This window comes from Cyprinus carpio, unplaced genomic scaffold (genome assembly GCF_018340385.1).
Source record: "Cyprinus carpio isolate SPL01 unplaced genomic scaffold, ASM1834038v1 S000006557, whole genome shotgun sequence".
In the NCBI taxonomy this organism is placed as follows: Eukaryota; Metazoa; Chordata; class Actinopteri; order Cypriniformes; family Cyprinidae; genus Cyprinus; species Cyprinus carpio.
The window spans coordinates 764,572-836,660 of NW_024879219.1; the positions used below are offsets into that span (position 1 = coordinate 764,572).

At 36.2% G+C, this 72,089-nt stretch overlaps 1 pseudogene; it reads right to left on the reverse strand.

Annotated features, from left to right (window-relative positions):
* Window positions 1–1,002: 1,002 nt before the first annotated feature.
* Window positions 1,003–59,318, reverse strand: LOC109107685 (annotated as a pseudogene).
* Between the last annotated feature and the right edge of the window lie 12,771 nt (window positions 59,319–72,089).

Below are 72,089 nucleotides of genomic sequence, written 5' to 3' on the forward strand. Positions count from 1 at the left end.
AAGACTCCATTATAAAAATATTTTACTACTCAGAGGTTGCTGTTGTTGTTGTTTTTTATTGAAATGGGGTTTTTCACCTTTAATGGTCAGGACAGCAGGAGTAGAGACAGGAAATGATTGGACAGGTGAGGATTGAACAGAAGCAGGAAAGCACCTTTAGCTGTGATCTGAACCCATGTTGTCTGAGGTGCAGCTGTGCTTCACGTCGATGTGCTGCACACAAGGCTATGGCTCTGACAGAAGTTACTCTATGATCAGGATACTAAGAGCTGATTATCTTATATGTCTCATTATCAGCTTTGTCTTAAGATGTCTTCAGTTTTATTTTAGGAGAAACGTTAAACTTTTACTAATATTGTAAATACTAAAACTATCATTTAAATAGCATTAAACATTTCAGAATATCAAGAGTTACTAGTTTAAATGTTTCAATTTCTGTCTTTTTAGATTTTTAAAAAAAAATTTTTTTAGATTATCAGTGTCCAGCACTGTATATACACCACAGTTTCCTCTGTTAAATCACTGTGCAATAAAACACTGTTTACATAAAATAACTTTAAATATGACAATGCATGTATTGTGTTTGATTGAAATGGTGTAGATAAAGGACATTGAAGCTAACCAGAGGGAAGAAAAATAAAATAAAAAGAGATCTCTTTAACATCTCAAATATTTCTCCTAGACAGAAATGAGGTTACCTTAAGACTGAATGGAAACTTTTGCTTGAGTCTCCTGCTTCTCAAACTTGTCTCCTGAGACAAAAACTCTAACAATCTCACAACAGTGTCCTTTAAAGCTTTAGAAGCTAACAACAACATCACACACTGTGCTCAGATATTTCTCCTACACTAAAGACTCGAGAGCTCTCACATTTGTCTCCTCTAAATTTCAGAAGTGATCTCAATAACTTCACAAAGTGTGCACCAAGTCAAATGCCTCAATATGAGCTCAAACATTTCTTCCATGTATTAATAATCAAATTAGTCAATTAATAATCAAGACTGAGTCATAAGCCATTTATTCATTTCAGCAAAGAAAGCTCCAGGGTTACATTTTCTGTGGATCAGTTTTGATTAAGGCATCCTTATTTCTGCATAATTTTCTCTCAATATAGCCTTTAACTCTGAACTTATGATTTCCTCCTTTTTATTTAGTGCCTTTCAAGTACTTGACTTAATGCACACTTTGTAAAGTTGTTGAGATCTCTTCTAAAGCATTACAGGAGACAAATATGAGACCCCCACATTATTTAGCTAAAGAGAAAAATCTAAGCACAGTGTGTGATGTTGATAAAATCTCTTTTAAAGCTTTAAAGGACACCGTTGTGAGATTGTTAGAGTTTTTGTCTCAGGAGACAAGTTTGAGAAGCAGGAGACTCAAGCAAAAATCTCCTTTCGATCTTAAAGTAACCTCATTTCTGTCTAGGAGAAATATTTGAGATGTTAAAGAGATCTCACTTTTGATATTTCTTTCCTGTGGGTAAGGTGCAACACTCACTCTTCAAAATTCAAGCTTTATTAATAAAACAACATGACGTTTCGGCCGTCCAAAGCCATCATCAGATTCACCTTATTTCTTTCCTGATAACGTAGATCTGACAAAGCAAAACCCAATGTAATCACTTGCATTTTATGCAACTTATGCACTTTATTACTTTTGCTTTTTCATTCATGTATTTATTTAGTAGTTGTTGATTACACTTGTCTATCTTTTCTTAATACAACTAATTTTATTACTCTTGTGTCTTCCTTGTGTTAATGATACAGAAAGAGGCTCTACAAGTTAGGTATCCCACCAATCTTTCTTATGTGATGTACTCATAACCACACCTTAAGTGACACGTGATCCAAAAATCATAACGTCAACAGTGACATGTACCCATCACTGCACTATTTCACCTCCCTAAGGTGAAGAAAGCAAATTCACTACAATATCAGCATTTGTCCAGGTGACAGTCTTGTTCAGGACGTGTTGTTTTGATTCAGTTGTTTGGAGCTTGTGGAGTTTTCACTGTCAGATACTGTACAATAAAGAGAAAGAGAAAATACACTAAGATCTGCTTTAATACAAGATGATAAATGAAAGCATTGACTCAATAACTCACTATAGTTTCTTCAGTTTACAGTGTGGATCCTCCAGTAGAGCAGAGCGCAGCTTCACTCCTGAGTCTCCTGGTGTATTACCACCCAGATCCAGTTCTGTCAGGTGTGAGGAGTTTGATCTCAGAGCTGAAATCAGAGCAGCACAGCCTTCCTCTCCAATACTGCAGTAACTCAGTCTGCAGAGAGTGAAGAACATGAATGTATGAGCTCTACTTTCTATAAGTTTTAGGGTGAGAGTGTGTTTGTGTGTGTGTTTGTATGAGCTCTACTTTTTCTATACACCAGGATCAGCGCTATAGAGATTTTAACTTGCCAGCAGCTAAAACATTAATTTAAATGCACTCTACTCACATGATTCATGATTGTGATGCTGAACTAGTTTATGATATTTTATAGGTGATAATGTTAAAATAGGAGTAATATTATAGTATAAATATGACATATATTTTACTTGCGCTTCTTTAAAGTTCACTTAATTTGGATCGAGTTTAAATTTTATTGTAGCTCTATGTTTAATCTGACTCTAATTTTCAAGTGATCATTAAATTTAGAATGTGATTCTAATTAGTAACTAATCACAAATATTGGTTAAAATTAATTGAGATATCTGATTATTCATTCATCCATGATCCTTTAGTCTGTTCTGTCCTGGACACAGATTTGAGGAAACATCAGCCTCCACATGATCTACTAGTCATGATGAGTTCAGGAGAGATCAGAGTAAATCAAATATAATATTTTATTTGTCAGGTAAGAATGTATCATGCTAACTACATAATTAAACAATAAGAATCCAGTTCAGAGATAATAAATACATAACATCAGTTGCTCAAAGATGAATCTAAGAGTGAGAGATGCAGACCTGACAGCAGAAAAAGTAGCATTTATGAATGTTGTTCCTCTTATATAAATACTCTTCAAACAGATTAAAATGTTCAAGACTTGGTGTTATTATTGAGTACATGTAAATCTGTTATTCATGGATTGGAGAAAGATGGTCAATCTGTCATTTTTGTAATTATTTATCTGTATGTTTAATTTAGTGTATTACAGTAACACTGTAAAGTGGCTGAAGATCTGTACAATTACAGTAAACTACAGACAAATGTGCTGCCAGTATTTTACTCTTAATGTACAGGACAATGTTCATTACACTGTAATTCTATATGCAGCAAATATATATATATATATATATATATATATATATATATATGTCTGTCTGTGTGTGTGTGTGTGTGTGTGTGTATATATATAGTACTTTATATGTGAAGCTATGGCCAATTAATTACTGCAAATGTATATAATTTTGGCTCACACTTATGTACTTTGTTGTTCAATGGTCTATAAGTGTATATACAAATCGGGCTGAAACGTTTAGTCGACATTATCAATAAAAAATTGTCGACAAATATTTTTGTTGTCGAGTAGTCGTTTGATTTAATTTGACCTAATTTAGAGCCTGCAATAATGCGGTTTGACCAGTGTGGCGCTGTAGCGCAAGACTGTAATTCAGCCTCCTGGATGTAATTCAAGAGAAGAAGAGACAGCGCTCAGCGCTGCTTCAGAGAAACGCATCCGAGCCGAACCGAATGGCGTTTGGATATCAAAATATATGATGCGCGCTTTCCTCTCAATAACGAAATAAACAACAACAACAAAAAATCACAGCGGTGTGAAAGCAGCAGATAAAAATGCATGTGGATGTTTGCACGAGCTCAGTAAAGCATTCACGTCACGTCTGTAGTATTTTATGCAATACCTTAAATCAAGCAGCTTTACGGTATTAAACATTATTATTAATTATTTGATTAAAGTGATAGTTTGGTTTGCAGAGATCAAAGCTTAATCTAGCTCAGGACTGTTTTGATTATCATAACCCAGTAAGGTATTTTAAGAGAGATTACTCTACCACTCAAAAGTTTCTGAACGATAACGTTAAGATTATTTGATCCAAAATATAGCAAAAGCAGTAATATTGTGAAATATTTTTACGATTTAAAATAACTGCTTTCTATTTGAATATATTTTAAAATGTAATTTATTCTTGTGATCAAAGCTGAATTTTCTCCAGTCTTCAGTGTCACATGATCTTCAGAAATCATTAATATGCTGATTTGCTGCTCAAGAAACATTTATTATTATTATTATTATTATTATTATTATCAATATTTAAAACAGTTGAGTACATTTATTATTATTTAAAAATATTATTTATTATTATTTTAATAAAATAAATAAAATCTTCTGTAACATTATACACCATACCATTCAAAAGCTTGGAGTCAATATCATTTTTTATTTTTATTTTTATTTGGGGGGGGGGGGGGAGGGGGGGGGGTTATTGTAGAAATTAATACTTCTATTTAGCAAGGATGCTTTAAATTGACAAAGACATTTATAATGTTACAAAGTATTTCTATTTCAGATAAATGCTGTTCTTCTTAACTTTCTTTTCATCAAATTCTACTCAGCTGTTTTCAACAACAACAACAACAACAACAATAATAATAATAATAATAATAATAATAATAATGTTTTTTGGAGCAGCAAATCAGAATATTAGAATGATTTCGGAAGGATCATGTGACTGGAGTAATGATGCTAAAAATTCAGCCTTGAAAGCGCAGGAATAAATTTTAAAATATATTCAAATAGAAAACAGTTATTTTAAATAGTTTTTACAAAATGTTTCTGTTTTTGCTGTACTTTGGATCAAATACATGCAGGCTTGATGAGCAGAAGAGACTTCTTTAAAAACAATGTTACTGTTCAGAAATGTTTGACTGGTAGTGTATATTGTGAATAAAATTGTTTATCCAAAAATAAAACATCTAATCACTTCCCTTTATTTTGTTTCTTATCCATATTATATGCTTACAAAAGGAGATGTTAGGCAGAATGATGTGTCATTCAGTTATTTTTCATATAGTAATTAAATGGTAAATAAGAAGGATTCTCATGTTGTGTGTCAAATATATTTATTTGTATAAATTAATTGTATAATAATTGTAATTACATAATATTATTTCCCAAAGCTGAAGAGATTAGACTACCTTTTATTTATTTGTTATGTATAACAGTATTTTAACTAATTGCAAGAGCTGAATAATCAATAAAATTCTATTGATTAATCAGTGAAATAATCTGCGATTAGTCGATCAATCGTTCTAATAATCGTTAGATTAATCGAGTATCGAAATAATCGTTTGTTGCAGCCCTATATAAAAACATATATTTGTTTTGGGCACATTCAGTATAATCATTGTATTTGATCATTTACATTTTGATTTTTAAAGGAATCGTTCTCCCAAAAATATAAATTGTCATAATTTTCTTCCCTGTATGTCGTTCATAACCTGTATGAGCTTCTTTCTTCTGTGAAACCCAAAACATTATATTTTGAATACTGTTGCCAACCAAAGTTTGGGCACCACTGCTTTCCATTGTGCGGACAAAAACATTTCTCAAAATATCTTCTTTTATTTTCCACAAATAAAGTCATACTGTTTTGAAATGTCTCGAAGAAAAGTAAAGTGATGACAGAATTTTAAGTTTTTGGGTGAACTATCCCTTTAACATGAAATGTTTTTGTTTGGCAGTATTTTCACACTGTTTGTTGTGTTCAATAATATAATAACACTCACTGTAGTTTCTTCAGTTTACAGTGTGGATCCTCCAGTAGAGCAGAGAGCAGCTTCACTCCTGAGTCTCCTGGTGTATTACAGCTCAGATTCAGTTCTGTCAGGTGTGAGGAGTTTGATCTCAGAGCTGAAATCAGAGCAGCACAGCCTTCCTCTCCAATACTGCAGTTATACAGCCTGCAGAGAGTGAAGAACATGAATGATCTCTGAGACTGTGTTTAAGTTTTAGGGTGAGAGTGTGTTTGTGTGTGTGTTTGTATGAGCATTACTTTTTCTATTCACCAGGATCAGTGCTATAGAGATTTTAACTTGCCAGCAAAAGCACAAGATAAGAAACTAATTGAAATGCACTCTACTCACATGATTCCTGATACTGAACTAGTTTATCATTTTCATTCTTCAAACCTTTTGTATTACTATACATGCACTAATGTTAAAATATTAAGAGTAACATTACAGTATAACTATGACATATTACTCTGGTGTTTAAGATTGTGGGGAGGTTGAGAGGCAGGTGTATTTGGAAAATAGACATCACTCTTCATTTATTCTCACACTGAATTAATATATAATTATAATAATTTTATTTGATAATTAATATTTTGTGACTGGTGTGTGGTAGTTTACAATGGAGTAAAAGATGGACTCATGTAAAAATTATTAAAATTAAAATTATTACAGACTTATGAACAAATGAGAATCATTAAAATTAAAGGCTTATATTTGAAACACAGGTCTTGTTAATGTTTTCAGTTTTTTCAAAGTAATCAAATCAACAGATTTTCAGTAACTGAAGAATATGAAAAGGAGAATATTTGGGGAAAAAGAGATGATCACCATATTTTTAATGAAACATCATATTTAAAATATTAAATCACTCACAAAATATAAACAATTATAATTTAATTGAGATGCTGTAAAGTCATATTAGTTACTATGAGATCTTCAAGCAGTGTAAGAATCTTTCACAATCTTTTCCTTTATAATGAAATATTCATGTATTTTTGTTTTATAAATCCATTTTGCAATGTACTCAGTTAATAAAAGTAAATTATTTTATCAAAGCAGAATATGGTACAAACATTGCTGAAGTGGTTGTTTTAGACAATAATTAACTCAGATATTATGCAAAACATATCACTTTAATTTAAATATTTGTATCAATATTGTGGTCCTTTAGCCTCATACTGGTGAGTCTTTAACCTCGAGTGTGAGATAAAAGGAGAGAAGCACCCCACCTCATGTTTTTCTATATATTTCTATATCCCTGTGGAAGTTGCATTCAATACTGATTTGTCTGAGATCTCTGAGGGACTCATGTCTTTATCCTGATTGTACTCTAATACTGGTGTACAGTAATGAGAGAAGCACTTCTAGATTCTAGCAGTCACTGCAGCTGTGATATTAAACAAAAACACTACAGTGCTGGGTTTTATAAAAACCTCCATCAAAATATTGCCATTAATTAGATGCAAATTTCATTATTTTTATTTCTTATTAATTTGAACCCTCAAGCATCCTTCACACAGCAGCCCTTAATTTGTCCTTTTGTTTTTTTCAATAAATGTCATACCACTGTCTTCAATAAAATAAAAAATAAAAATGTATGTTTTTTTGGTGGGTTTTTTATTATTATTTATTTAACTCTAAAAGTACCATATTTAATATAAAATATGCTTATTTTATGTAATATTTAATATTTCTTATACTTCAGTAAAAACAAATCATTCCAGTAAGTTCAGAGCCAAAAACCAACATTTTGGTGGGTTTGGTGACATCTGGTGACATATGAGGGTATAAAAATAGTGTAAACAGTTTACATTTTTTTAATGCTATTTAAATCCACTTCAATTAAAACTCCAGTACGCTTCTGTATAGGGCTGGGCGATATGAGCAAAAAATAATATCTCTGTATTTTTTGGCAAGCAATGACGCGTCACCATGGAAACCATAAAGTGACACATCTAAATAACAACAACCCTCCCGTCGCGTGAAATGTACAGCAAATCGATTTTATGCCCAGTCTCAAAGCACACAAAGTTATATTTTATTGTTCTACGTACAAAATCAGTGTTACAATTCTGCACGAGCCGCTCGATCTCCACCTGTTCTCTCTCGGAGAGTAACTGTGCAGCTATGTTGGGTTGAACTCGTTCATTATTCTGCATCAGGAACCAGTCGAGTAGGTCTGAGCGGCTCACACACACACGCTCATGCTAATCCGACGCTCAACGTGTCAGAAACACGAATTACTCGGTAAAGCATTTTCTGTGTCATGCTGAATAATTATTGTTCTACGGTGTGTTGCTGCGCGTGATGTACGTACGTAACTTGATTGTGATTGACGCTGACGTAATCTCGTAATGTCTGGGACAAAATTACTAATTGAATTAAAATATATATATATATATATATATATATTTTTTTTTTTTTATTTGTATCAGACTTTTCAGCAAACACCATTTAACAAGTATTGAATAAACCCTTTCACACGTAAGTTTAAAATATTCTGGCTGACCCCCCAGCGTGACTTTTTCAAGGCGACCGTTATTTAGATGTCACTTTATGGTTTCCATGATGACGCGTCATTGCTTGTCACGTGACATACCGCAGCAACAACAGAGCTGAATGAATGATGATCTGCTTTTATGTCATTTTTTTCCTTTTTTATTCAAAATATTCACAAATTTGTTAGATATGGCATGAAATAGCTGATATTCCGATCGTCAAATATATGCAAGTGGAAGTGTTTTGTTGTGTAAACACCTTTATAACGATCGCGTTAGTTGAGCTGTATGCGCGATGGGCGCCGCCATCTTAGTTTGTGCCGCAGACGCAGTTCAGAGAATCGGATCTGTTGGATTTACAACACGTGAATTCATCCACTTCTCCCGAAATACATAAAAGTAAATTTTAAAGTTACTTACACAATGTGTATCTGATATGAATAAAACGTGTCTAATTATAATGGAAAGGATTATTATTGCCTCTTCCTTTGACATCAGTGTGTATTTTACAAACTCTAAATGTATTGTTTTTTTAGTACTTATATGTCTGAAACCTAAAATAAACATTATGTGTTTGAAAACACTGAAAAATTGCGATGACAGCTCTGAGCGCGCCTGTCTCTGCTTTAAAACAGCCAACGCACGAGAGCACATTTGAATTTCACGTCATGCACTGACCAGTGTGATCGTACATGCGAAAGAGTTAAATTAATTGCAACCCCCACTTTGGGAACCACTGGTCTAGACAATAAGTGTTATTTCGTGACATCTGTAGCCACGATTTATCCCTGAATTGGACAGGCTGTGTATGGGTGAAATCAAGGCAGTCTGTGGTCTAATTTCAACGACTTGGCTATAGCCCTATATTGAACCAGCTAGTCTAAAACTGTTTACATGTACAGCTTGTGGGATGCATGACATCATAACAACCAGGTAATGCCATTGCCATGTTTTAATTTGCATTATTTTTGCTGTCACACATTACATTTCCCGATTAGATTTTTTTACTTTGTTAAATAAACATGCAATTACATATCCCAACCTGTAGATGGCAATTTGCCCTACTGAGACATGGCCACTGCCAATGCGAGACTTGGAAGTTGGTAGAGAATTCGGCCAGATCTCGCGATTAACAATACCGCCGGCGCCATGAGCTTTTTTTGAAGAGCAACACATGATCAAAAGCCACAGGAGGAGAAGGACGCCTGAGCAACGACGCTGGCAATCAACAGACAGACAGACAACAGAAATAAGGACATTTTTATGTTTTTGTTTTTTCTTGTAAGTATCTGTGTTATCTCTTTGACATGCTGCCATTCTACATTTGATATCTTGTAGGGACCGTGAAATTTTAGCAGATAGCAGGGTAGAGTACGCCATTCTGAGGTTATCTCAAAGGCAAGGGATTTGGTTCAAAAGCACTTTGTGTTATGTTGGTTTAAAGTCTCTTCATATCCCGATGACAATCACAAAGATACGTGATCTAAATGATTTTATATCGACTGTGGAAGGCATAAAATGTTGTACCAGTCATATTCCTCGGTCAACTTTATGCATTTACATACCTCTAAACACCCTGTAATAAGTGCAATGTGAGAGTTTAATAATTCGCATCAATTAATAATTTAATGTAGTTTTGTCACTGGGGACAGAAAGCAGAGCCGAGAGGCCCTAAAACTTTCAGTGCTTTATAAATCTAGCATATTACGTTGAAGTACATGCTTTTTACAGACAGGAAGTCAGTATAAATAGCTCAGAACTGGAGTGATGTGATCCACGTTCTTTGATTTAAATGCACTATAAGTTTTATTGATAATTATACAGTGAACGAAGCACAGCAATAAATATGCAGAACAAAACACCATATTCAACACACAAAGGAATAAAAGTAGCTAGACCAGTTTTCTTGTTGTTATGCACAGTGTTGACTAATTCTGTATTTTTTTTGTGTGTGTGTGTGTGTATTGTTTAGTACAGATATGGCTCAGTAGAGAGACTGGCTTAAAATTGAGGTCAGTATTTGTTACCAGTTGTTAACCCTTTTTTATGTTTAAGGGTTTTGCAAAACTGTCTCATGTTTACTTTTAACATGAAGGGGGGTGGTACACTGCAGAAGACCACTCTGTTCTCGGTCATTACAGGTATGTGTGTGTGTTTGCATGTAAACATTGCTCAGAGAGCTTATGTCTGTCTTTAGGCTTAACGATTTAATGTCTTTTCTTTATGACATCAATCTGTATTGATATAAATATATTTTCCAAATCTGTATATACTGAGACTATATATATCAGCTCTATATTACCAAGCCCTATCATCAAAGAAAAATAGAAAGACACTCCGTCGCAATTGATGTAATTAAAGTAAAACATGATGATGTCCAAAAAAGCCTTTTATCGTGCTTATTTTTTTTCTTTCTTGTCAGATGCCGTGATGACCAACTTCCCAACGGCAACTGAATTAGACTTGAGGAATGCCATCGGGCAGCATTTTAAACAAGCACCAGGGAGAGTGGGGATGGGGGGGTATAGAGATAAAAATAACAGTTAATCACTTCACTCTTGATAGTTTGTCTCGTGATCTGTATTGGAGTTAATATTTTTCCATGTCATAAGTTGTACGAATATTGGTTGTCCTTTATTACAATTTTTTTTATTACAAGTTAAAATCTTACTTTTTTTATGTAATTACATTGTTTATATTTTGTTATTGTCACAAATATATTATTTCTTATGTTTTTCAATTTGTATTGAATATTGTTTTAAATATTGTTTCAAGTTTTCATTATTAAAAATTTTGCTTTTATTAATAAAAGCTTTATATTTAATTTGTTTTAATTGCTATTTATGAGAAGAACATGTTATATTTAGTTAACAAAAAATATTCTTTAATTTTGATTTAGGAAGTGTAGAGGGTTTAAAAAAGAGAATTATTGTTTGTTATTTTGGCCTTGTCTGCCCCTGACGCTAAACCCCAACTTGTTAATAAATTCTTATTCAACATCTCTCTGGTTCTGAGACTCTCTTCCTTTTCCTGTTACGGCTGACCCCTAGCGGTCGTAACAATGAGTTATATATTTATTCTGTGATATTTTAATGTTTTGTTTTTGTTTTGTTTTGTTTTTTGACCTAAAATGTGTCTTGTGTGTGTGTGTGTGCACTCATTCAGTTCTTTGTGGGAGTGAATGTTGTTATTTGCTCATTCAGTGGTTTGTACATGGGTTTATGTGTATTTCCCATTCATTTCCTATGGGTGCCCATTTTTGTCCACGAAGGACAAATTAAGGAGTTGTTGTTTTTTTGTGTTTTTGGGTTTTTTTGCCCAAATTTGTCCAGAAGGACGCTTGAGAGTTTAAAGGGTCTGAACTGAGGGTGAGAAGGCAGCAAACAAAACCACTTCTACAGAAAACACATCTGAGTTTTTACTTTTTACTCCAAACCTTACAGTTACTGAGATGTGATGAGACTCACCGTAGTTTCTTCAGTTTACAGCGTGGATCCTCCAGTAGAGCAGAGAGCAGCTTCACTCCTGAGTCTCCTGGTGTATTATGGCTCAGATTCAGTTCTGTCAGGTGTGAGGGGTTTGATCTCAGAGCTGAAATCAGAGCAGCACAGCCTTTCTGTGTAATATAACACCAGGAGAGACTGCAGAGAATATACAGAAGATTAAAAATTAGTTATTAGAGCTTGACTCATGTGTCCAATATAACTGCTGAAAAACACAGATGTAATACATATTATAGATATCAATTATTAAACCAGAGAGTGACTCAGAGTCAAGTCCCATTTTAATAGACTTCAGACTCAAACTGAAATTACTTCAGATTTCACTCAACAAACAGAACCCAAATATTCCCAAACTACTGGAGTCTTAACCTTAACTACTGAAGAAGATTTTGTATTTTATTTGTATTCAGTCTGCTTATAGTGGAGCTGTACAGACCGAGTACATTGTGATCATTTGTTTTCCTGATTTAATACTGAAAACAGAAAAAATAGAATTCTATATATATATATTTATATTTATATATATATATATATATATATATATATATATATATATATATATATATATATATATATATATATATATATATATATATATATATATATATACACACACACACACACACATAAAGAGTTTGCCTTGATTTTTCTCTTTTATTTTTCACGATAGAAAATGGTTAATATTTGATCTCCACATGTAGGTGGACATGAAACACATCTTTCTGCTGATTGGTCAACCAAAGATCAACTCGTGCTGTACAAACACTTGTTAATAAAGTTAGTCAAGATTACAATTAATGTCCAACTGGAGTCTCACTTGATGCCAAAATGAGTCCTTACTCCTGGGAAGTTGTGTAAACTGTTAGTGTTATATAGTTTGTTTTATTTATTTATTTATTTATTTTGCAACATTGATCAGATGATTTGAGGCTCAGTCTTATTGACCAGACAATAGTTTGCTAATTCAAGAAAGTACTGAATGTTGTCAAATTAAACATAGTTAATGTAATTGAAGATTTCTGCACATGTATATCTGATGTACAAACAAAGTGTCATGAAATTATAGAAGCTAACCTTATCCATGTTAATATATTTATATTTTTTTTAAAAAAAATTTCTGGAGAAAAAAAAAAAATGAGTAAAAAGGCAGAACCATAAATGTCTGTCACATGATTACATGCATCTGTTGTTCCTCGAGTGGCACTAACTAAAGATCTTTTACTTTTTCCTCAGATTTACTAAGAAACATTTTGTCTAATAATTTAATTGATTTGGATTATTATATTTATTAATTATTAAATTGAAATTGAATTATTTTCATTTATTTCAACAAACCTGAACGCAACTTTTAAGTGATTGATGATGATCCCAATCCAATATTTGTAAAATCAGAGTCACAACCCTGTTCCTGAAGGCACCTCAACTTTGCACAGTTTGGATGAATCTCTCTTATCAAACACACTTGATTCAACTCATCAGATCATTAGTAGAGCCATCTGTGATGTTAGCTGAGTGTGTCAAATAAAAAAGACCTCAAAATATACAGAAACAGTGTAGAGAAACACATGCCTACTGTATAAAATAAAGTCAATAAAACAAAGACACTGTAAAATACTCACTCAATCTTTCTAGATGCTTTGATCACTGGCAGCAGCCTCAGAAGACATTCTTCTGATCGATCATATTTCCACAGATTAAACTCATCCAGATCTTCTTCTGAGTTCAACAGCACAAACACCAGAGCCGACCACTGAGCAGCAGACAGAGAGACTCCAGAGAGACGACGGTCACCTGTTCTGCTCAGGTATGTTTGTACTTCCTGCTCTAGTGAACGATCATTCAGTTCATTCAGACAGTGGAACAGATTGATGGATTTCTCTGGAGAGGGATTCTCCCTGATCTTCTGTTTGATGTATGCAGCTGTTTCCTGATTGATATCAGAGCTGCTTACTGTCTTTCTCAGGAGGCCTTGTAAGAGAGTCTGATTAGACTCCAGTGAGAGACCGAGAAGGAACCGGAGGAAAAGATCCCAGCGTCCGTTCTCACTCTGTAAGGCCTTGTCCACTTCTCTCTTCAGTAAACTGCTCATTGGTGACCTGAACTCATTCATCAGTCCTGTGTTTGTTCAGAAAAGGACAGCAGCTTGAATAAAGCAGCAAGAAACTCCTGAACACTCAGATGAACAAAGCTGAAACACCTTCCCAGCTGCAGTCCAAACTCCTCTCTGAAGATCTGGGTACAAACCCCTGAGTACACAGACACTTCTCTGACATCAATGCCGCTCTCTTTCAGGTCCTCCTCATAGAAGATCAGGTTCCTTTTTTCCAGCTGTTCAAAAGCCAGTTTTCCTAGAGACAGAATAGTCTTTCTAGCCTGATCAGGATCGATTTCATATTTCCCATCATACTTCTGTGTCTTCAGTTTGGTCTGAAAGATCAGGAAGTGTGTGAACATCTGTGTGAGAGTCTTGGGAATCTCTGCACTCTCTGCTTTACCCATCATCCTCTCCAGAACAGCGGCTGAAATCCAGCAGAAGACTGGGATGTGACACATGATGAACAGACTTCTTGATGATCGGATGTGTGTGACGATTCTATCAGCCAGACTCGGATCATTAATTCTCTTCCTGAAATATTCCTCCTTCTGAGGGTCGTTGAATCCTCGTACCTCTGTGACCTGGTGGACACACTCAGGAGGGATCTGATTGGCTGCTGCTGGTCGAGAGGTGATCCAGAGGAGAGCAGAAGGAAGTAGGTTCCCCTTGATGAGGTTGGTCAGCAGCACATCCACTGAAGCTGATTCTGTCACATCAGACAAGCTCTGATTGTTTTTGAAATCTAGACATAGTCGACACTCATCCAGACCATCAAATATGAACATGACTTTGTAGTTCTCATAATCTGCTGACTTGAATTCTTTGGTTTCTGTGTGAAGGTGGTTTAGAAGATCCACAAGACTGAGATGTTTCTGTACCAAGTACAGCTCCCTGAAAGGAAGTGGAAATATGAAGTGAACGTCCTGATTGGCTTTTCCTTCAGTCCAGTCCAGAATGAACTTCTGCACAGAGACTGTTTTCCAATTCCAGCGACTCCTTTAGTCAGCACAGTTTCTGATGGGTTTGTCTCTTGTCCAGGTGAGGGTTTAAAATATGTCATGCAGTTGATTGGTGTCTCCTGTGTCTCTGGTCTCCTGGACACTGTCTCAATCTGTCTCACCTCATGTTCATTATTGACCTCTCCACTGCCTCCCTCTGTGATGTAGAGCTCTGTGTAGATCTCATTCAGACGTGTTGAGTCTCCATGATTGGACAGTCCTTCACTGATTCTCTGATATTTATCATGTAGTCTTATTTTTTTGTTGATACACAGGCATCAGTTCTGAGCAAAGGAAATAATTGTTGTTATTAGCAGAGCAATATGTTAGAAATGTATTTTAGGTTTGATATGTTAGATATTAGATTGTGTCGTGACATTCAGGAACATTAGTGAGTGAAGACAGAAGGTTAATAATAAAAACACAGGCTATAATCTGCTGATCCAGAGCTCTTACTGGTCTGTAGTGTGTCAGCGAGGTCTGTCTGGTTCATCTTCCTCAGGATGAGCAGTGTGATCTTCAGAAGCCCCTCTCTGACTCTGCTATGACCCTCATCATCATAACGGTCTCTTTCAGAGCATTCTGGGTAATCTGGACTCAGTAGTCTCTTAAAACTTTTTAACTCAGAGATGATTTTGTGCTCAAGCTCCTGAAATCATAGTAAATATTCAAACAATAAACCTGCATTCAGTCACAGAGAAGGTGAACCAAAGGATCAATACACAAGAGTTAAAGCATGAATACTAATAAACATCACTGAATTATATCAGACCTGCTAATAACTTCCACTGTATGCTCAAACATCAGCGTCTACAGATACTGAGGTTAAAAGAGAGAGTTTGACTGGATTGGCTGTTTTGTTAGATTGATGTTCATCTTTTTGCAGCAGTCAGGTTACATATGGATTCATCTTCTCTACTTTAGTGGACACTGATCTGCTTTATAGTGGCCTACAACGTATCTTACGTGTGTGTAGGAAAGTAAATATGATTATTACAGAGAGGATTTCACAGATTTATCCATTTTTTAACACTTTTACCCAGAGGGTTATTGTGTTGACACACACACACACACACACACACACACATACACTCACACACACACACACACACAAAACCAACCTTGAAAATGGAGTCTAAGTTCTTCTTTGCTGTATGTGATTGCAGTCCTTTATGTTTTTGACTGTAGTTAAACAAATATTGAATATTTTTGTAAACATGTAATGTATTTAATACACATCAGTAAATTAATGAATATCATAAATATCATATATATTTCTTATACTGTAAAAAAAAAAAAAAAAAAACACCTCAGATCAGCAGATGTGTCTCCCGAACTGAAATTAATTATATGATCCATTGACGCGTCACTCTTCATGGACACACAGCTGGGTTCAGGAGATTCATTCTGCCACAGACTGAAATATAACAGCAGTACAAACTGTTTCTGAAAATCTCACTCTGCTCTGACAGAAACACCTTCACCGTTTCAACCTCCCTTTAATGTCTCATCTTTCACTTGACGAGTCTGTTGTGACTTGAGAGTTAAAAGATTAAAGTATTATTTTTCTATGAATAAAAGGAATCTGCCCCATGTGCTCTTTTCATTCATATATTATAGAATAAAACAGACCAATACACACATATAGATAAAGACACAGAAACATCCAGCAGCAACAGAGACACCTGGTGACAATATCCATAACACACTACACCTACAGTATATATGACACTCATAATATCTCACCTGGACTCAACAGAAGAGTCTAAAAATGTGAAACATTTCAGGTTTTCTCACCTCTTGACTGTCTTTATCTGTGTGTCATGTTTTTCAGAGAGATTCATTCTGGAGGCCATGGTTTCATCTAAAAGCAGATCCAGATGTTGATCACAGAGTCAGTTATGAATCATCTCAGTTAATTTTCTCAAATCCACCTCTGTCTCAACAGTCAGTCCACAGCAGTGACCTGCACACATGAAAAACTATTTCATCCTGACATTATTTACACAGAATCAGATTATTCACAAACAGCAAAACAAATTCAGACAAGCACTGTGTTAAAATGAAAGTAAAAGTGTAATCTGACGATTTACAGACTCTGTGTTTTATCTCCTAATGTCATTTAAACTACTTTATAAATATCTGACACTGCTTATTGTTGTACTTCACTTTAAACCAGTCAGGATTGATTTTGTCTATCAAAGATGATTGTTAAATCGTGATACTCACTGTGTTTTTCTCTCTTAATGTAGTTTACTTCCTCATACGACAAAACATACTGCTGCAATAGTTTCACTTTCATGAGTCACCTGACGAGGAGGAGTTTAAGTGTCCAAAACAAACAATAAAGTGTTTAAAATCTTCACTTAGAATTGAATTTCATTCTTTAATATTCAAAGTTAAAACCCATGAATGTATTTTCCTCACAGATGTACTCTGAGTGTTGTTTAACTGAATATATAACAAATCAATCAATCTGTATCAAATCAGACTTCCTCCCTCTACAGGATACGAGTGAAATAGTTTAACAGTGTCAACCCAGACGCCATTTTTGCTTTTCTAACGGGTACCCCACCCGGTCTGTGTCTTTTTTTACCGTGGGGAACACAGAATGTGGTTTCTACCAAAAGGGACTATAAAATGTTAAAACCAACAGCCTTGTGCATAGAGTGTGGTTGTGCTTCATGTGATCCTCGAAAGAGTCCCAGCTCTAGGTCCTTTCTGACGCCGTCCCCTCCACTCTCTGTATAAACAAAAACACCAAAAATAAATCCTCATAAAATATCAACTTTGATATTGTGAAATATATTTAACTGAAAACTGAATACAAAATAAATCACACAATACACACAGAAAAATGATGGGTTAAAAATAACCCAACTTGGGTTGTTTTATACCCCAACCGCTGGATCACCAGACCAACGGTAGTTAATTTGACCCAGCAAGATGGGTTGGTCATTTTTAACCCAACAGATGAGTTAAATATTGTACCCAAATTCTGGGTCAAATTAAATACAATTCTGGGTTGATTCAACTACATATTAAGATGGTAGAATTAACCCATATGCCAGATTAAGTCTAACACATTACACTACAATTTAAGAAAATAAATTGCAATAGACTACCCATATAAAACTGTGAAACTACAAACCTAGAACAGAATACATGCTAGATTTATGCATATATTATGCAATAAACACTTAATACAAGAACAAAACAATGAAATCTTTGAAAAAATGTATTATATTAATATCGACAATACAGTGGAACTGGTGCAGTTCACTCAGGTTGGAAAACATTCAGAGCAAAAGAACAATTTCGATTGAACACTCTAAAAAATCAACAGTCAAACATACAGCAGCTCATAGTGAACAAATTCAAATTCCTAAATGCTGCTTTTAAGAGCCATTAGCTCTACTTGCAAGCAAGTATTCTAGTTTGAATAAACTCAACCATTTTAGACTCCCCTCCTGGGATTTCATACATCACATTCTGTATGAATTCCCACACGTTCACACTGCTTTGGCTATTCAATGTCAAAGACAAAGAATGCCTTGAAGCAGACATCAATGGCCTGAAGCAGAGTTTCTTGTTCCAGGGCCTGTCCAGCTTTTATGACGAAGGCCTGAAATGCACTCTGATCATTTCCCAGTGTCAGGATGTGGGGGCAAGGCTTGCATGCCTTGGCCTCATGGAGGTACTCCACCATGTTTATTCCAGGCTAAAAAAGAAAATACAAGAGAGCCAAAGTGCCAGTGAGTAAGGACCAAATGTCTACCGACTATTATAGTAGAATTAAAATATAGTCATTGTGAGGACCATTTTCCTGGTCCTCACTAGAGAAATTATTGTATTATGATAAAGTCTAGTTAGCTTTACAATTTAGAAAAGATTCAGTGCATTTCTACTTCAAAAAGTTGAACTGTAATAGTCTACATTTCATTGCACATAACGAAATATTCCAAACCTTTTTTGACTAAGTCTTAGAGCATATAGCTCACATTACAGAAAACAATTGAAAAAAGGATTCAGAGCTCAATTGACCTAAAAAGCCATAAATTGATTGATGATCTAACATTACAATAAACATGCTCAGAAAATGACTATCCTATCTGGGTGATAGGCAGCAGGGTTAGGCAGTCAGATAGGTGGGCCGCAAATGCTTTGTGGATTTAGAAGACTTCTTTAGAGTCAACCTCATGGAGTCAGGTCCAAATGGGTTAAAATACAAAAGTGTCAACCTCCCTAAATATGTTAATTTCTGCACTCAATACTTTGTTGGTGCATGTTTTAGAACAAATGACTGCATCAGTGTGGTGTGGTACAGAGGTAATCAGCCTGTGGCAGTAATGAGGTGTTCTAGGATGCTTTGATAGTGACCGACGAGTTGTAGGCATGTAGAACAGCTAATACTGTCAGGCTATATTTGATACCTGTCCCCAAAAGTATAGTAAAACAAACCTGGATATGCATGTGTGCGTGCACAGTCTTGAGCTCAGATATGTTGATAAAATGAATAAAGTTTCCCCTTTAGATGTGCTTGAGGACTTAAAGGCTTATGGTCGATGAAGGCCAAGCTGCATTCCTGAATGGTGTGGCGAACTACTTTCACACCGCGGCCACCGCCAACTTTCTAAGTTGTAGGTGAAAGCAAGGCTGGCAACTGTCTCAGGGCGAGTTCCCCAACACCATCTGTAGGAAGACACAGGTATCAATACGATGTGAAATAGCATACCTGTGATTTCACAATACCTCCAATTTCATCACATAAAATTGCATAAACATCCTGCATATTCCATCGCATTCCCTGCATTTACAAGATCTGCTGACAAGAATATATTACCTGGTGTTAATCCATCCAGGGGCAAAGTCAGCATCCCCTCCTGTTTTAGGATCAACTGGTTGATGGTAGCCTCATCTAAAAGAAAACTCTCTTCATCAATCCCCTCCTCTGAAAGACAAAAAAAGAAAACACAAAGACATTTTTTTACAACAGAGGAGTACAAAACAAAAATGTATGGGTAATTCAATGAAAGATATAGTAATAAACATGCATATTCCATCATTTGTTATTACAAAATAGAATGACGCACTGAAAGCCTACAAAAGACATGTGCCCTATGGAAGCTATTGAAAAAAAGAGGAAATTATATTTCATAAGAATTCATGTCTGAAAAGGGCTTGAGTAGTAGTGCAGACTTGATATGCGGTGCATGGGAAAAATATTTCTTACCTTTAAATCTTTCGACAAGGTCTGTCAGTGTTAATGACAAAGCTGTCCATTGATCTGAAACAAACACAAAAAGAGCTTAAGCAAAAATACAATTGCTATTGTATTAACTATTCATATGTCACCATGCAAAAGCAATGCAGACACAGAAATGTAAAACAACGTGAAGATACCAGCCATTTTATTTAGCATCACTAATATATAGAGAAAACAATCCTCCCTCTCTCTATACAATTCATATGACAAATTGCATACATGTAAACTCTGTTTTTGCTGCACAAGAATATTTGTGGCTGCTCACAGCATAGCCTTCAGGGCACATAAATATTAATATATTATATATTTCACAAACCCACAGAACAACCCCAGAAGGCGTTGGACAGATCAGACAGTTCTGCAAAATAAGTGCACCCGATCTTTATATGTATACATAACTTAATAAACCAAACACAAATTTGAAGTAAACTCATAATGAACACTATAACCTGTAACTGGAGTCTATTTGAATCGATTTAAACGCATTTCATAATCACCTCGTGTTACAGCGTTCACAAAATGGCGGACAGTCTGCATATCAACATATTCACAACCCCGAACGTCATTAAGTTATCCAAAATATCAGCGGTATGAACATATACATTTGCATTACAGATCTCGTGTACATATTATCAAGTTGTTGTAACAATAATACCTGCAAAATAACAGGAAAAATCCGTGTCACGTCGCACCAGTTGCTCAGCAGATGTAAGGGCGCGGGCGCGCACCATAGACTGTATGCGCCTATATCAGATGGTGCGTTCAAGTCCTCCTGGGAATTTCATACGTACGAGGAGGGAAGTCGTGCTGACGACGTGAGGTGCGTTCAAGTCAGTTTCGTCGGAGCAAGATGGCGCTGTACCTTCTTTTAATGAATAGCAAGAAATTACAGCAAGGTTTAATAACTCTGCTATTAGAAAAATGCTAAACGGAGACATAAAAAAAATGTTAAAGCCATGTGCAATGTTGCGAATCAAACCATTTCTCGTCTAAAGGTGCACAAATGTTAGGATTTTTAGTTGTAATTCATTAACTTGCTGCTTATAACAAGATTAATTATGATCATGATAAATGACAGTTTATAGACTAGTAAACATTGAAATTCAATTAAAATTTACCGTCAACTACAGACGTTGCATCCATTGATTCCGCGATGTTAATCACTGACACGCCCCCAACTCATACAGATCGGGGCTTAAAGAAAATCCCGAGCTCCCCACTGGTATTTACGATATTGTGGTGGCGTTCATGTGCATTCAACTCGTAAATACGATCGATACGAGATGACTTGAACGCACCAAGAGTCCTCCTTTCAGTTTTCAAAATAAGAGTCCTGGTTTCTCACCACAACAGACTATTCTAACCTTTACTGATTTACTTTCAAGTCCCAAATCTCTTACATTTCACATGAATAAAAAGAAACTTTTGCTTAAAGTATAAAACCTTTACACAAAATGTGCACATACTTTGGGGGTGTCACATCAACCCTTCATTTAAGTGGCCATGGGCATTAGGAACTTGTTTAATTAATTCATTAATATAATTCAGACCAAACGGATAAGCTGTAGGCTATCCGTGCTTCTATGGTAATGGCTAACGTTAGCTACATCGTTAGCCAAACCAACCAACTAGCCTCAACAATATAAAGATACTACTTTAATAGGTAATGCAACACAGACAGAGTGAATTAGACATGTAGTGTACACATACCTTTTATTATGTATTAGCCTCGCTGGATGAGCAATCAGGTTCTCTGCTGTGACGAGCGCTCGGTGTGTGGACTCTGGTGATGATGTGATGATGAGGTTCGAAGCACAAACAACCCACGTGCTGGGTCAACCGATATAAACTGGGTTGATGGATTTTGACTCAACGCATGAGTTGCACAAAATAACCCAAATTCCATATAAATAACCCATAATGGGTAAAGCATTTCATAACCCAGCGGTTGGGTAGATTAAATAACCCAGCATTTTTTAGTATGTATTTTCACTTTACAGTTCAGTAACAGTGGGGTTGGAAACAAAGTGCACAACACTATTCATTAAACACTTATTTAATGTATTCAGATGAAAGATTAGTACAATATTAACAAATTATTCACAAGCACTGTTTTCAGAACCCCCCGTTACTCTGTTTTAATCAGAACACTAGAAATACAAGTAAAATCAAATGAAATACATTTTTATTAAACTAAGTAAAATCACAACCTATCACAAAAGGTCAATGAATCTCTAGCAGAAGTGACAGTGCAATGCAGCAGATGAACAATTTCTTAGCAATGTGCCAGTAATAAGCTGGATCCATGATGACTCTACAAGGGGAAAGAAGAAATGGTTTACTGAGAAGTTCTTAAAAAGCAGGGTTTCATTTTATAGCATTTCTTTAAACCAGTGGTTCTCAAACTTTTTATACCAAGTACAACTTCAGAAAATATTTGTCTCTCTAAGTTCCACCATAATGACCAACATTAAATTTCAGCAGCGTAGTAGTCCTAACTATTCAGCTACAGCTCTGCAGTTCAAACATGAGCCAGTTTTATTCCTAATAAGAATATTTATTGTTGTCAGACACTTTAACATTGTAAACACACAGTTTGAACATTAACACTGCGCTGTGCTTACATACAGGTGAATGAAAACTTAAAGTTTAAATTAAAATGTGTTATAACAAAAGTTACATAACTGTACTGTACTTAAATGTAAAAAAAAAAACCTTACTCAAAGATTAAATTAAAATGTATTAACATTAATATTTAATTTAGTATTCCCTGCGTAATCACTATGTTAGAGGGGCCTGACACTTTGAGAACCACTGCTTTAAACAATCCTAATTCAATTTTACATTTATTTTCATTAATTCATTTAAATTTGTTAACTTACTCATAAGGCCCTTAATGGTTTAGCTCCTGCGTACCTAACTAGTCTTCTACCACGCTACAATCCATCACGCTCCCTAAGGTCACAAAACGCTGGACTTTTGATAGTACCTAGGATAGCAAAGTCCACTAAAGGAGGTAGAGCTTTTTCACATTTGGCTCCCAAACTCTGGAATAGCCTTCCTGATAATGTTCGGGGTTCAGACACACTTCCTCTGTTTAAATCTAGATTAAAAACACACCTCTTTGGCCAAGCATTCAAATAATGCATCTCATAATTTTGGACTGCAGTTATATCAGATCAAATGCGCATTATTATTCTTTAGCTTGGGTTAAATTAATTAATTTTACTTGGCTTGAACAGCAGCTACGCTAATTATGTCTCTATTTGTTTCTCTGTTTAGGATTTACACAAGCTCCAGTCTGGATCCAGAACACCTGAGAAGAGATGATGCAACCCCTCAGAGGACCTCAGATGATGCTAACCCAGAGACAACATACAGAACTACCACATTTTGCTGTAAGTTTGATTGCATAATTGCTGTTAATAGTGTTAATCATCTGTTTGTTTACTATTTTTCAAAAATAATAAAGATAGCGATTTTCTTACCTCATTTTGCCAGTATGTTTGTATGGAAGGCATTTTCTGCCAAATTTAAATAAATAAATTAAATTATTAAAATGAAAATTAAAACCAGATAAACGATTTCATTACAGAAAACTGTACGCAAAATATGCAAAATATGTACAAAATTGAGAATGAAATTAAACGATTTCATTTTCACGGTGACATCCCTGTCAAATTGAAAAATAAAATGCAATTGATGATTTCACATTTCATTTACAATACAGTCTCGAGGCAAGACAGCCAATATTAAAATGAAAAGCCAAACGTGAAAAAGAAACTACAAATACAGTTTTTACAAAGCTCTTCATTAACGCTCACGCAGTAATAGTGGCACAATTCAAATTTAAATGTACATTTTACTTGTCATTTTAATTCCTCTTTTATTTCACAGTTTTCATTTTCAAAGACAACCTGCATGCAAATTCTATGTTAATGAGTTAACATCGACAATTCAGCAAAGTTTTTTTTTCTTTTCATGTAAACATATTTATTATTTTCTCTATTTGTAATGTAATGGTCCAGACTGGTTTAAGTGGTTGAGCTGGACCAACAGACAACCAGGACTGTCTCCCAAAAAACACAGAGAATGTATCCAAACTCAGGGTACAGAATAATTCATGCTCATAGCTTTTTTCACTACTTTTGTTCAATATAACTGAACATTTTATTAATTTGTTTTAATAATCAGGCAAAATCAAAGGCGTCCTTCATTCTGAACATCCTCTTTCAATATTTTCTCCTGATATGGTTACACCACAGGGGTTACAGGTTCACAGAAGGCTACTATCTTCTATCATTTCATCTAGGGTTTCTGATCTGTGTTCAACTAGAAGTGATGCAGAACTTGACCGCAGCATTGAGGAAACACAGAGAATGTGTCCAAACTCAGGGTACAGAATAATTCATGCTCATCTTCAAGCAAGAGGTCTGCATGTTCAAAGCAAGTCCAGCACGCTGAGCTTAATATTTTTATCATTCACATTTAAGAGAATAGTATCAGTATTTGGTGTTGAAAAATACATGTTCTTTTCAGCTGGCTATTTTGTCATTTAGTATTTGCTGTTGAGATGATATTTTTACAATTACATGTACATTTAACTTTAATGCTTTTCTATACAATATAAAGGATGCTGAATTTAACTTGCGTTACAGGTCTACTTGAAATATCTTTACTAAGTTGATTTAACTGATGAAACTCATCAGGTACTTGTGTTACAATGAAAACTGTAAGAATCAGAATGTAAGCAATGGTGTTTACTCTCTATAGTTAATAACATCATTCGGTTTAATAAGGATTTTTTTTCATTCACTTTTTCTATAGAAGGGGTGTACAACAACATTTTATTTCTCATTCTACATAGAATTTTTAGGGGTACAAAGTTCAGTTTTTGAAAGACTGTAAAATAAATTACTGTATCACAAACACATCATATCCATTAGCAGGCACTGAAAAACTAAACTGAGTATTACTGCAGACTTCATAAACAAAAAAAAATTGTAAAAATTGTTGTAATGTGACTAAAATCTATCTTCCCTGAGGCACACATTACTTGCCTCATATTTTTGCAAGATATATTTGTATGATGGGACAAACAAGTCCTAGTAACCTTTTTTAGTCTACATGGAAGACCAAGACCCAGTATCATTGATTTATAATGGTTTCTTTTGCTTTTGATGCGACGCACTGCTCATATGCATGAAAATTGTTTTGATGGCTCCATTAAATTATGGAGAATGTCTGTTTAATTAATCATATTGATCTACTGTCACACAGATTTTAAATATAATGGCTAGTATTAACTGTAATTGGCAATTTCAGGTGATGTGAACATTACATGTCCACATATTTCAAATCTGATGTTTGGGCAATGTGCATTGTTGTAGTTAAGAACCTGCAGCTTTTTGATACTGAACTTGTTTTTCCAATATTCTTGTGTATTCTGTAGATGGAGATTGGTGCTTCATGGTGGAATCGATTATGTTGTCTCCATGCTTCGTACCCCAAATACACGGGTGGCCTGTTAACTAAATGTCGGAGAGGCCCGAATGTTTGTGCATTTGGCGCGGTTTTTGTAAAGCTGTGTTGGCAGAATGGTCAATAATAAATATTAAGCGAAAGACTTAAATATGTATTGCACTTTGAACATGAACCCATTAACGTTACCGTCCTTTTACAATTACTATGGAATGTTTCTTTTTCAACAACGTGAACGTAACGTAATCGACCTTGTGCTCCATTTAGTGCTACCTGACTAACTTAGTCACTGACTATTTAAAATGTACATTTTTACTGTTATACACTGTTATTTGTTTTCTCATTGTGCGGTATATATACGGATATTTTTTCCCCTTTTTATTTAGATGATGTATTTCGAGGAACAAATTACAGTTAATCTAACAATTTTACACTGAGTGCTGGCAACTGTCTTCATAGACGGAAAGGAAACATGGAGAAAACTATTCACAGTTGGAAGTGTCAGAGAACTGATAGCCTCAGCTAAAACTGAGCTATCTCAACGAGTATCTCTTGATCGAATACTGAGATTTGACACAGATTTTCAAGAATTCATTGACACTGATTTGAATGCAGGAGTGCGGGAGCTTGACAAGTTTCAAATATATTATATTGCAAGCAACAACCAGGACTCATCAGAAGGAAGTGTTCAACCATTACAGGTAAACCAATGATGTCTTTCACTCTTTATATTACTAGTGGTCAAAGTAAACATTTAAATAAATAAAATGTTTTTGTCATTTCTTAGTGTCATCCAACAGATGCAACTCAGACTGGCACCACACCTAGCTTGCGGACACTGCTTGAAGAAAAAGCCCCTACAATCCTGAGAGAACATGAAGAGACAAAGACGCTGTCTATTTCTTCAAGAAAGTTTCTTGTTAAAGCTGCTGTCAGTGACCTCGTAGAGAAACATGGACTGTGAGTATATGTGGTTGTTTAGCAGATGTAAGGTGTATTTGTTTGCAAATTAAAGTAAATAACATTATATTTAAATAAGTTATACATTTAAATAAATAATAATTTTAATAAAACATTTATAAATAATTCCGTTAATTCAATAAATAAATGTAACAGTCTAAAGTACCAGTGTTAAGTCGGTTTTTTTTATTTTTATGTTTGTCAATGTTTGTGTTAGAGCCATTTCTGCAACTGTATTCTTTTATTGACATTATTACAGACTGTGCTGCTGCTTTTGCTGCCCGCATGTATGCCTCTGCTAATGTAACTTACACTGAAGTTCAAAAAAGTATAACCTGCACAAAAGAAGTCATTGATCGTGCCTTAGGTCACTTTCAAGAAAAGACTAATACTTTACTAAAGAACTTGGAAGTTCCGGTAGATAGTACTGAAGTTCAAACACTTATGAAAGATTTTGAGAGTACTAGAAACATGTTTAGTGACATAGATACACCATTTAAACTAACTAAGTACTTTTCTGACAATTTTTCCTTTGAGAAGCCAGCAGAAGTGTTTCTTGGTCACAGATTAGATAGTGTTAGAAAGAATGGGAAAAAAAGCCAGGTGTTAGTGCCTGTCACATGTCAGTACATCTCAATAATTAACACAATTAAATTTCTATTTAGCTGTGACAAAATGCAAAATATGTATATGCAGTCTTGTGGTGGACAGGGAAAAATGCATGATTATTGTGATGATGCTCATTATTCTAAACATCCTCTTTACCGAAACCATTCCAATGCATTACAAATTCAGTTATACTTCGATGATTTCGAAACAACAAATCCTCTTGGATCTAAAACAAAGATTCATAAAATGGGGGCCGTTTACTTTGCGTTACGAAATGTGCCTTCAGAGAACAATTCTGTACTTTCCAATATTCATTTATGTCTTTTATTTAATTCTGTTGATAAAGACATTTATGGTTTTGAAAGAATTCTGGAACCGCTTTTAACAGACTTGAAAGAAATTGAGCAGAATGGTATAGAGGTCAAAATACTTGACAAATATCAATTACTTTATGGAGCGCTTTGTTTGTTGACGGCAGACAATCTTGCCTGTCACTCTCTCTGTGGCTATGTGGAAAGTTTCTCTGCAAACAGATTTTGTCAATTTTGTTTAATTGACAAATCAAGTTCTCAGTATATTTTTGATGAAAATAACACCGAGAGACGTACAAGGGAAAACTATGCACACCATGTACAACTCAATGATGCAAGTGCAACTGGTGTCAAGCATAACTCATGCCTAAATAGCCTACAATATTTTCATGTCACTGAGAATATTGGAGTGGACATTATGCATGATGTGCTAGAAGGAGTCGCACCTCTCGAGGTCAAATTGATGCTGCGGCATTTCATTTATGAGGAGAAATTTTTTTCTCTGGATCTATTAAATGAAAGAATAGGAGCGTTTGACTATGGCTATGGAAATCAAAAAAATAAACCTAGTGTAATTGTCGATCTGAGGACATCTGAAAATGCAATTAAGCAGACTGCATCACAGATGTGGTGTTTACTACTGGTCTTGCCTTTTCTGTTAGGTGATTTAATTGATCCAAAGAGCCCACATTGGCATCTTTTCTGTTGTTGCGGGAAATATGTGACATAATTTTTTGCACCTGTTGTGTCAAAAGGGCTTGCTGCTTATCTTAAACAACTAATAATAGATCACCATACACAATTCAAGTCTCTTTATCCTGATAGGAATCTAATTCCTAAACATCATTACATGACACATTACCCGAGTATTATGACTTTATTTGGACCTCTTTCCAAGTTGTGGTGCATGAGGTTTGAAGCCAAACATCACCCTCTTAAGCGACAGGCCCAAGTAGTATGCAACTTTCGAAATATTTCAAAAACGCTGGCTCATAAACATCAGATTCAGCAAATGTACCACTGGAAATTGAGCTCACCACTCAATTTTGAAATGACTGTGCCAAATGCTTTCCCAGTTGTGATTGCATCTTTGTATAAGGGTGCCAAATTGCTTGACAAGCTTAAGACAGACTCTCATTTTGAGACTCTCACTTATACCAGTTCAATTCATGTGACTAATAATATCAGTTTTTTGGGAACAACATACCGGACAGGATGCGTTCTGACTTTAAAAGCAGATGAAATGGGAGAACCATTATTTGGTGAAGTCATACACATTATTCCCCAAAGTGAAAGAGAATGTGCACTTATGTTCTTGAGAGTTTTAAGAGTTAAATATTTTGATGAACACCTTTTTTCCTTCAATGTCATCAGAACCAAAGATTTTGACATGGCAAAGCTGCCTGGTGACTTAATAGATTACAGACCTTTAGATATTGTATCATTTTGTGATCAGCAATATGTAACTCCTAAATACAAAATTTTGTTTTAAACATGTTAGTGGTTGAAACTGTTGAACACAAAGTGTTTTGACCAGATTTGACAATGAATTGTTTTGTTAAGATGAGCACCTTATGTGCTTTGAATACAGTTTTCAGGTTCGTTAAAAGTTTTTTTCTGTATGAAAAAGAACATGTTGGTACACTTGAGAAAAAGTTCAGAAAATGTTGTAATTTGTATGTTGGAAACTGTTTCATACATATTTAACATTTTATTTGACTGTGCTTAACATATATGAGTTTTATAATATTTGATGAATGTTTTTTATAAAGTGAGTTTTTATAATGTATGATGAATGCATTGAAATGCTCATTTCACAAGTTTATAGACAGTATACTGTAGTAAAAACATTTGAATGCATGTTGAAAAAGAAAACAAATAAACAGTATATGAGCAGTGTCTAATGGTTTCTTGTGAGATTTCATAATAAAAGTACTCAAATTGTATACTGATTTAAAATTAAGAATTTTTATATTAACATATTAAACAATTGCTTAGTAACACACTGTTGTGTTAGATACATACAAAAAGAGCACATCAATGTGTTTACTTAAGCTGCACATTAATGTGTTACATTTAATAACACATTTTGTGTGTTGAATTTAACTCAACGTGTTGTCCTTGAGCACACTCAGAACATGTGTTAAAAATAACACGTTGTGATGTTTTCAACACATTTGTTCTAAGAGTGTGTGCTCAGCAACTTCATATCTGCTGTTAATCAATATGGTATCCCATCAAGAGTCCGATCTGACAAAGGTGTGGAGAATTTTGCAGTTGCTGAGTACATGGTGGCACACAGAGGAGAAAACAGGAGATCTCATATTACAGGAAGGAGTGTACACAACCAGAGGTAAATATTGAATAGGTTAAATGGTATAATACACCAGACTAAACATGATTCCCATAATTTGTTTGGTCTCAAATCTTAACTCTCTCCCCCACAGAATTGAGAGGCTTTGGAGAGATGTGTATGAACATGTTTTAAGCATGTTCTATCACATCTTCTACAACATGGAGACAGAGGGAGTACTCAATCCAGATTCTGAGATTGACATTTTTGCTCTTCACTGGAGTTTTTTGCCTCAACTGCAGAGGCATCTTGTCTTCTTTAAAGATGCCTGGAACAAGCACCGCATCAGAACAGCTGTGAGCCAGTCACCTGTCCAGCTTTGGTTAAGACACAGTGCCAACAATACTGATGACACCATTCAAGTAAGACATCAGACTATATATATATATATACATGCATCAGATTATGTATGTATATTATGGTGTATATATTTACCATTAAAGGGATTTTAAAGTTCACTTTAAAATGAAAATTCTGTCATCATAAACTCACCCTCATGTTGAACATGACTGTGTTTCTGTGTTCATTAACACGTCATCTGTTGATACAGTACAGCTATGAAATGAAATTGTAAATGAATATCAGTCTGTAGCAGGATTTATATGTGTGTGTGTATGTGTGTGTGTGTGTTGTTTTGCCCTTTATATATATATAGATATATATGTATATGTATGTATATATATATATGTTATATATATATTATTTGTGTGTGTGTGTTGTTTTTGCTGTTTGTTGTTCTTGTAGAGAGTTTCTTCACTGCGTGTGTCTTTGCTGTCATCTTTTCCTGGGACTCAAGCAGATCCTCAGTCAGATACAGTGAATATTTGACACAATAACACACACACAGAAGACTTTCTGCAGGTTTTAAAGTATTAACATGTCTTCATCTACCCTCACACTAATTAATGCCTTAAGGAAGTTTTAAATCAGAGCACAAAGTCTTAAATTCATAAAATGATGGCATTAAATGTTGGATGCTGCAAAAAGTGAATGAATCTCTTTCCTCTGTGTTTTGTCTTGTTTTCCAAACAAAATATCAAACATCTTTCAATCAAGATATGTTTATTTATGATGCAAATGGAAAATGGAAGTCTTGAAAAGACAGTAATGAAAATTAAACAAGTTTATACTTAAAACAACAACAAATATTTGTCAATGAGTTATCAAAACTTCCCTTTTATTAATTTGTTAATTAAATGAAGTTGACTCTTTTTGCCAGATGGTAGATATTAGTTCTTTTTTTAATCTCAAAATCACTTCAAACAAGACTTCATATTTCATGTCATTGTGTATCTCCAGTAAATGTGTCTTTATTTAAAAATCTTTAGACATTTTCACTGAAAACAAGACAGAAATCCAGAGGAAGAACAGCACTTTTCTGCAGCATTATCTGAACGTACAGTAAAATATTCTAGTGTCTGGGAGCAGAGGGGTTCAGTGCATTTTGTAAAATGAATAAAAAAATTATGAATATCTGTTGAAAGTTTTATTTTCAAACTCTGAAATTAATACAACTCATTGTGTTTCTCTCCAGACGTTTACAGAACATATTTGTGTTTTTCATCATTTGTTCCTCAAATTTAATTTACTTGGTCTTAAAAAGGTCTTAACCTGCTTAATAAACACCATGAGAAGAAGGACATCCTCAGGAGTATGCAGCAATGGTGCACAGTTCCTCTACTGATCCAAACAGCATGCTCCACTCGAGCACAAAACTGCACATTTCACAGTATGTCAAGCACCTGAACAAACTGCTGAACACCAGTTCATCATTAAACAACTCCAGAGAAACGTCTTTTAAAACAGGCAGTAAAACACCCAGAGAGCCAGTGGTAACAATGAAGCCTGTGGATGTAAACCCAGCAGCACTGCTCTGAACACACTCCTAACTCATCACACCATTGAGAGAACTGTATTATGAAGAAGAACAAAACAAAAGACTCGTCTTGCTCGTGGACAGCCAAAGATGGTTCCTCTGTCCACTTTTTTCTGTAATCAGCGAGGCCCTGTCAGGTTCTTCTTACTGCTCCACAAAGGTTTTTAATGTTTCCAGTGATTAAGGACTAACAAAAACCCCAGAATGCCATCCAAGACTTTATGGAAACAGAGCTCTTTAAGGGAGAAGAGAGAGCAGCATGGAAGAAACTTTTCTCAATTTTCATTCAGTACTTGAATATTACTCAGTTTGAGTTCAATTTAAATGATTCTTCTTCACATTTCAAAAGCCATTTAATAGAAACCATTCATCTTTAATATAACCATTATTATATAATTATTCATGTTTTCATATAACCATTTAATGTATACTACTATTATTTTACTGTAATTATTTTAATACTAATCATTTATTCATAATACTTTGTTTTCCAAAAAGGCAAGGCACTAAAGACTGACTTTGCAGCTGTAATGTTTTGTTTAATTTGAGAATTTTGTTTGATAAAAGCACAAAGCTGTGAAATAATGGTTTAGACCTGCGTGAGTGGGACTCGAACCCCGGTCCAAATAAATGCATGAAAACATCTGATTGGCTGTCACATCATTTCCGCTCTTTGTCCAGCTGTTGAAATGCTTCAGTTTCATTGGCTGTCAGTGAATTACAACTATCCGCGGCTGGCCAACAATGTGAGGTCTTGAAATGTTGTAATAACAAAACTAATCTGAATATCGGTCAATGTGATGTAAACTCATGTGGTCTGAGAAAACACGTGCTGACTGTGTCCTCTAGACAAGTTTTTCAGACCGTTTTAACTCTCTCTCCATCAGACAACATCTAAACACTCGAGCTTTTAAGACAAATACAAGCTGAAAATAATCATTTACTGGCATCTGTTCTCTCCTCCATCTCTGATGAAATCGGTCAGGCTTCCTCTGCTTTTGAGTTGTTTTGAACTGTTTGAATGCTTTCGCTTCCTTAAACTTTCCACGGTTTAAAATGACATGATCACAAAAACCTACTTGTCATAAAACAATGATGCTTTTCATCACTACAAAAAAAGTGTGTGCTAAAAACTAAAAAAAAAAAGAACAACAGTTTTCCTCCCCTCCTCCTCGAGCACTGCTAGAGCAGAACTATAGTCATCATTCATTCATAATCTTGTCTAACAGTAAAACCACTGATCTATAATATAGATCAGTAAGTAAAACTCATTTCTGATTTATCAATAGCACTGTGAGAAAGCCCTAACCACGCCCCCTAGTGACGCGTAGCAGACGTAGCGCAGTTAGGAGCGACATTTCGTCTCGACAGCAGCAGTGGAATTCTTACAGTTAGTCAGTTGCTTAATGAACAAGGTCTGCTTTTAACATATTCTGAATTTCTCAATAAATTTATGATCCCTGTGAGGCCAAGAGAATACTCTGTTATCTTTGATGCAATCCCTGGCAGAGTGGTATCATTATTGCGAAATCCTGGATTCTCTCCTGTTAGCATTGATCATCAAACTAGTTTTTGTAGTGATACAATATTTATTAGAGATATTAATATTGTAATAGATAAATGTAGTAATAAATATACTAGAAACATTTTAAAAACAAACTTTTTACCATGTTCAACAATGTTTTGGTCTACTAAATATGAACACGTTAACTGGAAAAAAGTATGGTCAATAACAAATAAGTTTTTTATTAATAAGATTAGAGAGGTATCCTATAAAATATTACACAAAATTTACCCTGTTAAGGAATTGCTCGAACGTTTCAATTTGAATATTGAAAATATCTGTGAATTCTGTAGCAATGCCAAAGAATCTTTGACTCATCTTTTTTTTGATTGTATTTATTCAAAAATGTTTTGGTTGAATGTATCTAATTTCATTTCTAGATTGTTTGGAACCTGTATACAAATTGATCTGTATGATATTGTATTTTTTTTTTTGTACAGGACAATGTTGATTCAAAAAGTACAATTTGCTTTCTTACACAACTTTTAATTTTGCTTGGAAAATATCACATTCATGTGAAAAAATGGTCTAAAGCTAAGCCAAACTTTGAACATTTTATAAAAGAGATTAAACAATATGGTACTACATTAGATAAAATTAAGAACAAAAAAGCAAAAAAGACCTATGAAGCGTTTTGTTACTTTAAATTGTTGTAATTTTACCCCTGGCATGAATTGTTTCATTTTACATATTCTTATGAATGTTTATTTGTTTTTGTATTTGTTGTGAGTTGTATATGCTTGTACAAATTTTTGTATAATTTTTGCACACACACAAAAAAAAAAAAAAAAAAAAAAAAAAAAAAAAAAGTTATTAAAGCGCCAATAATAGCAAAAAAAAAAAAAGTCTCGACAGCAGCAGGGTACAAATCTGGACTGTTTATTCTACTTTGTACATGTTTTACCAGTGTGTAAATGATCACGGGTGAGTTTCCAGATATATTGTGTATTTGTAATCTATATTATTGTTCTGAATGTCGATAATTGCCCGTAGATTGAACGCATTTTTAAACTGCGTCACAAACGAAAGTGAAACTGAAAGTGAAACTGAAAGTGAAACCAAACGCTTTCGTATCGGATTTGAGCTTGATAATAAGTGTATTTCTATTAAATCACTCACTACTTACATACAAACCACCCTGTTCAATAAATATTGTTCGAAATGTCACATTTGATGACTGCTTGTAAACACACACCACCATCTTGCCTGCACTACACCTGAGCCTTGAGCGTCCCATACACTCGTAAAAACACCATCTAGTGCTCTGATATTTTACTACAACAACCGCTACAACTGATAACAGACCGCTGACTGAACAGCAGTTATACAAACACTTACAGTAGCCTAAACACACACACACACACACACACACACAACATACAACCTCTTTTGAAGTAACTTAGAAATGTGCAGTGATCTCTGGGTCCCGGTGACCTCATTGAGCTGATTCATAACACAACCCCGGTGGTAAATGACTGCTGATAATTCAGTAACTGTAGCTATCTAGAAATAAGAAACGTTTGTAGAAAAGATTAACATCACCCATGACTGACGTATGGATCAGGAGTGTGTTTCTCATTCAAAACAATGTAAGTCTCTGCTTAGATTTATCAAAACAGATTTATCATTGGAGAAATTAACTGGTTAATCCTGACTGTTTCTGGAGACCTCATGAACTTTGTGACACAAACATCAAACACAGTTGTTTAACAATAAAGAACTGACGTTCATGACATCACACATCGAGCTGGAAATGTGTGCTGCTGTGTTCAGTGATGAATGTGACAGAGACGACTCTCTGCTGGTACAAAGAAAGAGTTTAATCTCATCCGTCAGTGTCTCTGATCTCAACAACAGCTTCTCTCTCTCGTCCTCTGGAGGTGAATTATCAGGACATCAGCATCTACAGCTGTGTGCTGAACAATTCAATCAGCAACCAGACCAAACAGCTCAACATCTCTGAACTCTGTCAACCGTGTCCAGGTATGCAGCGCCCACAGCAGCAAAAATTACCTGATTAAAATATGGATCAGAGAAACGGAAATGTAAAACTAGTTCTGAAATATCTCAAATATGATTATTGTTAGACGCAGCTGTCTGTAATTCTATGTACTGAAGGGACTAACACTATTCTTTCCAAACAGTATGTTTTGGTATCTCACCAATGATTTATTTTTGTTTGTTACAGTAATTAATCTTTATAAATCAGGGGCTCTAACTACAATTTCTCTGATTGCTCAATATTACCTTGGTTCCCTGAGATAAGGGAACGAGACATTGCATCAGTAACTGATGATATGAGAAAGATTTTTCTTAGAGAACACTGAGCTCTTATTGAATCATAGCAGTTTAAGTACACTGTCTGAATGACAAGACTATTGCATCCACAAATCCAGTGGGACAGTCTCTGTATAGATACACCAAAACAAACAAAGAGCTGTTTAGAAAACCTGAGCAACTGACAGGAACGTGGTTTCCTCACATTACAATCCAGACATCCCTTCTCAACCAGCAATAAAATCATTATAATACAATGTTGTTAAGTGACTGTTAATAACTATTGATAATAACTATTCAAATTTTAAGGACCCCCCACTGACCCAACCATGGACTCCAAAAGCGTGTCTGAAGGTACAGTGTGTGTGGGTCTGTTACTTGTGCTTCCACAAGCTTCACTTCATTTATTAGGATTGAGCTTCAGTTTGGTTATACAGTAGCTCTTTGTTTTCAAGTGATGGACATTGTCCATAAAGGATAGCAGTTTTTATAAGAGTCCTTCTCTCTGACACTAATGTGTGACGGGGTCCAGTTCTTCTGCCAACCACAGAACCAGTCTTCCTCACCAGCTGTGTGATGCTCCTCTTTTATTATTATTAACTGCACACAAGAATTCTAAACAGATTTTAATATCGTAGCATAATGATAACGGGCAAGTATTAGCTACAGTTGATACAGATTGTGTACATATTTAGCCATTTTAAACATTTTTCTTAGACATATTTTATTTATACCCAGATGTCTAATAGACAAAAACAGTATGTTTTAGCTATAAACAGTAGAGTCCAGTGTGGAAAGTGAAAATGTCTTGAACAAGTGTACAAAACAGTTGTTCTATCAGCAAAAAGGAACACTTCAGCAATATTATCATAGGCCTATCAACACTGAAGTCAGAGTTTCATTTTACAGTAAATACAGTCAATAATTGAGGCACAAGATGGGACTTGCTGCATTTGATTGAAAGCACATTTGTGGTGCTAAGTTTCGTGTTTAAAGAAAATTGCTCACTTCGACGTTGAAAACAAGGTGGATAAGCTCTGCTATTTACACAGTCATTATCACGGTGTAACTGTGAAGATTGTGACTGAGTAAATGCTTATATTCCTTTTTACGTATGCCATGTCATGCCATAGCATCATTAAACTAGCATCTAACAATGGACAAAAGTTTTTTTTTTTTTTTTTTTTTTTTCCTAACCTATGGCCATAAAGGCTGCTGTGTAATTTGCCCCCTGACTAAGCACTGAACGATTTTAGAGGAAGCATTTAAATAATACTGTGAATGCACTTAAAGAGTGCAGAATTGAATCGTTATAATCGAATCTAATTTAATTGTGAATCGAATCGAATCAAATCGAATCGTTCTAAATTTGCAAAAATCGTTCTTGAATCAAATCGAAAACCTAAGAATCGTGAATGGAATCGAATCGCTGCCTACTCAAAGATTCACAGCCCTACTTGTTAGCCAATCTAATGATGACTTAATAAACACATTAATTTAGGTCAGGGGCCTTCGGGGCTGGATTGGACACCACGACTGTGTGTTTGGATCTGATCTTGGTGGCGGGTTTTCGGCGGGTGGGTTACAATGTATCTATGTAAAGTATATGTACAATATATGTATGTGTGTATACTTGTATAAAAAGACTGGGAACATATTTCTTTTCTACAAGCTCTTTGTTATGAAATGTGGCAGTCAATGAAAGCACACAACAAAGTAGAGCATAACGAAAACTGTTTTAATAATGAACACTACAGGGAACAACACCACACTCTACTGCAAATGAGGATGAACAGAGAACGCAGTTTATATACAGAGCAAACAAACTTAAAAAATTATATAATTATAATCTTCACAGTTTTGCTCTACAACGTAAATTATACACGTGTACTTTGAATCTTTTATTATTATTATTATTATTATTATTATTACTATTATTGTTATTATTATTAACCTTTGGGGTGTGAGTTGTACAAAGAATTGTCCAAAAAGTACCAAGTTATGTTCACACAAATCGTATTTAAAAAAAAAAAAAAACATATGAAAAATATATTTAAAAAATATAAATATGAAAATGTGTTAGGTCTATAGGGTTTAGCTCAGGGGTTCTCAAGCCTGGCCCTCAAGGTTTAGCTCCAACCCTAATCAAACACACCTGAAGAAGCTAATCAAGGTCTTCAGGATTACTAGAAAGTTACTCTCAGGTCAATATTATAAAAACACAAAACTAAATTCAGGAATGTGTACCTCGAGGGACAGAGAACTTCTAGTTTAGCTGATTAGCAAAGGAAGTCACAACATTTAAAAGTGTGAAAATAACTAGCTTTTTAATATCTAATAATGAATATTTTCCCTGGTATTCTAATATTGAAGAAGAAAAAAGATGCTAGTGAACAGTTAATAATCTCTGTAATGTCTGTGAACACGTGTCAGTGCTGGAGATGCAGCAAACATTCAAAGTGTTACCTTCAAGCCAACTGATGGTTTAGAAGTAGTTCAACTTTTAACAGAAGTGTTAAAAACTATAAAGTCATGCAAAGCAATGCTTTTAAACCTACATTTTGATTGTATACTTGTGTTCTTCATGTGTATTCATGATTTACATGAACACATTTTATGTTATTTATTCTGGGGGGAAAACATTTTCATGAATTGTCCAGTAGATGTCTGCATTGATCCACACATGCTGCTCATACAGACTAGTGTTTCACAAGCAGAGGAAATCAAGATGAAATCATTTCCAAAATTAACACTAATATTATTATTATTATATAAGTTCACTCTCAACGTGTCAGCCAAGATGTATTTCTGCTACCCATGCATCAGGGTGACAGAAGATGTCCAGATGAGCCTTCACTCCTGGGTGCCATTTACGAACCTCCCGAGAGACTGGTCCTGCACAGACAGATAATAACACACACACACACACACACACACAGAGAGAGAGACAGAATATACAACTTCTTCAAGGCTGGGTTGTTCAAACCCAAGCTCTAATCAGGAGCTTTCCCCAAACACCCAGAAGTACACTCTGTATCTGAACCCATCTGCCTCTCGTCTCTCAGCTTTCTGAATTAAGAAAGGCCACCATGAATCTCCTGGAACGTACTATAAGCTCAAAAGTAAAATTTATATTAATCTAAAACACAACCCTAGCACAGAGGAGGATGTCATGTTTAAGAGTTTGTTTGTGAGTAATCTATACCCCACTGTTAGGAAACCACTCATACTTCTGGTAGATGTTGACCGTATGTCTGCAGGAGAACTGAGGCAGCTTGCAGTGTGATCCTGGGACAGTGAGAGGACAGGCACAAACAGGAAAGACAGAGAGCTAGATACATCTGTGCTTGAATCAGGAAATGACAGTAAGACTCCCCTTCAATCTGAAGTGTCAGAACTTCTCCAGAACAGGTTTGTCCATCCCAGCAGTCTCCAGCAGAGCACCCAGAGCCCCAGGTTCTCAGGTTACAGGAGACATAACAGTCACAGGCATGACCCCAGAAAGGAGAGCAGACAGTGGGAGGACAGAGAGCAAAGACAGAAGAAGGGCAGAGATGGCTGTGAGAATGGCTATAAACAGTGTATTCATTACAGAAGTAGAGAATCTAGAGGAACTGAAAGTAAGGATGCTGAGAACTTAGCAGAGATCCAGCACCTACTTCTTAAAGCTCTCAAAGTCCTCAAGTCAGAGGAGAACACCTCCAATGACAAAAACCCTCAACAAAACTTATAAAAACCCATATAACTAAAAACAACAACAAAAATAAAAATAAAAATCATATCAAAAAAAAAAAAACTTGGCTCAAAACTGCACTTAAAAGTTAGTTATCAAGCATCTCAGTCATAATTTAAGCGAAGTGTAGGACTAAATCTTAAGTGTCAGTCTTCACAACACTTTGCTGAGCCACAAATGGGATTTTGGATGAGGACACAGACCAGTCACTGGATAGATTTCATTATTTAAGAATATTCTCTGATAAATTCATATTGAATGGTGATATTTTTAAGAGGAGTTTACATCCAACACACATTTGACAATAAAGATGTTTCAAGAGAATACAGTATGGCAAGAAAATGAAGCCTCATCACTACCTTTAGTTTAGTTTTTGTGCCCATAGACGATAGTATCATGTATTATTATTTATAAATGATAATCATTATAATTATTATTATCCATCAAAAATAGACTAGGCTACTATCTTCAGTGATGTAGCATGGAGAGCCACTAATGGGACGCTTCAGAAATGTGGTAACATATAAACACAAGTATTGACGAGAGTGTCCGCGATCAGCTCCGGTGTCCATGTCAGAGACGTAAAGCAGACGTGTGCAGTGTAAATAAGTGGTTATGAATAAGAGATTTATCTGTCATACAGTGTAAGCTTCACATGGGAGTGTTTTTTAAAGAGCATAATACTCACACTAGACTGAAGTCTGTTATGATGTTCTTTGGTAATGTAAATGTTCTTTGCTCGTTTTCTGTTTGAATAACTGAGGAAATGTAACCGTTTGATTAATTGCTCATCATCAAACAATTCAAAAACATTCTTCCTCTCCTGAAAGATTTGTGCATGTCTCTGTCTCCTCGTGTCATCACAAGCCCCTACTGGCAACTCCTCCAAACCACTTGAGAGAGCTCTCGAGCTGTCTGGGAGAGTAAGAGTGATTCTTAGCTTTAATAAATTTGATAAATTGATTTTATCCTTAAGTTTAAAAGTAGGAGTAAATTTCAAGAATTCTCAGCACTTAAGACTAAAATGGCACTTTGAGAAGCTTGATAAATACGGGCCCTGGTCTTCTCAGCATAAGCAGGTCGGGGCCCCTCTCCCTCCACCTAACATCTGTGTGTGGACAAGAGCCACGGGGAAAGGGGGGTACCCCAAAACTAACAGGGTCTATCAGTGTCAGCAGACACCCAGTCCTTGTACCACATCAGACATCACCTTCAAACAAAGAAGGGTTCTTTGCTTTCCATTCCAGTTCTGTTTTCCAGCTTAGACTTTCCAATCAGTGTCTATAACATACAACTTTATGAATTTCCCCACTGTCGGGGGAGTCAAAAGAAAATTACATCATCTTTAGGGTTGCCAACTTCAGAATTGTGATTATTAGAAAATAAAGGAAAAGAATAATGGATGCTCAAAATATTTGTACTGTTTGTTTTGCTTAGCCTATTTATGTTACATTTTTCAAAATAAATAAATAAATCATAATAATACAAATAAAAAAAATCTCAATGTCATTAAAAAAAAAATCATTGAGTAATTGTACCATTACAAAAATTATTTCATCATTTCAACAGCTTACACAAAGATGTTTCATCATGTTTGGATTAAAGTGTTCATAACATTGCCGAAAGTATTCTGGTTGTGGTTTGGAAAGTGAAAATGCACCGGTAAAACTTAAGTGACACTTTTCTAAATGTGTGTTTGGACTATGCAAATAAGTTTCACAGGAGGAAAGAAGGGAGGGTCACACAGCTCTGACAAAGCCACACTCGACGTAATCACTTGCATTTTATGCAACTTATTTATTACTTTTGCTTTTTCATTCATGTTTTTTTTATTTAGTAGTTGTTATCTATTCTTAATACAACTAATTTTATTACTCTTGTGTCTTCCTTGTGTTAATGATACAGAAAGAGGCTCTACAAGTTAGGTTTCCCACCAATCTTTCTTATGTGATGTACTCATAACCACACCTTAAGAGACACGTGATCTAAAAATCATAACGTCAACAGTGACATGTACCCATCACTGCACTATTTCACCTCCCTAAGATGATGAAAGCAAATTCACTACAATATCAGCATTTGTCCAGGTGACAGTCTTGTTCAAGACGTGTTGTTTTGATTCAGTTGTTTGGAGCTTGTGGAGTTTCCACTGTCAAATACTGTACAATAGAGAGAAAGAGAAAATACACTAAGATCTGCTTTAATACAAGATAATAAATGAAAGCACTGACTCAATAACTTACAGTAGTTTCTTCAGTTTACAGTGTGGATCCTCCAGTAGAGCAGAGTGCAGCTTCTTTCCTGAGTCTCCTGGTTTATTACCACACAGATTCAGTTCTGTCAGGTGTGAGGAGTTTGATCTTAGAGCTGAAATCAGAGCAGCACAGCCTTCCTCTTCAATACTGCACTTAATCAGCCTGCAGAGAGTGAAGAACATGAATGATCTCTGAGACTGTGTTAAAGTTTTAGGGTAAGAGTGTGTTTGTGTGTGTGTTTGTATGAGCACTACTTTTTCTATACACCAGGATCAGTGCTATAGAGATTTTAACTTGCCAGCAGCTAAAACATTAATTTAAATGCACTCTACCCACATGATTCCTGATTGTGATGCTGAACTAGTTTATAATACTATATAGGTGATAATGTTAAAATAAGAGTAACATTATAGTATAAATATGACATATATTTTACTTGCGCTTCTTTAAAGTTCACTTAATTTGGATCGAGTTTAAATTTTATTGTAGCTCTATGTTTAATCTGACTCTAAATTTTCAAGTGATCATTAAATTTAGAATGTGCTTCTAATTAGTAACTAATCACAAATATTGGTTAAAATGAATTGAGATATCTGATTATGCTGGACTTCCTATCCATTTGTAAATGTTATGGGTCTTGCTGATCTCATTTCCTTCCAGCTATTTTTAGCTGTACAAAACAGCTTCTTTTGCTGCTTGATATTACAAATTGGTGTGTTTTACCATATTATTTTAATGTAATATCTTAATTATGAACACACTGGTTTGTAGTGCAGTGTAGTCGTTTACTGCACTTTGTAATTCTTCTCATTATTTCGCTATAGCAGCTAATGAACTAGAAGTCTCACCCATCACTAACATCCATGTATCAAAAAAAACCCGAACAATACAAATTATTCATTCATCAGGGACCTTTTTGTCACATTTGAGTCTCACGCCGACCGGAGGTCATGGATCTCACTTTTACAAACTCTCCGATCTGAACTTAGTCAGAGGAGCAAGGTTAACTTATATCTTTAAATCACTCGTCTACTGCTTGCTCAGAACAAAAAGTGTAGTTTGTTAGTCACTTCAGCACAACTTGCTAAGTCAGTAATAGACAGAAATCAAAAGGTCTCTGATGATGTTCCTGCTGCTCCATTCATCCGTGACCCTTTAGTCTGTTCTGTCCTGGACACAGATTTGAGGAAACATCAGCCTCCACATGATCTACTAGTCATGATGAGTTCAGGAGAGACCAGAGTAAATCAAATATAATATTTTATTTGTCAAGTAAGAATGTATCATGCTAACTACATAATTACACAATAAGAATCCAGTTCAGAGATAATAAATACATAACATCAGTTGCTCAAAGATGAATCTAAGAGTGAGAGGTGCAAACCTGACAGCGGAAAAAGTAGCATTTATGAATGCTGTTCCTCTTATATAAATACTCTTCAAACTAATTAAAATAGTCTAGTCTTGGTGTTATTGAGTACATGTAAATCTGTTATTCATGGATTGGAGAAAGATTGTCAATCTGTCATTTTTGTAATTATTTATCTGTATGTTTAATTTAGTGTATTACAGTAACACTGTAAAGTGGATAAAGATCTGTAATATTACAGTAAACTACAGACACATGTGCTGCCAGTATTTTACTCTTAATTTACAGGACAATGTTCATTACACTGTAATTCTATATGCAGCATATATATATATATATATATATATATATATATATATACACACACAGTGCCTTAAACGAAAAGCCAACACCACTTAATTACTGCAAATGTATATAATTTTGGCTCACACTTATGTACTTTGTTTTTCAATGGTCTATAAGTGAATATACAAATAGGGCTGAAACGATTAGTCGACATTATCGATAACGTCGACAATAAAAAAATTGTCGACAAATATTTTTGTTGTCGAGTAGTCGTTTGATTTAATTTGACCTAATTTAGAGCCTGTAGTAATGCGGTTTGACCAGTGTGGCGCTGTAGCGCAAGACTGTAATTCAGCCTCCTGGATGTAATTCAAGAGAAGAAGAGACAGCGCTCAGCGCTGCTTCAGAGCAAACGCATCCGAGTCGAACCGAATGGCGTTTGGATATCAAAATATATGATGCGCGCTTTCCTCTCAATAACGAAATAAACAACAACAACAAAAAATCACAGCGGTGTGAAAGCAGCAGTTAAAAATGCATCTTATTACACCGATGTGGATGTTTGCACGACCTCAGTAAAGCATTCACGTCACGTCTATAGTATTTTATGCAAAACCTTAAATCAAGCAGCTTTACGGTATTAAACATTATTATTAATTATTTGATTAAAGTGATAGTTTGGTTTGCAGAGATCAAAGCTTAATCTAGCTCAGGACTGTTTTGATTATCATAACCCAGTAAGGTATTTTAAGAGAGATTACTCTACCACTCAAAAGTTTCTGAACTTAAACAATAATATTCTTAACACCAATTTTTTTTTTTTAAAGAAGTTTCTTCTGCTCACCAAGCCTGCACTTATTTGATAAAAAATATAGCAAAAACAGTAATATTGTGAAATATTTTTATGATTTAAAATAACTGCTTTCTATTTGAATATATTTTAAAATGTAATTTATTCTTGTGATTAAAGCTGAATTTTCTCCAGTCTTCAGTGTCACGTGATCTTCAGAAATCATTCTAATATGCTGATTTGCTGCTCAAGAAACATTTGTTGTTATTATTATTATTATTATCAATATTTAAAACAGTTGAGTACATTTATTATTTATTTATTTATTTATTTATTTTTCAGAATTCTTTGATGAATAGAAAGATCCAGATCCATATCATTTTTATTTTTTTTTATTTTTTTGAAGGGGGGGGGGGGGGGGGGGGGGGGATAACAGTATTTTAACTAATTGCAAGAGCTGAATAATCAATACAATTCTATTGATTAATCTGTGAAATAATCTGCGATTAGTCGATCAATCGTTCTAATAATTGTTTAGATTAATCGAAATATCGAAATAATCGTTTGTTGCAGCCCTATATACAAACATACATTTGTTTTGTGCACATTCAGTATAATCATTGTATTTGATCATTTACATTTTGAATTTTAAAGGAATCGTTCATCCAAACATATAAATTGTCATAATTTTCTTCCCTGTATGTTGTTCATAACCTGTATGAGCTTCTTTCTTCTGTGAAACACAAAACATGATATTTTGAATATTGTTGGCAAACACAAAGTTTGGGCACCATTGCTTTCCATTGTGTAGACAAAAACATTTATCTAAATATCTTCTTTTATTTTCCACAAAAAAAGTCATACTGTTTTAAAATGCTTTGAAGAAAAGTAAAGTGATGACAGAATTTTTGGGTGAACTATCCCTTTAACATTAAATGTTTTTGTTTGGCAGTATTTTCACACAGTTTGTTGTGTTCAATAATATAATAACACTCACTCTAGTTTCTCCAGTTTACAGCGTGGATCCTCCAGTAGAGCAGAGAGCAGCTTCACTCCTGAGTCTCCTGGTGTATTCCAGCTCAGATCCAGTTCTGTCAGGTGTGAGGGGTTTGATCTCAGAGCTGAAATCAGAGCAGCACAGCCTTCCTCTCCAATACTGCAGCCACCCAGCCTGCAGAGAGTGAAGAACCTGAATGATCTCTGAGGCTGTGTTTAAGTTTTAGGGTGAGAGTGTGTTTGTGTGTGTTTGTATGAGCAATACTTTTTCTATACACCAGGATCAGTGCTATAGAGATTTAACTTGCCAGCACAAGCACAAGATAAGAAACTAATTGAAATGCACTCTACTCTCATGATTCCTGATACTGAACTAGTTTGTCATTTTCATTCTTCAAACGTTTTGTAGAACTATACATGCAATAATGTTAAAATATTAAGAGTAACATTACAGTATAACTATGACATATTACTCTGGTGTTTAAGATTGTGGGGAGGTTGAGAGGCAGGTGTATTTGGAAAATAGACATCACTCTTCATTTTTTCTCACACTGAATTAATATATAATTATAATAATTTTATTTGATAATATTTGGTAGTTTACAATGGGGCTAAAGATGGACTCATGTAAAAAATTATTAAAATTCAAATTATTACAGACAAATGAGAATCATTAAAATTACAGGCTTATATTTGAATCAAAGGTCTTGTTAATGTTTTCAGTTTTGTTCAAAGTAATTAAATCAACAGATTTTCAGTAACTGAAGAATATGAAAAGGAGGATATTTGGGGAAAAAGAGATGATCACCATATTTTTAATGAAACATCATATTTAAAAATATGATATCACTCACAAAATATAAACAATTATAATTTAATTGAGATGCTGTTAAGTCATAGTAAGTTACTATGAGATCTTCAAGCAGTGTAAGAATCTTTCACAATATTTTCCTTTATAATGAAATATTCCTGTATTTTTGTTTTATAAATCCATTTTGCAATGCACTCAGTTAATAAAAGTAAATTTTTTTTATCAAAGCAGAATATGGTACAAACATTGCTGAAGGGGTTGTTTTAGACAATAATTAACTCAGATATTATGCAAAACATATTACTTTAGTTGAAATATTTGTATCAATATTGTGGCCCTTTAGCCTCATACTGGTGAGACTTTAACCTCGAGTGTGAGATAAAAGGTCATCCTTGCCACCTCATATTTTTCTATATATTTCTATATCCCTGTGGAAGTTGTATTCAATATTGATTTGTCTGAAATCTCTGAGGGACTCGTGTCTTTATCCTGATTGTACTCTAATACTGGTGTGCAGTAATGAGAGAAGCACTTCTAGATTCTAGCAGTCACTGCAGCTCTGATATTAAAGAAAAACACTACAGTGCTGGGTTTTTTAAAAGACTACGTCAAAATATTGCCATTAATTAGATGCAAATTTCATTCTTTTTATTTCTTACATTTATTTTAACCCTCAAGCATCCTTCACACAGCAGCCCTTAATTTGTCCTTTTGTTTTTTTCAATAAATGTCATATCACTGTCTTCAATAAAATAAAAAATAAAAATGTATTTTTTTTTTGGTGTTTTTTTTAATTATTATTTATTTATTTATATTTTATTGATTTTTATTTATTTATTTTAATATTTCTTATATTTCAGTAAAAACAAATCATTCCAGTAAGTTCAGAGCCAAAAACTAACATTTTGGTGGGTTTAGTGACATCTGGTGACATATGAGGGTATAAAAATAGTGTAAACAGTTTACATTTTTTATGCTATTTAAATGCACTTTAATTAAAACTCCAGTACGCTTCTGTATAGGGCTGAGCGATATGAGCAAAAATTCATATCTCTGTATTTTTTGCCAAGCAATGACGCGTCACCATGGAAACCATAAAGTGACACATCTAAATAACAACAACCCTCCCGTCGCGTGAAATGTACAGCAAATCGATTTTATGCCCAGTCTCAAAGCACACAAAGTTATATTTAAAATTTATACATTCAAAATCAGTGTTACAATTCTGCACGAGCCGCTCGATCTCCACCTGTTCTCTCTCGGAGAGTAACTGTGCAGCTATGTTGGGTTGAACTCGTTCATTATTCTGCATCAGGAACCAGTCGAGTAGGTCTGAGCGGCTCACACACACGCTCATGCTAATCCGACGCTCAACGTGTCAGAAACACTGATTACTCGGTAAAGCATTTCTGTGTCATGCTGAATAATTATTGTTCTACGGTGTGTTGCTGCGCGTGATGTACGTAACTTGATTGTGATTGACGCTGACGTAATCTCGTAATGTCTGGGACAAAATTACTAATTGAATAAAAAAAAAAATATATATATATATATATATATATATATATATATATATATATATATATATATATATATATATATATATATTTTAATATTTTTTTTTTTGTATCAGACTTCTGCAAACACCATTTAAAGTATTGAATTAACCCTTTCACACGTAAGTTTAAAATATTCTGGCTGACCCCCCAGCGTGAGTTTTTCAAGGCGACCGTTATTTAGAATGTGTCACTTTATGGTTTCCATGGTGACGCGTCATTGCTTGTCACGTGACATACCGCAGCAACAACAGAGCTGAATGAATGATGATCTGCTTTTGTCATTTTTCCTTTTTTATTCAAAATATTCACAAATTTGTTAGATATGGCATGAAATAGCTGATATTCCGATTGTCAAATATATGCAAGTGAAAGTGTTTTGCTTGTTTAAACACCTTTATAACGATCGCGTTAGTTGAGCTGTATGCGCGATGGGCGCCGCCATCTTAGTTTTTGTGCCGCACACGCAGTTCAGAGAATCGGATCTGTTGGATTTACAACCACGTGAATTCATCCACTTCTCCCGAAATACATAAAAGTAAGTGGCTGCTGAACTGGGAGAATAATAGAGTAAACTTTAAAGTTACTTACACAATGTGTATCTGATATGAATAAAACGTGTCTAATTATAATGGAAAGGATTATTATTGCCTCTTCCTTTGACATCAGTGTGTATTTTACAAACTCTAAATGTATTGTTTTTTTTTTAGTACTTATATGTCTGAAACCTAAAATAAACATTATGTGGTTGAAAACACTGAAAAGTTGTGATGACAGCTCTGAGCGCGCGCCTGTCTCTGGCTCAGCGCCAGCCAACGCGCGAGAGCACATTTGAATTTCACGTCATGCACTGACCAGTGTGATCGTACACTCCAGGGACCAGCCTAGACTGATCACACCGGTGTGATCATACGTGCGAAAGGGTTAAATTAATTGCAACAAAAATATATAGGGCCTATATATTTTTTCCACTTTTTTTTTATAGAAATCATCTCGCGACCCCTGCGCCGGGGGGAGAACCAAACACCCTCTTCCTTCCCGCCACAAACTGAATAATGACTTCCCACACCTGTCTGATGATGAGCACCTCCAAACACACTGCCGTCTGTCTTTTACTGGGAAAGACCTGCGCTACAAACTCAGACGAGGGTCCCGGATTACAGCAGCATCACCACACTCAAATCTTTCAGCACCTGCCTCAATGTTTGGATTCAAGAAACAAATCTTCTGTTGCAGCTTCATAACTCAATAACAACAAGCGTGCAACCGGATACAGACTTCAGCGATGCATCACGGCCCTCGGTCCGCAGGTTAGCAAAGCACCTGAAACAGCGACTTTGAGAGACATGCAGAAGTGTGCAGGAAACATCAAGGTCTGTGTTTGATTCCATTATCCTCAGAGACTACAGAACCAAGAGTAAAAACCAGGGGACAAGCTTTGAAATGGAGATGCCTGCATATTATATGGCGTTAAGGAGTCATTTATAGTGAGTGGCTCCATCGATTGTGTTTCACTCAAAGGCTTTTCTTCTTTCAGAAAAGCTGAACTACATCAAAAAGAAAAAAGCTTCTGAGGCCTTCCCTGGTTTAACTTGAGAGGAAACAGCACAGACATGTAAGAGCTGGAAGGAGAGTGAGACTGTAAAAGTAATTACATTAAAAGATGAAAGGTGTCACACCTGACTAGAAAAATTAGTCAAGTGTTAATTTGTCCAGTTGAGATGTAATGATTAGTAGCAGGAAATGACTTATTAGCAAATCACAGTTAGGCTTTCAAGTACAAAACAAAAGTGTCTAAATATTAGCCAAACTAGATCATTACTGGCAAAGAATATTTAGCATTAATTAAAAACAGAAATTAGTAAAATAACCACATTGCAGCCATATGGTTGAATAAAAAAAAAAAAAAAAAAAAAAAAAAATTGCATGATGAAAATGAGGCCTTTTATGGAAAAATTAAGCACTAACTAATTGTATTTTTATAACTAATTTTACAAATAATAATAATATTAATAATTTTATTGTTTACACTAGCGTTAAAACGTCAGTAAGAATTAATAATGTTTCTGAAAGAAGTCTCTTCTGTTCACCTAAGCTACATTTATTTGATCAAAAATACTGTAAAATTTGTAAAATATTACTATGATTTCAAACAGCTGTAAATCATTTTTTGCTGATACCAAACTTTTGAAATGTAGGGATTTTTTTTTTCCACTTTGGGAACCACTGATCTAGACAATAAGTGTTATTTCGTGACATCTGTAGCCACGATTTATCCCTGAATTGGACAGGCTGTGTATGAGTGAAATCAAGGCAATCTGTGGTCTAATTTCAACGACTTGGCTATAGCCCTATTTTGAACCAGCTAGTCTAAAACTGTTTACATTTACAGCTTGTGGGATGCATGACATCATAACAACCAAGTAATTTTTTGGCAAGTTTTAATTTGCATTTTTTTTGCTGTCACACATTACATTTCCTGATTAGATTTTTTTACTTTGTTAAATAAATATGCAATTACATATCCCAACCTGTAGATGGCAATTTGCCCTACTGAGACATGGCCACTGCCAACGCGAGACTTGGAAGTTGGTAGAGAATTCAGCCAGATCTCGCGATAAACAATACCGCCGGCGCCATGAGCTTTTTTTGAAGAGCAAAATGTGATCAAAAGCCGCAGGAGGAGAAGGACGCACGCTGACAATCAACAGACAGACAACAGAAATAAGGACATTTTTAGTTTTTTGTTTTTTTTTACACTTTTTTTTTTTTCTTGTAAGTATCTGTGTTATCTCTTTGACATGTTTCCATTCTACATGTCATATCTTGTAGGGACCATGAAATTATAGCAGATAGCAGGGTAGAGTACGCCATTCTGTGGTTATCTCAAAGGCAAGGGATTTGGTTCAAAAGCACTTTGTGTTATGTTGTGTTATGTTATGTTATGTTAAGTCTCTTCATATCCCGATGGCAATCACAAAGATACATGGTCTAAATGATTTTATATCGACTGTGGAAGGCATAAAATGTTGTACCAGTCATATTCCTCGGTCAACTTTATGCATTTACATACCTCTGAACACCCTGAAATAAGTGCAATGTGAGAGATTAATAATTCACAGAAATTATTAGACGCAAATAGTAGAGTCTTTCGGCTTCTGGCAGTTTGTTCCATACAAAAACTGAATCCTCATTCTCCAAATGTAGTTTTGTCACTGGGGACAGAAAGCAGAGCTGAGAGGCCCTGAAACTTTCAGTGCTTTATAAATCTAGCATATTATGTTGAAGTACATGCTTTTTACAGACAGGAAGTCAGTATAAATACCTCAGAACTGGAGTGATGTGATCCACGTTCTTTGATTTAAATGCACTATAAGTTTTATTGATAATTATACAGTGAACAAAGCACAGCAATAAATATGCAGAACAAAACACCATATTCAACACACAAAGGAATAAAAGTAGCTATACCAATTTTCTTTTTGTTATGCACAGTGTTGACTAATTCTTTTTTTTTTATTGTTTATTACAGTGAGTGTGTGTGTGTGTATTGTTTAGTACAGATATGGCTCAGTGGAGAGACTGGCTTAAAATTGAGGTCAGTATTTGTTACCAATTGTTAACCTTTTTTTATGTTTTAGGGTTTTGCAAAACTGTCTTATGTCTACTTTTAACATGAAGGAGGGTGGTACACTGCAGAAGACCACTCTGTTCTCGGTCATTACAGGTATGTGTGTGTGTTTGCATGTAAACATTGCTCAGAGAGCTTATGTCTGTCTTTAGGCTTAACGATTTAATGTCTTTCCTTTATGACATCAGTCTGTATTGATATAAATATGTTTTCCAAATCTGTATATACTGAGACTATATATGTCAGCTCTATATTACCAAGGCCTATCATCAAAGAAAAATAGAAAGACACTCTGTCGCAATTGATATAATTAAAGTAAAACATGATGATGTCCAAAAAGCCTTTTATCGTGCTTATTTTTTTTCTTTCTTGGCAGATGCCGTGATGACCAACTTCCAAACGAAACTGAATTAGACTTGAGGAAGATAATTCACACTCCGCTTCGCATCGTGTCCACATCACCACCTCGGGTGTGCATTATTTTTCTAATAATTCAACGGCCCGTCGTCAATTATTCCGCTTATACTACGGTTACCTCACCTCAAGACATCGATCCAATGATATATTTAAAGGGATTCGTCCGGTTTTTGTACTTAAATCACTATTGTGAGTCAGGGCCGGCGCTCACTCTGACTCTCCCGCCCCCTCACCCAAGATGAGGGTGAAAATAGATTTTAATTGAAATGAATGAAATATAATGGAATATAATTCAATTATTCCTTACTTGGACTCTAAAAATTACCTCAACCTAGCACCAGCAAGCTTGTTAGCTAGACAGTTAGCATCAGCTAACAATATTTACTTATTTTCAGAATGGTTATGAAGAAACATTCTTATCTGTCTACTCGGCTAGTTAATCCAAACAATATAAAAATGTATACTGTTGATAAACAATATAAAAACATACGTCACATAGGGCTAAATTTGTATTAATAAAACTGGTGACGTTATAATCCATTCTGTGATATTCCTTGTCAACTCGACCCCAAGCCTGATTGACTATGATTTTGGGATACCGACTGTAATTGTTGGTTGTTAACTTGTACATATCTCTTGTAAATATTTTGTAAATCATTTTGGTTAAGTTAAGGGGTATAAGGGATTAGACGCCATTTTATTTCGAAGTCACTTTTCACTTTGTTTTGGTTTAGGGAGTCAGGTAAGTTGAAACTGTATTTTCTTTTTTTTTGTTTGTTTTCTTTAATTTTGATTTAGAAAGTGTAGAGGGTTTAAAAAAGAATTTTTGTTTGTTATTTTGGCCTTGTCTGCCCCGACGCTAAACCCCAACTTGTTAATAAATTCTTATTCAACATCTCTCTGGTTCTGAGACTCTCTTTCCTTTTCCTGTTACGGCTGACCCCTAGCGGTCGTAACAATGAGTTATATATTTATTCTGTCTTATTTTAATGTTTTTGTTTCGTTTTGTTTTTTGACCTAAAATGTGTCTAAAATGTGTGTGTGTGTGCTCAGTGGCTCATTCAGTTCTTTGTGTGACTGAATGTTTTTATTTGACAAAATTAAAAATAAAAACCTCACTGTTATTTGCTCATTCAGTGGTTTGTACATGGGTTTGTGCGTTTGTATTTCCCATTCATTTCCTATGGGTGCCCATTTTTGTCCACGAAGGACAAATTAAGGAGTTGTTTTTTTTTTATTTTATGTTTTTGGGTGGGTTTTTGCCCAAATTTGTCTCAATGCTTGAGAGTTTAAAGGGTCTGAACTGAGGGTGAGAAGGCAGCAAACAAATCCACTTCTATAGAACACACATCTGAGTTTTTACTTTTTACTCCAAACCTTACAGTTACTGAGATGTGATGGGACTCACTGTAGTTTCTTCAGTTTACAGTGTGGATCCTCCAGTAGAGCAGAGAGCAGCTTCACTCCTGAGTCTCCTGGTTTATTATTGTTCAGATTCAGTTCTGTCAGGTGTGAGGGGTTTGATCTCAGAGCTGAAGTCAGAGCAGCACAGCCTTTCTGTCTAATACAACAGTAGGAGAGACTGCAGAGAATATACAGAAGATTAAAAATGAGTTATTAGAGCTTGAATCATGTGTCCAATATAATTGCTGAAAAACACAGATGTAATACATATTATAGATATCAATTATTAAACCAGACACAGAGAGTGACTCAGAGTCAAGTCCCATTTAAATAGACTTCAGACTCAAACTGAAATTACTTCAGATTTCACCCAACAAACAGAACAAAAATATTCCCAAACTACTGGAGTCTTAGCCTTAAATACTGAAGAAGATTTTGTATTTTATTTGTATTCAGTCTGCTTATAGTGGAGCTGTACAGACCGAGTACATTGTGATCATTTGTTTTCCTGATTTAATACTGAAAACAGAAAAAATAGGATTCTATATATAAAGAAAAAAGGAATAGAAATAGATGGATAGAAAATGAGAAAGCAGCACCTTTTTCATTATATATGTACACAAAGAATTTGCCTTGATTTTTCCATATTATTTTTCAGGATAGAAAATGGTTAATATTTGATCTCCACATGTAGGTGGACATGAAACACATCTTTCTGCTGATTGGTCAACCAAAGATCAACTCGTGCTGTACAAACACTTGTTAATAAAGGTTACAAGTTAGTCAAGATTACAATAAATGTCCAGCTGGAGTCTCACTTGATGCCAAAATGAGTCCTTACTCCTGGGAAGTTGTGTAAACTGTTAATGTTGTATATACATATTTGTAGGACGTTGTGTAAACTGTTAGTGTTGTATAGGTTATTTTTTTCATTCATCAGATGATTTGAGGCTCAGTCTTATTGACCAGACAATAGTTTACTAATTCAAGAAAGTACTGAATGTTGTCAAATTAAACATGGTTAATGTTATTGAAGATTTCTGCACATGTATATCTGATGTACAAACAAAATGTCATGAAATTATACAAGCTAGCCTTATCCATGTTAATATATTTATATTTTTTTAAACACATTTTTCTGAAAAAAAAAAAAATAAAGAGTAAAATGGCAGCACCATAAATGACTGTCACATGATTACATGCATCTGTTGTTCCTCGAGTGTCATTGACTAAAGATCTTTTACTTTTTCCTCAGTTTTACTAAGAAACATTTTGTCTAATAATTTAATTTAATTAAAAAAGGATTATTATACTTATGAATTATTAGATTGAAATTGAATTATTTTCACTTATTTTAACAAACCTGAATACAACTTTTAAGTGATTGATGATGATCTCAATCCAATATTTGTAAAATCAGAGTCACAACCCTGTTCCTGAAGGCACCTCAACTTTGCACAGTTTGGATGAATCTCTCTTATCAAACACACTTGATTCAACTCATCAGATCATTAGTAGAGCCATCTGTGATCTGAGCTGAGTGTGTCAAATAAGAAAGACCTCAAAATACAGAAACAGTGTAGAGAAACACAGACCTACTGTATAAAATAAAGTCAATAAAACAAAGACACTGTAAAATACTCACTCAATCTTTCTAGATGCTTTGATCACTGGCAGCAGCCTCAGAAGACATTCTTCTGATGGATAATATTTCCACAGTTTAAACTCATCCAGCTCTTCTTCAGAGTTCAACAGCACAAACACCAGAGCCGACCACTGAGCAGCAGACAGAGAGACTCCAGAGAGACGACGGTTACCTCTTCTGTTCAGGTATGTTTGTACTTCCTGCTCTAGTGAACGATCATTCAGTTCATTCAGACAGTGGAATAGATTGATGGATTTCTCTGGAGAGGGATTCTCCCTGATCTTCTGTTTGATGTATGCAGCTGTTTCCTGATTGATATCAGAGCTGCTTACTGTCTTTCTTCTCAGGAGGCCTTGTAAGAGAGTCTGATTAGACTCTAGTGAGAGACTCGAGAAGGAACCGGAGGAAAAGATCCCAGCGTCCGTTCTCACTCTGTAAGGCCTTGTCCACTTCTCTCTTCAGTAAACTGCTCATTGGTGACCTGAACTCATTCTTCAGTCCTGTGTTTTGTTCAGAAAAGGACAGCAGCTTGAATAAAGCAGCAAGAAACTCCTGAATACTCAGATGAACAAAGCTGAACACCTTCCCCAGCTGCGGTCCAAACTCCTCTCTGAAGATCTGGGTACAAACTCCTGAGTACACGGACACTTCTCTGACATCAATGCCGCTCTCTTTCAGGTCCTTCTCATAGAAGATCAGGTTCCCTTTTTCCAGCTGTTCAAAAGCCAGTTTTCCTAGAGGACAGAATAGTCTTTCTAGCCTGATCAGGATTGATTTCATATTTCCCATCATACTTCTGTGTCTTCAGTTTGGTCTGAAAGATCAGGAAGTGTGTGAACATCTGTGTGTGAGTCTTGGGGATCTCTGCACTCTCTGCTTTACCCATCATCCTCTCCAGAACAGCGGCTGAAATCCAGCAGAAGACTGGGATGTGACACATGATGAACAGACTTCTTGATGATCGTATTTTTGTGACGATTCTATCAGCCAGACTCGGATCATTATTCTCTTCCTGAAATATTCCTCCTTCTGAGGGTCGTTGAATCCTCGTACCTCTGTGACCTGGTGGACACACTCAGGAGGGATCTGATTGGCTGCTGCTGGTCGAGAGGTGATCCAGAGGAGAGCAGAAGGAAGTAGGTTCCCCTTGATGAGGTTGGTCAGCAGCACATCCACTGAAGCTGATTCTGTAACATCAGACAAGCTCGATTGTTTTGGAAATCTAGACGCAGTCGACACTCATCCAGACCATCAAATATGAACATGACTTTGTAGTTCTCATAATCTGCGACTTTAATTCTTTGGTTCTGTGTGAAGGTGGTTTAGAAGATCCACAAGACTGAGATGTTTCTGTATCAAGTTCAGCTCCCTGAAAGGAAGTGGAAATATGAAATGAACGTCCTGATTGGCTTTTCCCTTCAGTCCAGTCCAGAATGAACTTCTGCACAGAGACTGTTTTTCCAGTTCCAGCGACTCCTTTAGTCAGCACAGTTCTGATGGGTTTGTCTTGTCCAGGTGAGGGTTTAAAGATGTCATTGCAGTTGATTGGTGTCTCCTGTGTCTCTGGTCTCCTGGACACTGTCCTCAATCTGTCTCACCTCATGTTCATTATTGACCTCTCCACTGCCTCCCTCTGTGATTGTAGAGCTCTGTGTAGATCTCATTCAGACGTGTTGAGTCTCCATGATTGGACAGTCCTTCACTGATTCTCTGATATTTATCCTGTAGTCTGGATCTGAGTTTTTGTTGATACACAGGCATCAGTTCTGAACAAAGGAAATAATTGTTGTTACTGGCAGAGCAATATGTTAGAAATGTATTTTTACGTTTGATATGTTAGATATTAGATTGTGTCGTGACATTCAGGAACATTAGTGACTGAAGACAGAAGGTTGATAATAAAAACACAGGCTATAATCTGCTGATCCAGAGCTCTTACTGGTCTGTAGTGTGTTAGCGAGGTCTGTCTGGTTCATCTTCCCCAGGATGAGCAGTGTGATCTTCAGAAGCCCCTCTCTGACTCTGCTATGACCCTCATCATCATAACCGTCTCTTTCAGAGCATTTTGGGTAATCTGGACTCAGTAGTCTCTTAAAGCTTTTTAACTCAGAGATGATTTTGTGCTCAATCTCCTGAAATCATAGTAAATATTCAAACAATAAACCTGCATTCAGTCACAGAGAAGGTGAACCAAAGGATCAATACACAAGAGTTAAAGCATGAATACTAATAAACATCACTGAATTATATCAGACCTGCTAATAACTTCCACTGTATGCTCAAACATCAGCGTCTACAGATACTGAGGTTAAAAGAGAGAGTTTGACTGGATTGGTTGTTTGTTAGATTGATGTTCATCTTTGTGCAGCAGTCAGGTTACATATGGATTCATCTTCTCTACTTTAGTGGACATTGATCTGCTTTATAGTGGCCTACAACTTATCTTACGTGTGTGTATGAAAGTAAATATGACTATTACAGAGAGGATTTCACAGATTTCTCCATTTCTTAATACTTTTAATACTTTTATTTAATACTTTTGTTGACACACACACACACACACACACACACACACACACACACACCACAAAAAAACCAACCTTAAAAATGGAGTCTAAGTTCTTCTTTGCTGTATGGTGATTGCGGTCCTTTATGTTTTTGACTGTAGTTAAACAAATATTGAATACTTTTGTAAACATGTAGTAATGTATTTTAAAACGCATCAGTAAATTAATGAATATCATAAATATCATATATATTTCTTAGTCTGTAAAACTAAAACAACACCTCAGATCAGCAGATGTGTCTCCCGAGCTGAAATCAATTGGAGGACTCATTGACCAGTCACTCTTCATGGACACACAGCTGGGTTCAGGAGACTCATTCTGCCACAGACTGAAATATAACAGCAATACAAACTGTTTCTGAAAATCTCACTCTGCTCTGACAGAAACACCTTCACTGTTTCAACCTCCCTTCAATGTTCATCTTTCACTTGAGGAGTCTGTTGTTACTTGAGAGTTAAAAGATTAAAGTATTATTTTTCTATGAATAAAAGGAATCTGCCCCATGTGCTCTTTTCATTCATATTTTATAGAAATAAAATGGACCAATACACACATATAGATAAAGACACAGAAACATCCAGCAGCAACAGAAACACCTGGTGACAATATCCATAACACACCACACCTACAGTAAATATGACACTCATAATATCTCACCTGGACTCAACAGAATAGTCTTCCTCTCTGCAGAGATCTGAAAAATCCAGCTGTCGTTTTTTCCTCACAGACACATCCATGTGTTCAGATAAATCTGATTCACGTCCCTGAATCTGACTATAAATTAAAATGCTATTGTAGTGTGCATTTATTGTTTCTGAGCATTAAAAATGTGTAACATTTCTATGGAGACAGATTAGTCTCAAATATAATTCACGCAAAAAACACGATTCACACATGCGTAGACAATTTCACAAGCATGAAACCCAATTCACGTACACACAAAAAAAATTCATGTGCATGAAAAAAAATATATTTTCACAAAAAGCAATTCACATGCGCAAAATAAAATTATATATTCATAAAATACATTTCACAAATGCAAAACACAATTCGTAGATATACAACTGTGCACAAAAACCTTTGAATGTTTAAAATGTACGAGTGTCTGAATGTACAAATCGTCATTTACTACGAATCCACTCGGATTTGTGTGTGTGTGTTTTTGAGACTTTCCTGGCAGAGCTCTCTTCCCACGTGGGCCTGTCGTACTCTTTAGCCAATCAGATGCGAGCTTACCATTCAACCAATCATATCATAAGCCACCGAGAGTGCATTCAGAAGTCGCAGGCAATCAGGGAGACGTCAAGAGAGAAGCCCATAGAAGCCCTGGCGTTACATTTTAAAATACTATACAAAAATAATTAATCAGAATACTTACTCCTGCTCACTCAAGCCAAAGCAACTCCCCGCTCAAGCTCGCCGTCTCTGCAAGATAACGATGGCAGTTTTGCACGCACAGCTACTAGAAGATTTACATCTGTCAGACAGGTTGCTGACGTCATCAAGCTTAGTTTGAGTCTGCACGTCAGAAACGGAAGTGCTAAAAATCGCTAAAAATGGGCTTCACTTGTCTCAACTGAGTTCCAATTGGGTCGCTGTGTCCATTTCTTTTACTGTCTATGGGATTACTGATGTAAAGGCTTAATTTCCATTCTAATTAATCCATATTGCGCAAAAGGTGCGCAGAATCGTGCTCCTTGAATGCACTCTCGGTGGCTACACACACACACAAATCCGAGTGGATTCGTAGTAAATGACGATAAAGAGTACGACCGACCCACGTGGGAAGAGGAGAGCTCTGCCAGGAAAGTCTCAAAAACACACACACACAAATCCGAGTGGATTCGTAGTAAATGACGATTTTGTACATTCAGACACTTGTACATTTTAAACATTCAAAGGTTTTTGTGCACAGTTGTATATCTACGAATTGTGTTTTGCATTTGTGAAATGTATTTTATGAATATATAATTTTATTTTGCGCATGTGAATTGCTTTTTGTGAATATATATTTTTTTTTTCACGCACGTGAATTTTTTTTGTGTGTACGTGAATTAGGTTTCATGCATGTGAAATTGACCTTGCATGTGTGTGAATCGTGTTTTTTGCGTGAATTATATTTGAGAGTAATATAGTTCTCCATACATTTCAGGTTTTCTCACCTCTTGACTGTCTTTATCTGTGTGTCATGTTCTTCAGAGAGATTCATTCTGGAGGCCATGGTTTCATCTAAAAGCAGATCCAGATGTTGATCACAGAGTCAGTTATGAATCATCTCAGTTAATTTTCTCAAATCCGATTATTCACAAACAGCAAAACACATTCAGACAAGCACTGTGTTAAAATGAAAGTAAAAGTGTAATCTGACGATTTACAGACTGTGTTTTATCTCTCCTAATGTCATTTAAACTACTTTCAAAATATCTGACACTGCTTATTGTTGTACTACACTTTAAATCTGTCAGGATTGATTTGGGCCCAAACAGATGATTGATAAATCGTGTTACTCACTGTGTTTTTCCTCTCTTAATGTAGATTACTTCCTCATACGACAAAACAGACCCGATGTAATAGTTTTTCACTTTCATGAGTCACTGACGAGGAGGAGTTTAAGTGTCCAAAAACAAAACATAAAGGTTTTTTTTTCCCCTTAATATTGAATTTCATCTTTATTATTTAAAGTTATATAACCCCTGAATGTATTTTCCTCACAGTCTGTACTCTGAGTGTTGTTTATATGAAGGTAGTCTCTCGTAGCTGAAGACTGAAGGTCTGGAATCTATGGCAGCTTTCATTAGCCAAGGCCCGCCCATGAAGCCGTGTGACTGACATGTCCAACAACCAATCACAGTTTGCTTCGTTTATCGTCACATTTAGGGGCGTGGAAATGTCGCCACGATAACAGACCGGTGTGTAAAACTCCCGGACGTATTTTAAAGATTCTGTGCCGGGAACTTTTATACTTTTGAGAATCCAGCGTGTAGTTGATCCTGATAAGCGATCGTCACAGTTGTAAACACGACGCTTTCTTCTAACATGAGGGTTTCGCGGCACGGTATCTTTGTTTCCAGGCAGAACGTTAAAGAACGCGACACACAAGTCTACCGGAAATCCTGTATAATATTACAACAGGGGCAACAAGTTCAAGCTCAAACCTTTTTTTTATTTTTTTTTTTTATTAACAATATCAAAATTACATGTATAAAGACAAACATTATAAATGAAATAAACTTTCACACTAGAGGGGCTGTATACAAATACAGATTTATATAAAAATATTAAAGCGCTTACAAACTTTCACCGTTTAATTTCCTATTTGTTTCATAGAAAATCGTATAGTATCAATATAATACTCAATTTCCTTCCTAAAATAAATAAAACAAGGTTTTTGCATGAGAACTTACATTTGTGAATATGAAATTTTGCATGTAAAAAAATAAGATTTATCATGTAAATGTGACTGTGTTTTTCTGTGTTGTTCTCCAACATACCAAATAACACATATTTCCATAACAAAACAAAATGATTATCAATATTTTGTACAATAAAATCACATACATTTTGCCAAAATAGTTTTACAAAAAGGTAATGCCAAAACAGATGTACCACAGTTTCAGGGCAACTGACACAAAAAAGAGCAACTAAATCAATATCAGATTTAAATTTTTACCAAATAATATTTGGCTGGGTAAATCCTGTGTATAATTTTGAATGATACTTCCTTAACCTTGTTTGTAATTAAATATTGATTAGGTATTAACCAAACCCTTTTCCAAACAATATCGTCTGTCAGGCGATTCCAATATGAATAAACATAAGGCAAAGACACAATATCTCGTTGAAATAAAGCTCTTACAGAACTGTTGTGTGATTTAAAAGAAAAAACAGATGTTACCTCTATAAGAACTTATTATATAAGCAGAGACCACTGTTGGATGTTAATTCTTGTCTGATGTCTAAATAACATACAAACTTGAGGAGAAATAGCCCCAAAAACTTTGGCAGTCCCCTGGAGTAACAGGAATCTTATATTGTGCCAAAAACTCACCATAAGTAAAAAGAAAACCATTCAAATTAAATAACTGATCCACTAATATGATGCCATTATCAAACCAGTGTTTCAGATAAAGCGATTTGTGTTTATATAATATATTCTTATTGTTCCATATATAGCACCTATGAGGGGAAAGATTGTGTTTGTGGATCAAAGACCATGACAAAAAGGCCTTCAGCTAGTTTTCCTGGTATTTTATCAATATTATAATTACAGCTAAGAAAAAAAAAGTATACCACCAAGTTTGATAGAATATGGGAGGGAATAAAAACACCAAATGGAATTAGGATTTTTTAACAATTTGTTTAAGCCAATTAACCTTAAATGTGTTATTTAATGTAGCAACGTCCAAAACACATTAAGCCACCATTTTCATATGAATTCATAATAACTGTCTTATTTATGTAATGTATTTTATTTTTCCAAATGAAGTCAATCAATATTTTGTCAATTTCTTTACATAGTTTTTTATCAAGATGTAAAGCCATTGCTGCATAAATAAGTCCAGAAATACCCTCTGCCTTTGTGATTAAAACTCTACCCCTTAAAGAGAGGTCTCTTATTAGCCAATGATTTAACTTTTGTTTTTTCAATAATAGGACTAAAATTTAGCAAGCACCTTCTTTTCTGGTCTTTGGTTATCAATATTCCAAGATATTGAACCTCATTCTTTAAGGGAATACCATTATAACTAGTTTCGAGACATTCCTTTATGGCCATAAGCTCACATTTAGCCAAAATTTAAGTATACCCCAGATGCTCTTGAAAATTCACCAATTAGATCAGTTGCCACAGATATCTGACTCTCATTTTGAATAAAGAGAGTAGTGTCATCGGCTAATGGTGTCATTTTTATCCCTCTATCAACAATAGTCACACCTCTCAGTGGGCTTGATATAATATGAGAGGAAAGAAGCTGACTTACTAACAAAAAGAGGTGTGGAGATACGGGGCATCCCTGCCTAATTCCTTTGGAAATATTAAATCTAGGGGAAGTACCATTAAATAACTTTATAGAACAGTTGCCATTTTTGTAAATGGTTTCGATTGCTGTAGAAAAAAAACATTTCCAAAATCAAATTTCTTTAGAGTATCAAGGATAAACTGATGTTCTACAGAATTAAATGCTTTACAAAAGTCTAAAAAATAATAAAAAAACAATTATCATTAATCAGATCTGAATAGTCCAAAATGTCCAAAACTAATCGTATATTACAAACCCGATTCCAAAAAAGTTGGGACACTGTACAAATTGTGAGTAAAAAAGGAATGGAATAATTTACAAATCTCATAAACTTATTCACAATAGAATATAGATAACATATCAAATGTTGAAAGTGAAACATTATGAAATGTCATGCCAAATATTGGCTCATTTTGGATTTCATGAGAGCTACACATTCCAAAAAAGTTGGGACAGAAAAATAGTGGAGCAATATCAGAAAGGAGTTTCTCAGAGAAAAAAATTGCAAAGAGTTTGAAGTTATCATCACCTACAGTGCATAATATCATCCAGAGATTCAGAGAATCTGGAACAATCTCTGTGCGTAAGGGTCAAGGCCAGAAAACTATACTGTATGCCCGTGATCTTCGGGCCCTTAGACGGCACTGCATCACATACAGGAATGCTACTGTAATGGAAATCACAACATGGGCCCAGGAATACTTCCAGAAAACATTGTCGGTGAACACAATCCACCGTGCCATTCGCCGTTGCCGGCTAAAACTCTATAGGTCAAAATGAAGCCATATCTAAACATGATCCAGAAGCGCAGGCGTTTTCTCTGGGCCAAGGGTCATTTACAATGGACTGTGGCAAAGTGGAAAACTGTTCTGTGGTCAGACGAATCAAAATTTGAAGTTCTTTTTGGAAAACTGGGACGCCATGTCATCCGGACTAAAGAGGACAGGACAACCCAAGTTGTTATCAGCGCTCAGTTCAGAAGCCTGCATCTCTGATGGTATGGGGTTGCATGAGTGTGTGTGGCATGGGCAGCTTACACATCTGGAAAGGCACCATCAATGCTGAAAGGTATATCCAAGTTCTAGAACAACATATGCTCCCCATCCAGATGTCGTCTCTTTCAGCGCAGACCTTGCATTTTCCAACATGACAATGCCAGACCACATACTGCATCAATTACAACATCATGGGTGCGTAGAAGAAGGATCCGGGTACTGAAATGGCCAGCCTGCAGTCAAGATCTTTCACCCATAGAAAACATTTGCCGCATCATAAAGAGGAAGATGTGACAAAGAAGACCTAAGACAGTTGAGCAACTAGAAGCCTGTATTAGACAAGAATGGGATAACATTCCTATTCCTAAACTTGAGCAACTTGTCTCCTCAGGTCCCCAGACGTTTGCAGACTGTTATAAAAAGAAGAGGGGATGCCACACATGGCCTTGTCCCAACTTTTTTGAGATGTGTTGATGCCATGAAATTTAAAATCTACTTATTTTTCCCTTAAAATGATACATTTTCTCAGTTTAAACATTTGATATGTCATCTATGTTGTATTCTGAATAAAATATTGAAATTTGAAACTTCCACATTGCATTCTGTTTTTATTCACAATTTGTACAGTGTCCCAACTTTTTTGGAACCGGGTTTGTATATATATATATATATATATATGTATGTATATATATATATATATATATATATACACAGGTCCTTCTCAAAAAATTAGCATATTGTGAAAAAGTTCATTATTTTCCATAATGTAATGATAAAAATTAAACTTTCATATATTTTAGATTCATTGCACACCAACTGAAATATTTCAGGTCTTTTATTGTTTTAATATTGATGATTTTGGCATACAGCTCATGAAAACCCAAAATTCCTATCTCAAAAAATTTGCATATCATGAAAAGGTTCTCTAAACAAGCTATTAACCTAATCATCTGAATCAACTAATTAACTCTAAACACCTGCAAAAGATTCCTGAGGCTTTTAAAAACTCCCAGCCTGGTTCATTACTCAAAACCACAATCATGGGTAAGAGGTTAACCCAGAAGGCCATCATTGACACCCTCAAGCGAGAGGGTAAGACACAGAAAGAAATTTCTGAACGAATAGACTGTTCCCAGAGTGCTGTATCAAGGCACCTCAGTGGGAAGTCTGTGGGAAGGAAAAAGTATGGCAAAAAACGCTGCACAACGAGAAGAGGTGACCGGACCCTGAGGAAGATTGTGGAAAAGGACCGATTCCAGACCTTGGGGGGGACCTGCGGAAGCAGTGGACTGAGTCTGGAGTAGAAACATCCAGAGCCACCGTGCACAGGCGTGTGCTTTTGAACCAGAAACAGCGGCAGAAGCGCCTGACCTGGCCTACAGAGAAGCAGCACTGGACTGTTGCTCAGTGGTCCAAAGTACTTTTTTTCGATATATGAAAGCAAATTTTGCATGTCATTCGGAAATCAAGGTGCCAGAGTCTGGAGGAAGACTGGGGAGAAGGAAATGCCAAAATGCCTGAAGTCCAGTGTCAAGTACCCACAGTCAGTGATGGTCTGGGGTGCCATGTCAGCTGCTGGTGTTAGTCCACTGTGTTTTATCAAGGGCAGGGGTCAATGCAGCTAGCTATCAGGAGATTTTGGAGCACTTCATGCTTCCATCTGCTGAAAAGCTTTATGGAGATGAAGATTTCGTTTTTCAGCACGACCTGGCACCTGCTCACAGTGCCAAAACCACTGGTAAATGGTTTACTGACCATGGTATTACTGTGCTCAATTGGCCTGCCAACTCTCCTGACCTGAACCCCATAGAGAATCTGTGGGATATTGTGAAGAGAAAGTTGAGAGACGCAAGACCCAACACTCTGGATGAGCTTAAGGCCGCTATCGAAGCAACCTGGGCCTCCATAACACCTCAGCAGTGCCACAGGCTGATTGCCTCCATGCCACGCCGCACTGAAGCAGTCATTTCTGCAAAAGGATTCCCAACCAAGTATTGAGTGCATAACTGAACATAATTATTTGAAGTTTGACTTTTTTTGTAATAAAAACACTTTTCTTTTATTGGTCGGATGAAATATGCTAATTTTTTGAGATAGGAATTTTGGGTTTTCATGAGCTGTATGCCAAAATCATCAGTATTAAAACAATAAAAGACCTGAAATATTTCAGTTGGTGTGCAATGAATCTAAAATATATGAAAGTTTAATTTTTATCATTACATTATGGAAAATAATGAACTTTTTCACAATATGCTAATTTCATGATAACCACCATTATACAAGTATATAATATCACAAATTGTATACTTATCAAATATTTGTGTTTAATTTAAGTTTTGTATGTGATGTATTTCTGTTATGCTGTCATATAATGAAATTTATATTTATTAGTCTTTAATGAGTATGTGGTTTTTGAGAGGTTCTTATATATATATATATATATATATATATATATATATATATATATACACAGTCAAACCAAAATTTATTCAGACCTTATACATTTCATTCATTAATTCAGTTTATTCACTATAGTTTAAAACAAATGGTAATAAAATGACAAAATCTCTGTTAATTAAACTGTGTCAAAAAATATTAATCTTAATTATGTCAGATAACACTTATGCAAAACATGGGTCAATTCAAAGTGTCTGAATAATTTTTATTTTATAAATTTTACTGGTAGTCCTCTGTATGCAGAATGAATTTTGGGGTATAATTATGTCACAGTTTACTTTATTTTGCTATCCTCACTTACATAAGTGAACTATAGTGTCCTGCACCCACTAGTAAAAATATACCAAAAATATCAAACACTTCTGTATAATTTTTGGTTTGACTGTAATATATGTGTATGTATGTATGTATGTATGTGATGTCTGTCTGTTATGCTCTGTCAAATTTAGTCATTTTGTTTTTGTATAGTCCAAATGTCCACCACACTGATCAAGATGAACTGCTGACACTGGTCCTGTGTTAAGTGTTGATTGTTCATAACTAACACTGTTTCTTTATATGACATTGCATTTATTTTAATACTCAATGTATTTCTGTTTCTCTTTTTGTAGTGTGGAAAATTACTTGATTTTAAATATAAGCAAACAGTGCGTTTGGCAAAATTTGGTGACCAAGCCCATCAGTGGCTAAAACAACAGTTAAGTCACAGATTCAGTCAAAAGTCTTTGACAGTTTAGCCATCATGGTAAGCAATGTTCAGCCTCCTAATTTCATTACTTCACAAGTTGTGTTTTTGGATACTGTTGAATGTTGACAGTGTGAATAGCCTTTTAGAATTTGTGTATGGTATAATATAAATAATAAACTTGGACATTAAAAAAAAAATCTCTGTTTTTGTGTTCAAGCGAAAACAAACAACAACAAAAAAAAAACACATGTTGGCTTGGAGTGACATGAGGCTACGCAGATTTTTTTAAACTGTTTCTTTCAGAATTATTATAAAGCATTTTTATAAGCTGTACTATTGGACATTCTTATATTTTAGATGGAAAAGTTTAAAGCTTACATATCCCAGATGTTCCTCTTCTTCTGCTGGGGAAAGTTTCAAAGGCCCATAAGTGGACAGCAGAGGTCCAGTGTCCCTTTGAGTTCCCAGCTGAGGGACAGAAGGTGATGGAAAAAACACTCACACTCTTTGACCATATTTTACAAGGGAAATCATATTTTCAAGCACTGATACTTAAATGTTTGTCTAATACTTTAATATGTTCAGTAAGTTCTGTAGCTATACAAGTTTCTATATTAAACTGCACTTCATTTCAAAGTTTTTTTATTTTAATATGACTTTAATAGTGCACTGCATGAAAAGGTGCGTTTCCGGACTGTTCACGTCAGCGCACAAACCCGTGAATGGATCGTTTCCGGCAGTTTCTGTCTATGTGCTCTGTCACCACTGACTTCTGGACAGTGTCAGAAACGGACTGTTTTGTGTGCAGCAGTTTTCCAGTCTGCTCACTAACCCGATAAACTCCCAGACACGGTCAGAAATGTTTACTCAGTCTCAGGTAAATCCACGTACATCCCTGTGCATGAGAAGTAAAGTCTCCGCAAAATCCAGGGTACAAGCAGTTACATCTCTGTAAACGGACACTCATGTCTCAGTAAACGTCTATAAATTACTGTACACTTAATATGTTTTAAATGCTATGGGCCTTCTATACAAAAAATGCGTCATATGCGCTTATAAAAACTGCCAACAAAGCCATAAACACAGCAAGGCATCAACAAAACTCAATTTTTATTTTTCAGCAAATGCAAGACAGCAAACATTTAACAGGACTCCAAATATTTTATATATTTTGCAAACACAGACAATTCGGGTAAATCATTAAACTGTTATCATTAATCATTAAATTAAATTAATTTTGAAAAGAAACAATAAAAAATGTATACTAACCAAAAGACAAACACAATAATGAATACACTTGCAATGGACACTCGAGTCAGGACAATGATTACTGCTCTCAATCAGACGGACACACACACATATTCTACAACTCTAATGGCACCATCAGGACCATGCAATGTTTCTTCATTTAATTCTGCCTTTCAGAAGCTACAGAAGATACTGTTATGCTCATAAGTTTACATACCCCCAGCACAGAGATGGGCAAACTCGGTCCTGGAGGGCTACTGTCCTGCAGAGATCTGCTCCAACCCTGATCAAACTCCCCTGCCTGTAGACTTCTAGTAATCCTGAAGACCTTGATTAGCTTCAGGTCTGTTTAATTAGGGTTGGAGCGAAACTCTGCAGGACAGTTGCTCTCCAGGGACTGAGTTTGCCCCTCTGTGCCCCAGCAGAATATGCGATCATTATAACAAAATAAGAGGGATGATAATGTATGCTATTTTTATTTAGTACCATCATGATTAAGCAATTTTATATAATAGATATTTACATTTACTGATTTTATAAAAATGAAAATGTATAATTTATAAAAATGTTCAAAAGTTTACATACACTGGATGACCCACAGCTGTTTTTGTTTTGGGATAGTTTTTCATGAATCCAGAGCAGTTCAACAGCCTGCTGTTCTTCAGAAAAATCCTCCAAGTCCCGCAGAGTCTTTGGTTCCCTTTCATAGGTCACTTCGATGCTGCGGTGACGTCACCGTATGGGAACACCTTTCGGTGTGACGAATGTCTGAAGCCCTATACCATCCCGGCTACAGTTCTGCGCTCGGGAGTGTATTTTCTCTAGGTCGCCCTCGCGTCTAACACCCGCTATTATGCTTTTGCGGTCGCCAAGGCGCCGCACGAGGCGGTGGTTTGGGGCGATGTGTGCGGCTTGTACTGTGAGGACAGTGATGCGCTGGAGTTTTTCCACTTCGCTCGCTCTCCCCCACTCGAGTGTGTTAAATCAGCAGATTTGCTTTACAAACTATGTTTGTCGTGGAGGATAAACTATCCCTACCTAGCCCCGTGAGCCGCTACCCTTCTTCACGGACCTCCACCAAGAGGTTTCGAGGTCCTGGAAGCAGCCTTAATCAGCGCGCGTCACGAACGCCACTGGTTTCGCCACCATTGCTGACATGGCGGACCGCGGTTATACAGCGATGCCGCCGCTGGATGAACTCTCTAGCCGAACGTATCGCGCCGAACTCGGCCGCGGCCTAAAGTCTCGCCCCCTCTCGAAGGCGTGTCGGGTCGTGTCTAATCTCGGCAAATTTACTTCACTTGATGGCGGTTCTTAACGAGAAAGATATCACACCGGAGGCTGTGAAAAAGCTGCGGGGGGGCAACAGATTTGGCGCTAAGTGCTACCAAACAAACTGCCCAAGCAGTGAACCATTCTATGACGGGGATGTTAACGGTCGAGCGCCACCTTGGCTAATCTCGTCGACATTACAGAAAACCTGAGTTGGACAGCAAAAGCCTCTCGTTCTCAATCCCCCTACAGCAGTTCCTGATACTTCTGCTGTTCGTCAGGGACTGTGCCCTCCACTAGAGAGCGCTGTTGGACTGCAAATGCACATCCAACCCTCTTACTGCAGTCCCCACGCTCTAACATTGACTGTCTCGCAGCAAAAAGGAGCCTAGAGCATCATTGGATCAAGCTATCACTTTGAGCGCCCCCTCAGACACTCTGCACAATCCGGCCTTCAGAGTTTGAAGGACGGCACAAGAGGCTGACAAAGATGGCCCGTTTATAACGGCTCACACAGCTGCCGCGTTCTCGCTAGCGGCGGGGCCCGATGTTTATCTTGTTGGATTAAATCCTGCCGTGGATACGCTTCAGGATTACACACAACGAAACGCAGTGACTTTGACGCATGCGCTTCCCTTCCTGTTCGTCAGGGACTGTGCCCTCCACTGGAGAGCGCTGTTGGACCGCTAATGCACATCCAACCCTCTCACTGCAGTCCCCACGCTCTAGCATTGACTGTCTCGCAGCAAAAGGCGCCACGAGCATCATTGGATCGAACTATCACTTGAGCGCCCCCTCAGACACTCTGCACGATCTAGCCTTCAGAGTTTGAGGAACGGCACAAGAGGCTGACTAAGACGGCCCATTTATGACGGCCCACACAGCTGCCGTGATCTCGCTAGTGGCGTGGCCCGATGTTCATTTTGTTGGATTAAATCCTGCCGTGGATACGCTCCAAGATTAGGCACAACAAAACGTAGTGACTTTGACACATGCGCTTTCCTTGCTTACGGACGCTGTGAGCTTTCCGTGCTCGGACATTAATGCATGTAGGAACTCTGCAGGCGGAGGCTTGGAAACCACTACGTTTTCCGGGCCGCAAGGGATCGCTTGCCCGGCATTTTCACTATGGGTGTTACGCACAATTCGTCACGGATACACCATTCAGTTCAGAAAGGCCCGCCTCTTTGCCGCGGAAATCTTCCCATGGTTGTTAAACCAAAGGAAATAGCTGTGCTGCGGCAGGAGATGTAATCTCTGCTGGGAATAGGGGCTATAGAAGTGCACCCTTCTCAGATGGAGTCAGGTTTTTACAGCCGCTATTTTGTGTAAAAAAAAAAAAAGGTGGTGATTTACGCCGTTTGAATCTTGCACTCAGGACGAGCAAAATCAAGATGTTAACGGTAAAGTCCATTCTGTCTCAGATTCAACCAAACAGTTGGTTTGTCATGATCGATCTGAAGGATGCATATTTTCATATTCAGATCATCAAGAGACACAGGAAGTTCCTCAGATTCGCTTTAGAGGGAAAAGCGTATCAATACGGTGTTGTTCACTTCAGCTTAGCCTTGGCTCATTGAGCATTTTCGAAATGCATGGACGCAGTTCTGGCCCCGTTGCGGCTCCAGGGCGTTCGCATATTGAATTGCCTGGACAATTGGTTGGTGTTAGCACAATCGCAGACTCAAGCACACTCCCATCAGGATCTTGTGCTGAATCATCTAAACAGCCTGGGCTTACGCACGCATTTCCAGAAGAGTGTTTTAATTCCCTCTCAGCTGATAACCTTCTGGGAATAGACTTGGACTCTCGCGCAATGACAACAAGACTATCTCTCCCCCGCGTTCAGTCTCTCACGTCATGCCTGCGCCATTTCATAGCAGGTCGCGCAGTGATGGTGAGTTTGTGCCTCAGACTTTTGGGTCTAATGGCGGCGGCATCCCCTGTAATCCGTCTGGGCTTGCTTCACATGCGCCCATTTTCAGTGGTGGACGAAAAGCCAAAACATTTCACCCTGTTGTTTTTCCGCATCGTACGATTTCGGTGACACGGAGGTGTGTTATGTCGATAAAACCATGGATGTCAGCCAAATTCCTTCAAACTGGAGTTCGGCTGGGGATTCGTGCTTCCCGCGAGACTGGCATGATGGACGTGTCTTTGACCGGTTGGGGAACTGTTTGTTCACCAACACAATGCGGCTGGCATATAAACAGGTTGGAATTGCTGGCAGTTTTTCTAGCTCTCCAGTATTTCTTGAATCTGCTGATCGGCCGTCATGCGATCTAAGTGGTTCATGTCCCCAGACAGAGCTTGGAGAAAGCGGAATGGGGGTTGCATCCCCAAACGGTAGCCTTACATGGCAAGTACTGGAGAAGCGAAAGTGGACTTATTCGTGTCGAGCACGACTACGCATTGCCCGCTGTGGTTCTCCCTATGCCCTCCATCGCCCCTAGGCTTGGTTGCGTTAGCTCACGATTGGCCCAGGACCAGCTTATATGCTTTTCCTCCAATTCGACTAATTCCAGCAGTGCTATCCAGAATTTGGCTGGACAGTGTGGAGCATCTGCTGTTGGTGGCTCCATGGTGGCCCACACAGCCGTGGTTTGCGGATCTGGTTAAACTGTAACGGGCTCTCCGTGGGAGATTCCACTCAGACAGGACTTACTATCGCAAGCACGAGGGATGATTTGGCTCCCAAGGCCAGATCTATGGAAGCTGTTGGCGTGGCCTCTGAGCGGAGTGAGTTAATATGTCCCGGTCTTTCAGTTGGAACCACCGAGACTATAATGAATTATAGGGCAGTTTCTACGAGATGCTTTATGCTTTCAAATGGAAACTGTTTACTGCCTGATGTGGAATTCATAATTTAGATCCAGTTTACTGCCCCGTGGCTTCAGTACTGGAGTTTCTTCAAGACCATTTTTCTGATGAAGTAACACCAGCCACTCTTTAAGTTTACGTGGGAGCCATTTCAGTTAACCACGTATATATAGATGGTACTTCAGTGGGCCATCATCCACTGGTCTCTCGCTTATACAGGGTTTGTGACGGCTAGGTCCTTTCCTGCCCTGCACGAGTTCCTTCATGGAATTTATTCATTGTGTTGCAAGGTCTATCAGAACATCCGTTCGAGCCCTTGGAAATTGTAAAAAAAAAAATAAAAAAAAAAATCCTACTTTAAAGACAGTTCTTGTGGCTTTATCCTCCCTCATGAGAGTTGGGGATTTGCAGGCTCTTCTGTTTCACCCTCGTGTATGGATTTTGCACCAGGGTTTGTGAAAGTACTGCTGCGACCGAGGCCTAATTATGTCCCTAAGGTCGCCTCGAACCCTTTTCACTTTCAGCAAGTGGTCTTGGAAGCTTTACCACCTGCTGAGGCGGGGCTAGGAGATCTGAGTCTTTGCACTGT